Raw genomic sequence first — 56,548 nt, forward strand, 5'->3', positions numbered from 1 at the left:
GCTAAAAGTAGAAAATGGAAGACGTGCACTCTGAATAGTTATTGATATGATCTGGGGAGAAGGGTTAACCCTTCATCACCCTCCCTCACTTAAATATTCTTGTCTAATACACATGACTTTTTTATGACTTAGTTACAAATATGTGTATTTTCAGCAATTTAAAAGTCTAAAAATCATCTGAAGGGTTGTCGGTGGTGGGAGATGCTGAAATGTAATATGCCACAGGTTTCATATTTATTTAGCAAACATCATACATGCAATTCTACCAGTCACTGAAAATAACAGCTCTTTCAGAGAACTCTTTTTTCATCTTCATTTAAAATATAACTGGTGTAATGTAATTTTAAAGTGCTGCAATATTACCACTGCAGTGACACCTGAACACTCAACACATAGACTGCAGGACTATCGACAGAGAGAGAGAGAGCACTTTCAACTGAAAATACTTACGTCAATGCATTAACACAGCCTACACAGCCCTCAAAAAGCAAGCGGCAGCAACTGACATAAAATCAAAATCTGCATCACAAACAAGATCCTACACTTGAGTTTAAATAAACTTGACTTTAACAATAGTCAGCTTTAGACAACATAATTATCAACCCGCTCTAGAGAGATGACAGCCCACAAAGCTTTAACCACTTTGAGGAGGCAGCAACTCTTTATTGCAGTGGAAGACAAAGCAAAAGTCAACTGAACAAAAAAATGGGGGTATTCTCCTTCTCTACTTTGTATGTTTCCAGATAAATAGAAACATCTCTTGCAAGAGCCGGCAATCATTATATAAACCATATAAAAACGGTACATAGAATTTATATAGAACTGAAGGTGTTAATAACTTGTAAACACTGTCGTGCATATTAATTATCTCAATTATCTGACAGGAAATATGGTCATTGATCCTGGATCATTCTACAGGATGATTATGTACCATTTAAGAAAAAAAAAGCTAACTAAGGTGTCACAACAGTGCACTGTTGTGGGCTGATGTTACAGGCAAACACAGTGGAATTATTCTTGTGTATGCTCTGCCTGGTAGTTCTGTAGCACAAAGCCAATCCTAATTCCTCTTGAAAAAGGAGTCCAGGGTTTTGTTGGTGGCCTGCGATTTGAGTCTCTTGGGCGTAGGGGCTGGCATGTTCTTGGACTTGCTTTTCCCTCTCGAGGGGGTGGTATTGGTAGCAGCAGGTTGCAACATCGAGGTCAGAACTGGATAACTGAGTAACGGAGATGAAGAGTTTTCAGAACTGAGATTTTCATGAGCCTTGCTCTTCAAGAAAGAGGAAATACCCGATTTACTTTTGGAAGATAAAGGTGGCACGGTGGCGGCAGCAGGAAGCCTTGGTGCCGACATGGACAGCGATGATCCCGACACTTCACACCTTTCCTTCTTCCAGATGCTCTCTGAAAAAATGACTATAGCACCAGCAGGCTTCTTGACTGAACCCGTTTTCTTAGGGCTGGGGCTCGAGACAGACAGGCTGGGGTGAAGGTTTCTGTGTAGATGTGACATCACTGCTTAAAAAACTTGCAACCCCAGTAACGGATGATTAGGTGGGCTCTAAAAACTTGCTGGCAGACAGGTGAAGCAGTGTGAGTGCCAGGGACCTGACACTAAAAAAGAACATAACTGATGAATACACTGTACAAGACTTAGACAGTTAAATAGATTCAAGTTGACAATTTAATTGCTTTACCACTGAAGAGTCATATTCTGCTCCATAACGAAGCATGGTAAAATATACAGACACATTTGATAAACCTACGAATACTGAATAATACAATTTGGAAAGCAATAATTCAGTATTAAAAAAAAGAAAGATAAAAAAGAAAATCATCAAATCCTGACAGTGGTACTTAATAATGTTTAATTCTTCCCTAAATAATGCACCAAAGAGCTTCCCATTTCATTAAGAAAAAACAAAAACAGTAACATGTCTTCTAAATGATGACACTGGTGAGGAAGTAATCAGAATATAAAACCTGCTAATTATTTGTGCTCAAATACAAAGCTCTGTTATGCCTGCAGCCTGTACGCAGTCCTGCCTCCAACAAAATGGCACACATCTTCAAGCCAGAATCCAAAGAGGTTTACTTTCTTTAAAAATATATAGCAGCAATTCTTTCAAAGCCCTACCATGCCAACTAGTGGTTCCCTGCTGTGTTGAGGCTTTTGATCAGGGCCAGCCACGTGATCTTCTGCGCCTCGTAGCGTGACAGCACACAGCACCAGGAGAAGCTGCTGGCCCTGCGGTCCCCCTCCACCCGCACCCCACAGTCAGCTGCTTCAACCTGGCTTGTGATTCTGGAGAAGAGAAAGAGAACCTCTGTGTGAGAAACAAAATCCTGGGTTGGGATCAGAGCTCTGCCACATCCGTCGAGCCACCTGCAAAACCAGGCTCCCTTCATGAAGATGAAATCCTAAATACATTGAAAAATGTTAACTGTATTGGTCCAGAGATGAGAAAGAATAATCAATGCTGAAGCTGACACCTTTTATTAGACCAACATAACAGTCTAATAAAAGGCATCAACATTGGTTCTGCTAAACAATTTCCTATTGTTCTATGATGTTCTATGATGAACTGAAAAGAAAACATTTACACTATATATATATCTATATGGTGTGTGTATATATATATATATATATATTGTAACAAGGCAGGGAGGGGGGGTTAATATCCTCCCTGCCAGAAATGTGTATTTGTTTGTTTATTTATTTATTTATTTTATTATTGTTTAATTATTATTTATTGTTACATTATCACCTGCACCTGGCTACCATTGTAAATTATAGTCAGGTGCAGGGTATTTATAGAGAGCAAGCAGTCTGCTCGAGGCTGCTGCTGTGTGAAGGAGCCTGATTGAAGGTGTGCTCAATCGTAACAAAAAGGAAGGTAACTGTGTGTCCCTTTTTGTGTTACTTGTGAAAAACTGTGTGTTTTTGTTTATTTTAACAGGTAAACAGCTTAGCTGTCCTGTTTTGTAGTCAGAGTGTTTAGTCAGCGCTGCAGTTTTGTTTTCGTTTTTGTTTATTTTGTTTATTAAAAATAGCATGTCAGTACTTGAAAATTCAAGTTCTGTGCCTGGGTCTCTCATTAAAGGGGAAAAAGAACCACGGAGAGTAAACCTGGTTTACTATACATATATATTTATATATATATATAATATACACACACACACAGTCGCATACAAAAGCATTTGGGCAGTTAAAAAAAAGAGAAAGATATAAATTAAAGTAGAGATTCAGCTTTATAATAAAATAACACATTCTTAGATAACATGTATAACATGAAAAATAACATGCAAAAACTAATTCCATACTTTGACAAAAGGATTTGGGCACCCTTACATTAGTATTTTGTGCCCACCCTTTTGCTTGAATTGACAATATAACTGGCAGAAGGCACAGGTGTTGTTGTCCATCAAATCAACAGTACGAAGGTCACTCTTGAAATCAGGACTTAAAGGATGTGTTGCAGTAAGAATACCTCTGTTAAGAAAGGGGGACAAGACTAAAAGCTAACATATGCACAAGAACACAGAAATTGGACTATGGAACAATGGTCAAAGGTGCTTTGGACTGTTGATGGATGGACAATGACACCTGTGCCTTCTGCCAGTCCTTTTGTCAATTCAATGCTTGTCTTCTTTCTATTCCTTAAGGATGTTATCTTCAAGTATTGCTCATCCTTGTTAGACAGCTTTTTGTATCTTCTAGTCCTGGGTTTGTCAATTACAGATGATGTTTCTCTGTACTTGTTGATTATGTAGGTAGGGAGGGAGGCCGGACAGAGCCTGCTCCTTCTCCACTCTTGCCCCTCAATGGTGGAATGACCTACCCAAGGATATCAGGACTGCTCAGTCCCTGACCACCTTCTGGCACCTCCTCAAGACAGATCTGTTCAGACAGAATCTGTAAACCTCACCACTCTCGACTATACTAGACTATATGGCATCCAATTGTACCAGTACTTGCATCAGCTTGTACTTCCACTGAACTGCTCCATACCTTGCAGAATTCTGCTACTGCTCTTAATTGTAACTATTTCCTGTATCTTGTACTTGATTTTACTCTTATAGATATCCGTATTCATGTTTTTTGTAATTGCTCTTATTTTAAATAATTCTTATAAATTGATCGTACTTACTACGTGCTCTTAATGGACTTCACTCATGTAAACAAATATTTTTACTCTAAGTTTGACTGCGGTTAGTCGAACTTGCTCTTAATTGTAATTGATCTTATTTTCTACTGATTTTACTGTACTTTAGAACTGTGCTTGTTATATTCTGTAATGTGGTATTTTGTAATGTGATATTCTATAATGTGATGTTCTGTAATGTGATATTCTGTAATGTGATACTTTGTAGTGTGATATTTTGTAACAACTGTAAGTCACCCCGGATAAGGGAGTCTGCAAAGAAATAAATAAATAAATAAATAAATAAATAATACTAGGTTCCACTGTAAGAATGTGGAGTATTATTAGAAGCATGCTCCTATGTTACTTATGTACAGTAACAAGGAGTTTCAAACATGCCATATCACTTATTACAGTAGTGCTATACTAGGCTATCCTTCATGCTACTGTACATACAGTAGCATTGCACATTGCAGCACTATAGGTAACCAATATACACAATATCCTAGCTGCATATGTCCACTGTGTTGCTTCAGCTCAACTTTCTTGAACTAGCAGTATTCTGATATTAGTTATCTATAATACTGTATAGGCTATCCTATACAGTATTATAAGCTGATTATATATATATATATATATATATATATATATATATATATATAATCTCAGTCTGGGGATGAAAGACCGAGGTCCAAATGGTCTTAATCCCCAAAAGTTTTACATGTTCCGCAGACTAGCCGGGACATAAAATTGGTGCCTTGGTCGGTCAGTATTTCCTTGGGGATTCCCACCCGGGAGAAAACCTTCACAAGCTCATTGGCAACAGTCTTAGCAGACGCAGATCGGAGGGGAATGGCCTCTGGATAACGCGTAGCATAATCCAAAATGACCAATAGGTGTGTGTATCCTGCCGAACTCCTTTCTAGCAATCCCACTATATCCATTCCAATACGCTCCACTAGGGGCAATGGCACCAGTGGAGCTCGCAGGACGGCTCTAGGGCTAGCTTTCTGACACTCCCCACAGCGTTCGCAAAAACGCCTGACGTCACCATCCAGCCCCAGCCAATAGAACCGTGTCACGAGCCTCGCTTTGGTCTTGTCCCTTCCCAAATGACCAGATGGGAACAGCGTGAGCAAGCTGCAACAAATCCTCCTTATAGGGCTGAGGAATGAGCAACTGATGACACACTTCCCCCATCTGGGGTAATTTTTAAACACGATACAAAAGATCTCAATTAATTTCAAAGTGAGGGTACGTGGCGGCGCGTCTGGGCTCGACCACCCGACCATTAACCACCGCTGCTTGGTCAAAGAGCCTGCCCAGCGCGTCATCACGCCCTTGCTCGAGTCGGAAGTCATGGGAACAAGCTAAAAAATCAGCTCCCATGGCTTCCAGCTCGGGATCAGGTCGGTCCTGAGCGGAGGCAGCCGAACCAGACCCCTGCGCTGGCTCCGCGGCCTCCCCCCCAGACTCTTCACCAATCGCCCCCATCTGAAACTTCTCAGACTCCCTCCATTGCCAGCCCTCATTCTTAGCGGTCCGGTGTTCCCGTTTAGTTTTGCGGGGTCTAAATCTATGGCAATAACAATCCGGGTCACGAAAGGGGAAGATCTCGCCAATTACTTCCTCTTTCTTAGCCAATAAGGAGGACGGGGTCGTCACAGCAGCTAACAATGCTCAAACCTGATGCCTGATTTTAACCATTTTTATGTAAACATTAAGCTAGCTTTCTAACATTACCAGATCTTTCATCACACAGTTCTACGCCAGATTGTCACAATCAAGAGAGCTGCAAACAACACTTTACAGGCAAGGGTCTTTTATTTTCGAAAAATAATGAACAATCTTTTTTAAAAAAAAAATAAAAAATAGAAGATCCAATAACCACAGTGTCGTGCAAAAAAAAAAAGATTCAGTTTAGAACACTTCTGATTAAAAAAAAAAAAGGAAATACAAAACAAAGGACTTTTAACATGCGCATCAGATTTCAATTTCACATTATGATAATAAATAAAAATAACTATATATAATTTAATTTGTACTTACGGTTGTTCATTTTTGTTAACTAACATTTGGTGTTCAAAGCAAAGCAAACCATTTTATTTAATTTCACAAATCGTGGCTAATTTAATTACCGTTTGACTGACGCAGGACTGCCGGTGTCATGGCAAATTTCGCCCCCCTGCCAAATTTGTCGTCCCCCCCCCCCCCCCTCCCGCCGCCCCGCCCCGCCCCGCCCCGCCCCGCCCCCTCGCCCCCTCGCCCCCTCGAGTCATGTGACATGTCAGCGTTCTGTTGCTATGCGTGTCACTGCTTTTGCTCCACAGATCTTGACACTGACATTTGGAGTTCGTTGGCGCCGTCATACAATTGTAATCAAATCATTTCTCTTTTTACAATACAAATTTGTTATAATGTGTTTATTCCCCTTCAGAAAACTACATTTATCAATCTATCACTTGAGAGCGGTATATCGCTACCTCAGCACAGGTGAGTATCCTGAAAAAGCCACCAAAGAAGAGAAGAGGGGTATCAGAAAGAACGCCAGTACATTTGTTTTGAAAGGTAAAAAAAATAGAGAAATATTGAAAATTAATATTAATACATTATAAGTTATTGAAGCCGTCCTGTATTTTTGAAGATGTACATAGACATTTAAATAAATGATAAACGCGTGTGTGTGTAATATATATATATATATAATATGAAAGAAAAGGTTTAAAAGATTAAAACATCTCTCTATATATAACTAATAGCAGAAATGTGAGTACCAGAAAACAGAATTTGTATTAAAGAAGAATATATAAATATATATAAATTATGTAACTTGAGTCTAAGAAATGACCATTATAAAGGGCAGAGACAGTTTTCCACATGTCAGTATTGTCAGTGGTTCTGATTCTTTTGAATAGGTTTTAGGTCATTCTTTTTAAAAACATTCATTTAAAAACCTCCACTCATTGAAGTATTTACTGTAGTATTATCTTTCCTTTTGTTTTATCTGTCAGGTAAGTACCTGTGTGTCCCTGAGAAGACTGGAGACTGTCTGTGTAGGGTTATGACCGATGAAGAGAAGCCTGCCATTCTCAATGAAGGGGGGGTGGGGGTGGCAGAATTAGGAGTCATTTGTTTTATTGTGTTGGACAGCACACGTGGAGGGGTGATGAGGTGATGGACCACAGCCAGGCTCTGCTACGTAGACAGTACCCACAGGTGGGAGGTTTGTATGCTGTCACCAGCCTGACACAGCTGACTTCCTTCAGCTCATCGGCTCAGGGATTTGTACAGATTCTCAATGTGTCTTGCAATCACTGGGTCACGGTAAGTAACATAGGCTGTGAGGAAGGTACTTTAAATGTGTTTGACTCTTTAGGAATTAATAATAACCATGATTTCCATTCCCAGGTCATATCAATGCTGCAATACAGTGGAAAGACAGTTTGGATCGGGTGGCCACATGTACAGCAGCAGCAGGGATGTAGTGACTGTGGACTGTTTACCATCGCAAACAGCCTCACACTCTGCATGGGTGAAGATCCAGGTAAGTTATGTTATGATCAAAAGCAAATGCGTGATCATCTTTTTTCTTGTTTTGTAGATGGATCTCTTCCTCCTTTCCCGAGCTGTGAGAGAACCCCCCTCCCAGAGGTACATTTCTGTGATGTGGAGACCATACAGGATTGCACTGGAGCTGATGGTGGAATGCGGGAGCTGTGGTGAATGGTTCCATGGCCAGTGTGAAGATCTACAGCCAGATGACCTCATAAGTATGGAGGAGTGTATGTGCTCCATTTGCAGAGTTACACACATGGGTAAGTATGGTAAGTAAAGGCGTAACAGGTTTATTTTGTTTTTTACTGTATATGTTTTTTCGTACATATTATACTAACACTCCAATGTGGTAATGCCTGTCAAGCAACATTACCATAATTTACAGCTATTTACATGTGTATTGTTAATAAGACTCATTGTCTTCAGTGTTTATTTTTCATGAGCGCACAAACTACTTATTTTGAAGAATTTATTTTTTTCAGCAGACCCTGATTCTGTATTGATACCTTTTTATTTGGAGAAATATTGCAGATGCTTTTGCACTTTCATTTTTAACTGGTATGGTAGTCTTAGTTTCTGAGCTACTGAATTACTGCCTGACTTGAGTATTTCCAGGGCAGAGATATCAAAAGTAAACTGGATGTCAGTTCTAACACCCACCTTGCTTAATGTAGTTATATTGAACCAGCTGGGGAGAGGCTGATTCACTGTATTGAAGTGAAATTGTGCCAAATAAGGTGGGTGTAACATAGATGTAATTCTGAAGTAATAAACAACTTCACATTTTACGTGTACATGTTTCAGACATTAATGCTTCAATTTCAAATTCGATTTCCAATCCTATTTACTGATATTAGACAATGACATACTATAAAAGTTAAGAGTATGAAATGTCCATATGATTTAGTGATAACATGTTTCTATAAATTGGTGATGTCATTTTTAGACAGGCAGCCTCTTTAAAGTCCTTCTTTTTTGTGGGTTATGTGAGAAGGCATTTTAAAGTTCTGTTAAACCTGCTACTAACACCCTACTCAATAGGTCAGGACCCTGACATGGTGAGGGGGCTTTTTACCAAAGCTGACCTGCAGTATAGTGTTTTTTTTTTTTCACTAATGCTTACACATTAAGTCCTGGATAGCACGTTACAATGGAAAATATGCAATCTGATCATGTACTTGTTTTATTGTGAAGAATACAGAAAATAAAGTTTGCTACATTTTTCAACAGGTGCCTTTTTTGTGAATGTCTTTCTGGTTTGGACAACTACACCTGATACACAACTCACTAAAATGATTGAGTGCAGATTTCTGCTCGCCCTGCAGTGCTCTGTTAAGGGTTCATCAGCACTAAGACTGGACAACTCGGATCTACATTGACTTCTACTCTAGCATTTACACAAATCTGACTTCCTGTATGCTTCATTAGTTAAGAGCCTGAATTATACACACTAAAGTCAGGGACAATATGTAGTGGTTAACAATCATATTGCTTCTAGTTCCAAATTTGTACTTTTGAGTGTTTGAAGTTATGGAAGAAACCTTAAGAAATCTTATTTGATAGCATATGATATAATTTGGCTTCATACATATTTAACAAATGCATATACAGTATTACCGATAACAAAGGAACAACAACCAATCTGCAGACCTGCTTTGAGAAATGACAGGCTCCATTCCTGGATGATGCCAATGATTTGACAAACACTGTAGGAAGTGGCAACACATACAATGAGGGTGTATTACTTCATTTTTTAATGACAAGTTATATGGTTAAACTAAGAGAAATGTGTTTGCAGATTTAGTGCAAGACCATGCATGAATAATGCTAAAGATTAAATCTTGACCTGTTCATTCCTTTAATTTTTGACATTCCCTAAATATTTCTCACAATATACACTGAAGCTACTGTATAACCTATATTAATCATACTGCCTTATTGGTGTAAATAACAATATTTGTTGATCACAGACTTACTGGCACATTTTCAATTAAAGTCTGTGTAAGTTAAGGTTAGTCTTAATTGAGCTAGTCACTATTAACACTATTCATCAATTAGAAACCACTACTTATCAATTTAGCAATATTATAAATAATAAAAAAAAAAAAAAACATTAGCTGTAAAACACACACAGAAACTGAAGCAAAGTAGTTTGTGCACTCAGCACAGCATGGTCAAAACAAAGGAGTTGGATCCAGATGTGAGAAAAGCACTTGTTACAGTAACTACTACAGCAGAAGGGGAATCGATAAAGAGCGTTGTGGGGAAAAAATCGTAATACAAAAATCCACAATAATCAGGAAGTATTTGAAGACTAATTCAACTGAAAGGATGGAAAGAAATGGACGTCCCAGGAAAAGTACGACTATAGCATAAATAATTGTTTGAGCTCCTCGCAAAAATACACCATTAACAGCCAAGGATTTAAAGAAACATCTGGTATAGCAGTGTATGAAATAACTATACAAAGTCATCTAAACACAAAAGGCTTATACGCGACCTTAATGGTAACCACATTTCACAACAATTAAAAAAAAAAAAAAAAAAAAAAGCGTCTTGAATGATCTTTAGTTAAGGGTGTCAATAATTTTGTTTGCAACTGTATGTGTAATCATGACAACTCCCTCATTGTGATAAGTATAGCAAGACTATAAACATCAACATGACTACCCACAAATGTGCAGAAATTATTACCAGACTATACTTCTAACTTATTGTTTGTTATAAACATTTTTTTTTATTTGAAAAGTTACCATTGTAATATAACGTTTGCGTTACAGTTGTGATCATTTAAGCTGTTCAACATTATTATTATTATTATTATTATTATTATTATTTATTTATTAGTATATATATATATATATATATATATATATATATATATATATATATATATATATGTGTGTGTGTGTGTGAAATTAAACAATATTGAATGTATTTTATATTTACTGTAAAAGCTCTTATGTAATCACGTGAAGAGCAATCAAATAAAATACAACTATTTATGATACAAACATTGTTAAATATTAAAAATAAATATAATAATACGAATAAATGTAAAAAAAAAAACCACGCAAACGTAATTTTCAGTAAGTAAAACAAGAGCAATCAAATAAAATACAACCATTTATGATACAAAAAAACATTGATACAAAAAAATAAATATAATACGAATAAATGCCAATAAAAAAGCAAACGTAACTTTCAGTAAGTAAAATGCCAATGTTTTACCCTATCCTCTCCGCATCACGAAACCTAATCGTCACGTGACTCGTGCGCTAATATGTCACATGACTCAGGGGGGTACAAATTTGGCAGGGGGGCGAAATTTGCCATGACACCCCCAGCCACTCGTTTTTATGGTATCACACTGCACTGACATTTGCTAGTCTATCAGGCTTTGTTGAGCTGACAGACGTGCTGTAGCCTAAACAAATAATCAGAATGAAAACAGATAGGTAACCGAACTCAGGAATTAAAACAGTTTTGCCGTTTCTCTCTCAGCAGCGTCCAGAACTGTTTTCATTCTGATTTATTTCTTTAGTTATTCAATTAATAATAGGTTGTACATTTACCACTCCATCTCCAAGACCTGGATGGACTTGGTTACTGTCCCTTGATGAAGCTGGCTGCACAATCCATAAAAAATGATAAACTTATTAGTAGGCTGGCCACTGGAGAGGTCAGCTGGCAGTAAGATATGTCGAGAGGCGAGTGCATTCTACGTAAATACATAGGCTATTCATTACATAGGCTAGTAGATGTCCTCTACCCCATCTATGTGTGTAGTAGCTAGGCTACATAGCATATACAGTAATCATAGCCTACATGTTACAATTATCTATGTGTGGGGTTGAGCGAGTGCAGCTTGCTTATGTATTCTCATTGAGAAAAGAAAAATCAGCGCCGCCCGTACCACGTCTGCCCCGCGTCCTGTGTGAACACACAGATAGACTATAACGGGAAGCGAAAAATATAACAATATTGCAATTTCTTTATTTCTTACACGTTTCAGTGTGAACGATCCTAACGCAGTGGCTAAGCAACTGCCTGGCAGAAATCTGGGGGGGGGGGGGCACGTGACCAGGCATGCCCCCCCACGCTTCGCCACTGCTCCCGGCTTCAACCATCCCCGGGCGTAATCCTGCAAGTGGTGTGCGATGGCCCTGGGGTGTTCCTCCACAGAGAAGCTCTCCTCCCTGAATTTGCGGCGGTAGCCCTCCGGAGTCGCACCCACGCAGTTGAGGATGGCAGCTTTCAGCGTGGGGTACTCCATCCTTGCCACCAGATCCAGGGTTCTTGCTGCCACCTGCGCCTCCTCCGTAAAGCTGGGGCAGGAGGTAGCTAGCCCAATGCTCTCGGGCCCATCCGGCAGAAATCGCCATGGCCTCGAACACCTCCAGGTATACGTCCGGCCGATCCTCTGCCGTCATTTTTGTTGGCCGCTGTAGCATTGGGTCGGGCGCAGCAGCTCTTACACTCCCCTGCCCTATCTCAGTCAGGGTTTGGTGCAGGAGGTCCATCATTGCGGCGAATTGCTGCGGGTCCATTCTGCCTCCCTCGGCTATTGTACTGCTCTGGTTGGGCAGTGCCAGTGAATCCCACATGTAACACCACGTGTGGAAGGGTGGTGGGCAATTCACTGACACACATGGGAGACAGAAGTTTTATTTGGAAACACCGCACTGGTGCCCAGTTTTATTATTTTGGCTATTTTGTCTTTTAGCCCGCAGAGGGTGCTGTTGTCCATGGCCTGGGTACCGACAACTGTACACAGGACCACAGGAATACCAATACTGGTAAACAGTAGACACACTCGCACACTCACAGGTGCTCAAAATAATAATGAAAACAAAAGGCGAAATGAAAAGGGAAAATAAAACACAATAATAAAACTACAAAATAAAGGTTCTGTTTATGCAGTGCCCCCACTGCTGCTAAGCCGGTCAGTACAGGCCTCCGACCTACGCTCAGCTATTTCTATACACTGGGGTGGCCAGAGTTCCCCGTATAACTACACAGGTCCCCTCGGGTACGGAAATATTTATTTTACTTTGTAAATTATTTTAAGACAGGCTGTCTCCCTCAGCCGGGCTTGCCTGGTCCTTGTTTTACACTGGCGTCTTCTGCCAGCGTCATTGTATATTTCCGAACACGGCCCCCCGAATGCACAACCAAGCGCAGTTCTTATAAGGCCGAACAATCTCCCAAGGCCCACCTCTCAGCCACTCAGAGAGGGAAAGCCAATACACCCTCTTCCCCACCTCTCCGTGTCATCGCCATGACTGACAGGCAGATCCTACGAGACTGCTGCCCTCTTCCAAAAGTACCACGCTTATGCCAGATAGTCAATCCAGCTCTTCCCTGTTACAATTACATAAAGCAGCAAGGCATATTTGGAAGTAGAATTTGAATGTGCACTGGTCTTAACTGCAACACACAATTATCAGCTTATTACAAATGGATGTTACTTTAAGGAGAAAATACATTTCTTCAGTGTATTTTTGTTAATGTCTCTGTATAAACTTAAAGATTAATAAATAAATCTCAATTACCATCTTTAAAATGTGACTATGTATGGGGGAGAGAGACCTTTACATGCAATTGGAAAAGAGTTCCAGTATCTATAAAGCTCTGCTAAAATAAATAAATTACAGTAGCACACTCATTTTATTTTATTGTGAATCCTTAAACTCTACAAGTGATCTTATAATTACTATACAAAAAAAGCACCAAAAAAAATAAAATATACATTTGTGGAAACATTGTTTGATATTTAAGGTCTACACTGCTCCAAAGAATTAATGATATTCATGGATGTGCATATTAAACAACACAAATCCACAAATGTAATTTTAATCTAATGTCTAGAGGGGATTAGTAACTTAATATACACATTTATGGATATACTTTAATAGCTTGGAGCAGCAAATAAACCTATAGTGCAGTGAAACTTTATCGAAGTAATATAAACTTTGCTACAATAATCAATAGAATGTATTGCTTGATAAAAGAATGGATACGGTACGACTTATGGGCGTAAGGTTTTCACTGAAGAGGACCAATAGCTTTTATTTAAAGGCAAAATCTGACACCCATTGCGAGATCTCCAATATGTGCCAGCTGCAGTTAAATATATTGTCCTGCACTTGGAGGTGGTATCAGTAAAGAGGTACAGAGCTAATGTTTCAGGGGCTGGTAGGCTGATGTGTCAGTTTTTTTCTTAAATGCTGTCAGCAGGAGGATTTTCATAAATGCAGTCAATGCAGTGTTTATTTCCAAAGATACACAATGTTTAAGTTGATCAATTTTAGCTGTTTTCCCACATTTACTACTGACTCTGCACATGCTCAGTAAGTTTTAGTGTCTGCAGGGATAGCAAGAAGAATTCCACAGCAGTATGAGCCTTTCTAGATTTCACTGGTCAAAGATTTTTCACAAGGCCCACCCACGATATTTGTGTCTACTGCTCACCTATTTAAGCTCAACCGAGACAAATTATCTCCATAAAACCAGGAGTGTATCCATCCATGTAGAGCACTATTAAAAGGTAATAGAGAACTGTTGATCTTACAGTATCGTTTGGCTCATGAAGATATGTATACCTTTTATGTTAGTTGTATTGCTAGATACAGTAACAGCAGTTTCATTAAACAGAGTGAACTTTTATTTGGCCTATGACTCCAATATTCTCATATTGTACACAAGAGCCATTTTTTGGAAAAGACTTCACCTTCATATTACAGGTAAAAATATATGAACACTTTTAGTTCGAAGCATATACCATACATTCTGACTGTTGTTAAACCACTGTTATCAACAATTTAAATCATAATTTTATCCAAAAAAAAAGTACAAGTGCTTTTTTTTTCACTTGTGAATGTCTATTAATAAAATACAACATGAAGCCATTAGTAAACTGAAGCCCTATCAACCATGCTTTTATTGAGTAAAAAATAAAACTTCTGTATTTTACTCCTATAAAAAAACAAATACTAGAGATAGTATCAATACACCTTTCTTACAGACCAAATGACTTTGACCAGCCAAGCATTGCATTGAAGACATTAATCAGGTCCACAAACAGCCCTGCTGTTCATGTCTGGCCTTCAAATCACAATACCACCATATAAAGCAAGCCTGGTACAATATGTTATATATTATATATATATATATATATATATATATATATATATATATATATATATATATATATATATATATATTTATTTATTACTAACACTTTCTACACAAAAGCAATATCTTAAAGTTCTATATTACTCTCAATGCTGCAGCAAACAGTTCGAATATACATAACTGGTGACATGAGAGGTGTGGTGCTGCCATTTTTCAATAAAAAGCCACCCGTCTGAATTTGGTCTTTTGTTTAAATCCCTTTTTTTTTTTTTTACCTCACACCACAGCAGCAACAGTATCAGTCTGTGGAACAGACCTTCACATTACAAAAAAGCAAAAGCATTGTTCCTTCATTTAGTGTTTTCTTCATACGAGCGGCTTTCTTCATTCTAAAAGACTTGGACGATATATAGTTATTTTATTTTTTAATTTCAGCTGCCGTGTCACAGGCAGATTAAAAGGGTTTGAGGGTTTACTCCAGAACCTTTATGCTAGGCTCCTTTGTCTTGGTTTGATTCTTGGATACAACTAAGGAGAAAAATAAAAGAAATATACATTAGTAAACTACACAAGAAAATAATACAATTACAATAGAAACAGAATTCTGCAAATAAAAGGCATTCCGTTAAGGTTATTGGATTAAAACCTTAATTGGCAATAGAGATACTTTACCCCAACCCCCGATCTGTAGAAATCTATTTAACTGAACACACTGGCATTTAAATTGTGAGGAAGTCTTTCCTTCAGATATACATATTTCTATTTAAAATTCCCAGTTCCTTGAAACAGCATCATTGCTTCTAAAAGCTATTTCACAGTGCTCATAATGCTATTGAAAAGCCTCCATCTGCTCCATCCAGAGGCCATGAAGTTAAAGTGCAGTTCAGTTAAACTGCTCAGTAGGCTCACTCACCCCTAGCAGGTTGCGGGGGACGTATCCCTCTTGGTCTCCGAGCCGCACCCACCACCACTCGACCTCATCCTCATCCTCGCGCCGCACAGTCGTCATGCAGTCCCCCTCTCTGAACACGAGCTCGTCATCGTTGTCAGCCTCGTAGTTCCACAGCCCGTACACCACCCCTCTGTTCATGATGCCCATCTTCTCCTGGACACCTACCCAGCAACCACAACACAGGTACTTAAAACAAGAATACTGTGCAACATCTCATTCACTGGACCTCTACTTTTAAATATATTCCTATTCGTTTAGTACATTTAAAAAAAAAAACAACATGAAGAATGAATAGAAGGTGTTTGCAAGACTGGGTTCAGATATTTCTCAGGGTTTGGGGATTGGTTAGATTTAGGCATACTGTGGCTGTGGTAAATTCAGGGTACATTGTTTCTAAATGTTTCCTCAATATGTGTGCACAGGTCAGTCTTAGTATATCCTTGGACCATCCTTAATTCATTAATTACAGTCAATTGTCAACAGATGTCATTGCTACAAATGAATCTGTTCCCCATAGAAACAGGGCTAATATCTCTTTGTTCTGAGCTGAAAGCAAATTCCAGGAAAAACTCTATGCGGAGGTTTTTTAGTCAATGTTGCTACATGCAGAAAACCCAGTACCTACCATAGAGGAACTGCGAGCACTGGGTGTACCCTTCCTCCATCTCCTCACACTTATCAGCAGCTGTCTGCATGTCGCTGTACGTCATTGCAAACACAGCTGCCCCAGACTCCACGAGAAACTTGCAGACCTGGACGTTATTGCAAGAGGCAGCACAGTGTAAGGGGGTCCTGCAGAGTTGAGAAAAAAAATATTTTAAATGTAACAGTCAGCAGCCAGACAGACAAAAATCAAGTGGAAGATACAGGGATATTATCCTAGATATTTTTCTATTAGGTACCCCTATCTATATTTCAAATTGTCTAAAGAGCAAGAAATGTATAAATAATAAAGCAAAGATTTTACAAAATGCAATGCCTGCGTTCTATAAAAGACCCACTGTAGCCATTCTGTACAGTAGGTCAGTCTATGACACTATTATTTTGTCACACTGATGAACACTTTCAGTTACTCCCAAGGGGTCCCTTTGGCCCTACTTCCCCAGATGTTCACAAATTTTGAGACTGCATGTATTTTGATTACAGGCAGCTCTTTTTTGTGACATGCATCAATAGTATCCTGAACTAGTGAGTGAGGATTTGTTAATTTACAACAGCACAGACCAGGACTGCCGAAAGCATTGAAAACAGCTAGGAATCTAAGGGAGATGCCATTGAAATTTAACTCACCAACCATCGCTGTCGGCAGCGTTAACGTTCACCCCGAACTGGACAAGGAACTTGACGATTTCGGTGTGGCCCGCACACACTGCATTGTGAAGAGCTGTGATGCCTTCGTCATTTGGCTGGCTTGGGTCATCCACCTGAGGAAACAATGGTCAAAGTGACAGCTATTAGTGTTTGTGTCTCTATGCATACATGAGGTCACATTCTGGCCTCTGAAAAGATGTTGGTATCAGCCCCTATTCGGGGATTAAAGATACAGAGTTAAAAACAGAGTTTGAAAATTGCCTAATGCACCAATTAAACTTTTCAGGATTTACTGAAACAAAACTGTTTAAAACATTATTTCTAAAATGAACTTAGTTAGCCATGTTTTAGTTAAGAAGGTGAATCGGTTACCTCATATATTATTCTCTGCACCAGGTCAAATTCTCCCTCCAGAGAAGAGTCGAGCAGAAGAGCGAGTGGGTTGAATTTTACACGCATCCCGTGGTCTATCCTCTCTGAGCCTGTCTTCCTCAGGTTTGTCCTCTTACCCTAAATAGAAGCAAATCAGAGTTAGAGAGAGGAGAAACAGAAAATGATAAAACACAAACACATCAGTCCTAGAATGAAGTTACCGGCACAACAGATTTGAGAATTTGCATTGTTACAGTACATGTAGTTGGGATTAAACAAAAACTGCAACCATGATAACACAGCAACTTTCAAGGGTCTAACCACAGACTAGATGAACTGATTAAAGCACAGAATCACTTTTAAATCACTATAAACTGTGGACTTTGATCATTACTCAAACTAATTAATCTTCAAGTTCAAAAAGACTAATCATTCGTAATAATAAAGTAAACTGATTTTGTTTAGTTCTTTCATCATGTAACAATAATTTAATCAAATTAACCTCAGGACAGCTATAACAAATGTTACAATTCTACACTAGTAGTGTTTCAGAAAAATCTTGTTCAAAGAAACAGGTCAACTTCAACACACACACACACACACACACACACACACACACACACACACACACACATATAATTTTTTTTTTAAATAAATGTTTATTAAAATCAACAAATAACCAAAGAGTGACCCATTTAACAAGGCTACTTCAAAGAAAAGGAAAGCCACTGAAATAGCTGGATGTTCAAATTGCTGCCAACGTACCGGTGGAAGCGAGACCTGGCCTGTGATCTCAGGGGGGCGCATGCTGAAGGTGTCCTCTCCGAGGTTCTCCTGCTCCCCTGTGGTAGGGTAGGGAGGAGGAGGGTACGATGGGTACTCCTCCACCACCAGAGGCAGCGGGTCACTGGGGTCATGCTCTTCCTCTGGAGGGCTCAAGGATTCCTGCAGTCCTTCAAGGATGGGCGCAGGGTGGGAGGGTGGAGGGGGCACAAACTGATCCTGCTGTTCTATTATCATGTCATCTTCTGATGTGACATTTGCAGGCAATGTTTCCGCTTCAGGGCCCTCTCTGTCCTTCATGCTAGCTGCTGCTTCTTCGTGTGGCCCATTTTCCTCCTCTGCTGCTGGATTCGGCTGATAGAAAGGGGTAGAACCTGTTGTCCCCATGGCTGGCAAGGTAGCCTTCTGGTACAGCAGCTTTTGGATGTTAGGGCCGTTGGGGCCCTCGGGCTCTGTGATGGAGCTGCGCTTTTTCAGGGGCCGAGGCGCATTGTACAGCTTCTTTCTGAGAGCATCCAGTTCCATTTCGCTTTGGTGCCGGTACGGGTTAGAAATGAAGGGAAGCAGCTTGGTGGGGCTCAAGGGCCGAGGGATTCGCTCTGTTTCCTGAGGCTCAGACCCAGAGCTGATCACTCCCTGCTCTGGTTCAGAATCAGACCGGTCCAGGTGGGCGTTTTCAGAGAGTTGCTGGGAGTTGCTGGTTCCTGCGATTACAGGTTTACCATATACTATATAAATAAATTAAAAGACAAAAAACAAATTAGCTAAATAAATTACTAAAATAACCTCTTTCTAAAACACAGAATTTAATAATTTAGACAAACAACCAGTTGGTTAAATTTGACAATTCTACACATTCTAACATATGACCTAAGACGAGACAAATTTCATTTTAAATGAAGCAAAGCATTCTTCTTGTTTTGCCTCTATTTCTACCGCAAGGTCAGCATGCATTCAAGTACACACGCTCACCGCTAGTGAAGGGTGTCCCTCGCGTCTGTGTACGGGTCAGTGCGCTTTGCACTGCTTGCTGGAAGTTTTTGCCCGGGGTCTGTTGCTTTGTGTACATGGAATAAATAGAGCTGGCTGCCACGGTCTGTGGTTTGTGAAAGGACTGGGATGGTGCCTCCTTAGCTGGTGGCTGTGGGGTGAAGGGGTGCACAGTAGCAGCTGGGGGGGTCTCCTGTTTGGAAGGCAGTGGGAGGGTGTGGCTTTGACCGGTGGCTGGCAGGGGGTCGGGTACAGAGATTCTTTGCTGGATCTGCTGAGAGGAATGCTGTGCCAAGGGCTGCGACTGCTGGTTTACCGGCTTGGTTTTGCCAGGAAAAGTCCCTGTAACCAAAACAGGCTTCTGTGAACCCTCCAGTCTATTGTCAGCAGTTAGAGGCTGGCTTGACGGATTGATGAAAGACAGGTTGATTTTATTGGGCTTGCTGGGGACAGGGGGTGGGATTTTCACTGGATTCCTGGGAGCATTCTGGGAGAGCATATAAAAAAAAAAAAAGTTAATATAAAATGTACATTATCTACAGGTGTCTAGCATTTCCTAGATTAACCAAAGTAATATTTCCCCAAATTAGCCAAAAGGCAAGCACATTTTTTTTCTTCTTGTAAAGTGTATTCTTCTTGAATTGGATCTTTTTTTATTCCCACTCAACAGTGAGCTCACAGGTCAGCAGGCTACACCAAGATCCAGCTGTTTTACAAACAATCACCACCACCTCATCCATGAGGATGATCTGCCATTATGTTTCCAATGTTGTATTGTGCTCTCTGGTATTGTGTACCTGTGCATCACGCAGCAGATCCTCGCTGCTCTGGTTTTTCCGGAGACCACCTGTGGACGTTATGCCAGTGGACGGATCTGTGGATTCATACATGGAGAAAGGACGCACCTTCTTGTCTTTTTCTCTCAACATTATGTCCATGTCACCTGTTAAAGGAAGACAGGCCTTTATCAGACATGACCAATAAAATAACTTGACCAAAACTTTCACACAGGGAATGTGTAAAAAAACGACAAATAAAAACTCCACAGGTCCAAGATCAGCATCTTGAAAGGAAATCACTCAGCACCAAGTACAAGTGCTTTCACTAGGGGACCTGTTAAACACATTAATGGGATACACACATCACAGTAGAGATCATTAGTGGGTGTCATTAATATTCCAATTTGTAGTTGTGTGTACCATATCGAGAAGTGCCCTTACCCTGTTCTGCAGTGCTGTAGGTGCCTGTCCTAGGCAGAGTGGCGGCCGAGCCATGGTTCGCAGAGGGGTCTACATTACTCCAGTCAGTGCTGCCCTGAGGTGGCCTGGGAGCCTGGATTCCTGAACCTATTAAAACAAAATTTAAACATTAGCACCACAAAATATGTTTCAACTTTTTCATTTAGCATTCTCCTATTGGTAACTGCTCCCCTATTTACAGTTACATCATTTACAGCTTTAACAGCCAAGAGCCTTCAAAATCCAAGCTTGTAGTCCGAGATCAAAGGGGTTGGCATGAAGTTTATCAAGCTTTTCTTTATAAGGGTAAGTGTTGATGTAAATACAAATCACTTCAACTGTAATACCTTTACAATAAACAAATAAAACCAAGTGAATTGAATTAATTAATTCAATTCCAGTTTTTTTTTTAGGTGCAATGTCTGAGCCAATCGGACAGAAATATCTCAATATGTACCTTGTCTCTTAGCCTGTAGTTCTTTTAGTGGCTTTAGTAAGAACAGCTCTTCTATAAATGCACACAGTAAAATCAAACAAAGACATTTTTAATAATCTAAAAACTTAAAACATAATAAAACAAATACCACACACTCACATACAATTAAACCGTCATTATTAAAAGAAACTGCTTTCCTAAGTTCCAAACTAACAGGGTGTCAAATAAGTTAGCAGTAAGGACATATAAACACGGCTGTTTTTGGATTGTTTTGTTTATCTTTTCAATGAATTTCAGAATGCGGTGAAGAAAACTTCCACCCACAAAGCATACTTGCAAAACCTGGGACATTTAATATCATACAGTAAGGAGATTTTAAAAATGATCTATTTCTTAAGAACAAACATTACTATTTTGGTTATTAATGCAATATATATCTGAGAACTGGGTCAGGCATTTATCAATTATCAGAAAGATAGAAGCTAGAATGAACCTGGTCAGATGTATTCAACCAAGCAGCAACCTCTGTTAGAAAGTTAGTTTCAAGGACGAGAATGTAAGCCAGGAGGAAAGTAATCATGCAACACAGCACAGCACTGCACTGCACCACTACAAGAGATCCTGCTCACTGGAAAGCAGGGGCTGCCTGCTGCACTACCTTCTGAACTCAGAGTCATGTCCAAGCTGGATTCTGCCCAGGGCCTTGACAGTGCCCGGGCAAGCTTTTTACCTGCTTATAGAAAATAAAAAGGCTACTGTAACACATTCTAGGCTGCTAATGGACAGCAAATTCTGATCCTGCCAAGTATTTACTTATTTTTTATATATATAAAAGAGCAAGGATTAGCTGTAGCATTTCTTGAGTTTTACCTAAAGATCATTGCTTATGGGCACAGAATGTAACGTTTTTGTAAATTTGATTTCAATAGAAGCTTTAAAAAAAATAGTACCTCCAGCAGTTTTCACAGCTCTTCCCATTGGAAGCGTCTGTGTTTTCAGGGGACTGTCTTGCACAGGCAGAGTGGACGTGCCATCAGGGTAGGCTGGCTTGACCAGGAGCTCACGTCTGGAGGGGCCGCACAGCACAGTGGAGGACTGGATGTACGGACCGACCGCGGCCACCCTGCTTTGGGATGAACCTGTCTGCTGAGATGCAGTGCTGTCAGGTGTAATCTAAAAACAGACAAAAAAAGTTAGATTTCATTAGTTAGATTAATAAGAATGTCTGTTATTCACTTGATATTAAAAGCAGCCATTTTCTACACATCAAGAAGGACCATGCAAGGTGGCTTAAAGAGGATTGAAAGAACACTATTTCAGAACGGATGTATTTTATTTTAGTTAAAACTGGGTAGGATGTGCAAAAATTGGGATTTAACCTTTGATTTAAAAAGAGCAATTTCAATATTTGGCCACATTGTGGTGATGTGTTTGTCAAAAATCCTAGAACTATATTCAAGTTTGTGTAGACCTCAAAACAGTCATTTACTATTCAAATATATGCAGATATTACAGAAATAATAATGATAGAAACTGCTGCAGCACAAACAGAGAACAAAACATTATCAATAACAGGCAGATTGCATTGCAGATCTTTCAGAAGCAAGACTGGTCTATGTTTTTCCAATCAACATCCTATAATATATTTATAGGTCTTTATTTGGGTATGCCAAAAATGCATCTATACTAAATGGGACATGGTTAAGGGAACAGATTTATGTTCTCCTTTGTTAGATAACAAAAAATGCATGTAACCATTAAAATAAATCTATAAAAATGTATAATACACACATTCATACCCTTTGTGGGGATTGTATATTGAAGTACTTCAGACATTAATTTCCATAGAGGAAAAACAATTACCTTCTTTGTAAAATATTGGTTTTGGTTTTCTTTTGTAGAATTCTCTTTACCAGGAAAGACAGTCTTAAGAAAAAAAGGAGACAAAAAAAATGAATCTGACCTTGCATATCAAAACTACAGAACTACAGTTAGTTGCAGTGGGAGGCACCACTAAATTGTCTAAGGAATACAATACAGCATTAAGAAACTGAACTTTGATTTATTTGGGTATGGGTAAACAACTTATCCTGGCAACCCTGGCTGCTTTAGAAAAACCGACCAATCTGGCAGTGCAAGGTGAAATCTGTCGATTCCCTTCTACAGCAGTGATAAATGACCTGCTTCATTAAGATTCTGGTCAGAAGAACATTGAAATTACATAGCTGTAAATAAAACAAATGTGAATTACTTCAGCCAGGAAAAATGCAACACCTTTTATATCACATACCCAAAAACCTTTTCATCTATATGCATTAAAGTCTTTAAAAGAGATGTAGCCTACTCTCTCGTGTCTTGAATACATATTTCAGAACAAGTTTAAGGGCTGCTGTACACCCGGAGCACTGCTTTTCATCACAATGATAATGTGATTCCTGAAACCTAGAATTACTTTTTTGTTCTTCATTTATTATCCCCATTACTTTCAACTCCACAGTTGTGTAATTCCAATACAAAAAAAGTGGCTCTGACCTGGAGCATTTACAATGCATAAAAATGTTGTTCCTATCTCAAGAGATACAGTGAGAAAAGACTTACTAAAATATATATCTATAAAAAAAATGGAGGGGAGTTCTACTGCTTTGTCTGTTGCCGTGTAACAATGTAATGTCATTAAGAATGACTCATAAAAAACACATCAGCATGTTTAGTTACTGTTAAATATACAAACAGTTTATTTCAAAAGGGAGTCTGTTTTGTTGCAGCAGTTTCCAAGAAGAAAACAGTTAAAGTGTTAAAATCGATGTTCAATTTAACCCAACTAGCCCACTACAAACACACACACTACAGATATTCTTTCGCCTTCAGCTAGTACTTTACTCACTGGCACATTCTCCTTATGCTGCAGGGCTGCCTTCTTCTTCCACAGGCGATCTCGCAGCTCGTTCACACGCTTGTCCATCACTACCACCTCCGTGTTGCGCTTGTTCAAACATTCCCTCTGCTGCTGCAGCTTTGCATTCTGTTCCTGGTTCAGTTTGTTCCTTAGCTGGGGGCACAAATTAAAAGTTTCAGTATAAAGTCACTTCATGGCAACACTGAGTCATTTCTGAGTGCAGCGTTTCTCAGTCTTTGGTTAGGGTGCACACCCTGGCATTACAGGCTGGAGACCCACAGTAAGAGAAGTATTATACATTTTTAGGATATGGCTCTTGACTGAATAAGGAAGTAGCTCTGAAAGAGCAAGGTCATTTCATGAGCACACAGTACAGCCCAGTATTGTTTCCAATAAAAAGGCAATGGGAATGCAGTAAACAACTGGGTTTAAAAGAGAACCAGGTTCTAAAATAATTATTTAACACATCCTAATTCATTATGCTTGTAAACTACAGGGTTTAATTAAATTCTTCACACTGCACATTTAGCTTACAATTTAGCACTGCAGCAAATCCCTTTTTGATCAAATGGAAAATGATCCCTGGGTTAATCTTAAAACTGGAATTTGCCAGATTTATAGCGTTATAACACAAACACACACAGCAAGGTTTCCCACCTGCAGTTCCTTGTAAAGTCGGTCAAGCTCAACAACAGCCCCTTGGTTATCATGAAAACTGTCAATCTTGCCATTGTTCAACATCTCCAGCTGCCTATTGAGTTCCTCCACCTTGGACACTGCTACCACCAGCTCCCTCTGCTTCTGCTGGAACAGGCTGTTCATCTGTTCAATCTCCTCCACTGCAGGGAACAATGAGCAGCAGTAGTTATAGGGAGGAGGCCTGGCTATGAAGCAGGCAAAAGGACTGCCAGGACCTTCACTACACAGTACCAACCATGTCTAATCAAAGTTTCACAGGACTATCTTAAGTTTAGGTCAAATGAGAACCTGGTGGGGAAAAAGTGCCAAGTTTTACAACAAGGGCCTAAAAGCGGCATAACCCATGTCAGGGGAAATAGGACTGCAGCAGATGACCAAAAAAATAAAACACATCTGTCATTTTGTTGAGACTTCTTCCAGCTCTGACTGTTTGGTCCCTCCTCTATATTTTTGGTTTTGGCCAGGAATCTTTGTGTATAGAAATAAAACACAAGTTAACACATCTGTTGTTAATATCTCTGAAAAGTGATTTTCTAGGAATGCCAGGTGAGGGCGACAAAATGCAGAATTGAGAATCCTCTTGGCTCCTTATGCCTCTTTTCCACTGTACAACTGAGCCGCGCTGGGGCCGTACCGAGCCCTCACGGTGTGGTTAAGAAGAGCCTGGGTTGTGTTTCCACTGCAGAGCCGAGCCATGCTACTGACATCACACACAATGAAAGACAGTTGTTATTAATTAACAGTTTGTCAAAAGATGCATGTTCAAAAATGAATAGACCAACAGTACAGCTGTACCTTGTATCGCTATATTTTGTAAATATATTTAGGAATGTCTTTATAACCCACAGAATTTACTGATTACATCGACTTACTATAGTTCAGTTAATTCTGTTGAAGGGGGAAAAAGGTGGTTTTAAAATTTTCCAAAGATATCCCATTTAAGGATAGTAGTTGTTTTTTCTAGTTTTTTTTTTGCTTAAAAAAAGAAGCTGCGCGAGCGTGTGTTAATGTTGGTGTATAGATTGGTACACGGGATATAAACGGGTCTGTGTTTCACGTGTGTTTAAAGTGTATAATTATATTTAGGCACGAGGATGGCACATCACTTCACGTGCAGATAAAATATGTATAGTGTGTGGCACGGGGTTGCACAGAATTAATTCACGTGCTGGGATTCAAGTGAATAATTAATTAGTAATTGAATCCCAGCACAATAGTATATATAGACGCACATTTCATTCAGTCGGGGTTGGGTGTTCAGAAGAGGAGAACGGGTGAGAGAGAGAGAGAGGAGTAAGTAAAAGCAAAGTAAAAACGTGCAAGATAAGTGTTTGTTCTCACCGTGTTTGTTTGTCTGTCCGTGCACCGTTTGTTTAGTGTCAGTCGTTTTGTCTGTCTGTTTATTTTGGCGTCAAGTGCCGTGTCCTGTTTTGTGCTGTTTTCAAACCTTTTATTTGTTAATAAACGCTGAGTGCAGCCATTGCACTCAGCTCATCATCACAACCATGGTCTGTGTTTGAATTCCTTTCTGGTCTGACGCAACCCACTCTGGCCGTCTTTGTGACACGTGGTGTCATCGTGGGATAGCCGCGCCTCCAAGCGTCAGACCAGGAGGGGTTTTGTTTAAAAAAAATTATATATATATATATATATATATATATATATATATATATATATATATATATATATATATATATATATATATATATATATATATATATATATAATGGCAGAAGACGCCACAAAATGGCGGGACTGGTTCCTGGAGAATGCTGGGCTGGAGGCCCAGTCTCTGCCCATAGTCGTCCACGCCCTGTGGATGATGGACAGTGAGAGATGGGAGGCCTATCAGCAGGAACACACCCCAAACACCTTGGAGGAAGGTGTGGAGTTTCTCCTCAGCTACCTGGAGGCAACGATAAACGGAACAGCAGCCCAGGTAGCAGGACCACCAGCAGAGGAGTACCTGCTGTCCCCATCTCCACCAGCAGAGGGTGAATGCCTGCAGGTTTTGCCTCCACAGCCCAAGCGGGAGGCAGAGACAGATAAAGAGGTGAAGGACAGGGAGGAGGAGTGCCGCCTAAGGGCCAGGCATCCACGGCGATGTAACAAGCCATCGCCGGGGTGCCTCCTCTGCGACCAGGATCACCTGTTCGCCCACTGTCCCTTCCGCAGTTATGGGGAGGAGCCCGAGCGTCCTACGCCTGAGCGGGAGGAGCCCGAGCGTCCTACGCCTGAGCGGGAGGAGCCCGAGCGTCCTACGCCTGAGCGGGAGGAGCCCGAGCGTCCTACGCCTGAGCGGGAGGAGCCCGAGCGTCCTACGCCTGAGCGGGAGGAGCCCGAGCGTCCTACGCCTGAGCGGGAGGAGCCCGAGCGTCCTACGCCTGAGCGGGAGGAGCCCGAACGTCCACAGCCCAAGAGGGGGGAGTCGGTGCGTCCACAGCCCAAAAGGGAGGAGTCGGTGCGTCCACAGCCCAAAAGGGAGGAGTCGGTGCGTCCACAGCCCAAAAGGGAGGAGTCGGCGCGTCCACAGCCCAAAAGGGAGGAGTCTGCGCGTCCACAGCCCAAAAGGGAGGAGTCGGCGCGTCCACAGCCCAAAAGGGAGGAGTCGGCGCGTCCACAGCCCAAAAGGGAGGAGTCGGTGCGTCCACAGCCCAAAGGGAGGCAAGTCGGGGCTTCCACAGCTCTGGGACCCAAGCCACCAGCAGAGGGAAAATGCCTGCTGGTTCAGCCCCAAGAGCCGGAAGGGGAGGAGTTACAGGCCCAACCCCCTTAAAAATTTTTGGGGGGAGAGGGGCAGGAGGCTGGTGTCCCCCAGCAGCCTCTATTCATGCTGCTGAAGGCAGCACGGCGCGCACCAGCCCAGCCGCCACAGCGGAGGGAGCCAGCGTCGCCAGGAGCAGAGGAGCTGCCTCTGCCTCCGCCACCTCCACCGGCAGGAACAGAGCAGCAGGAGCTGCCTCCGCCACCTCCACCGCTTCCTCCACTAGGAGCAGAGGAGCAGGAGCTGCCTCTGCCTCCACCACCACCAGGAGCAGAGGAGCTGGAGCTGCCTCTGCTGCCCGTACCTCCACAGAAAGGGGAGCTGCCGGCCACGAAGAAGGGGGACGAGGTCTGGAGACCACTTTCCCCAGCAGCAGTTTCGCTGCAGGAGTTCTTGTGGCCGGAGCCCCACAGGAGGGAGCTGCCGGCTACGAAGAAGGGGGAGGTCGGGGGACCACCTGCCCCCGCAGCTTTTTCGCTGCAGGACGGGACCAGCATGCTGTCAGCCGTGCCACTACCGGCAGGGGAGCTGACAGCATTTCCAGCCATGGGCCCACTGAAGCCTCCCTTCCCAGCCCGAGACTTTGGCCTGGACTGCTGGGTATTTAAGGGGGGGAGGTGGCCGTTGAGGCCATGTGTGCTTTGCACAGGGGGGGGTATATGTGGCAAAGTGCCTGCCCCTGTGTGCATTTGTGTGTTATGTGTTGTATGTTGCGTGTGTTAATGTTGGTGTATAGATTGGTACACGGGATATAAACGGGTCTGTGTTTCACGTGTGTTTAAAGTGTATAATTATATTTAGGCACGAGGATGGCACATCACTTCACGTGCAGATAAAATATGTATAATGTGTGGCACGGGGTTGCACAGAATTAATTCACGTGCTGGGATTCAAGTGAATAATTAATTAGTAATTGAATCCCAGCACAATAGTATATATAGACGCACATTTCATTCAGTCGGGGTTGGGTGTTCAGAAGAGGAGAACGGGTGAGAGAGAGAGAGGAGTAAGTAAAAGCAAAGTAAAAACGTGCAAGATAAGTGTTTGTTCTCACCGTGTTTGTTTGTCTGTCCGTGCACCGTTTGTTTAGTGTCAGTCGTTTTGTCTGTCTGTTTATTTTGGCGTCAAGTGCCGTGTCCTGTTTTGTGCTGTTTTCAAACCTTTTATTTGTTAATAAACGCTGAGTGCAGCCATTGCACTCAGCTCATCATCACAACCACTGTCTGTGTTTGAATTCCTTTCTGGTCTGACGCAACCCACTCTGGCCGTCTTTGTGACAGTGGTACAGCTGGATTTAGCTGTACGTATGGTACAGCTGTAACTAGCTGTATGTGTGGTACAGCTGGATTTAGCTGTACGTATGGTACAGCTGTAACTAGTTGTATGTGTGGTACAGCTGGATTTAGTTGTACGTATAGTACATCTGTAACTAGCTGTGTGTGGTACAGCTGGATTTAGTTGTACGTATGGTACAGCTGTAACTAGCAGTATGTGTGGTACAGCTGGATTTAGTTGTACGTATGGTACAGCTGTAACTAGCGGTATGTGTGGTACAGCTGGATTTAGTTGTACGTATGGTACAGCTGTAACTAGCTGTATGTGTGGTACAGCTGGATTTAGCTGTACGTATGGTACAGCTGTAATTTGTTTTACTATACTATACTATAGTAAGTTTAGAATTGTTTGATTTTCTGCATTTCTTTTATCCTTTATATTAACATAAAGAAGGTCAAGGTAGAATTTTGTATTTTTGAGTGTGTGAGTTATGTGTCATACCCGCGGTTTATGTCCATTTCTTTCAAATAGTCAGAAATTCATGCATAAACTTTCTCATTTGACACATGACTCCAGATCTTCCTGAACACTTCTATCTGGCCACAGAGAAACAAAAGCCTGCACTTCTCGGTGTACCTCAGCGTCCTAAGCGTACTTTTCTCGCATCACACTCGCTGCCCGCCATGTTTGTTGTTTTTCTTTGTGTGTACTGACTAATACAACGTAATGATGAAAATCCTTAACCCAGCCCCTGGCTTGGCTCGGCTCACAGCCGGATTCAGATGTCTTGTGAGGCCGGAGTTGCACAGTTTGGTACCCGTACTGTACCGAGCCCTCACAGGTCACATAGGTTATGAAGCTTCAACAGGACTAAACTTCACATAGACTGTGGGTATGTGTTCAACTTTTATTTTTATGTCTTCTCTGGAGCCTTTCAGGTACTGTAGAGCAGCAAATAGCAGTCAACTATTTTAATTAAATACCTTTTGGTATTGTACAAAAAAAAAAAGTTGACCTTTTGTTTTGAACAATTTAGTAATTTGCATCACAAATTCAAACAGTCATTTTAATATTTTCCCTAAAGATCTCCATTGACATTTCCCCAGATTTAAATACCACCAATTTTCCCCAATTCATTATAAGGAGTTACATATTTAACACAACTCTTTATCGTTTATTAAAATGTTTTTAAGGCAGTGGCTTCTAAACTTCTGACATAAACCTACAAAAATATGCTATTTAATTCAATCAATTTTGTAATTTTATTATTATTTTTTTAACAATTTGATTAAATTAAGATGTTGTTGCATCAGATGTATTATTCCATCTGCTTGAATATTTCCTAGCTGGTTTTTCAGCCCAAATGGATCATCCTGTTTCACGACAAGGATTGAGATAATCAGGGTTAGGACATACCATTCTAAACTCTCAATGTGTTGCTGTATAGAATGTGGCTCACCAAGTTTGCCATTGCTGAGACGCTTCTGCTCCACATGCCCCTTTAGCACTCGTACTTTCTTGAGCTTGGCTTCCTGGTTCTCTGCAATTTCCCGCAGTCTCTGGAGCTTGTCCTGCTCGGATGCCTGCTGCTGCTGCCTCTGATCATGCATCTTGAGGTAGCGCAGCCGCTGCTCCTGTAGGAGGCGACAGAGACACACAGCAGAGTTTACACTTTAAGGATCGGGATCATGTTAACACCTCTTACGCCCTCTAGTCCCGCGGGCGGAACACGGAACTGCACGTAAATATTATATTTCATAACTCATTTTTAATATTATTACAAAAGCAAGAGAGACAAAAAGCTGACTCGATATCAAAATCGTTGTTTTCCTACCGTCAAACAGCGAAGGAATTTTTCGAATCTGTCATTTCACCGCTGAGATATCCCATTCACAATGTGTCTAGTACCCCCATGCATTCAAAACAAAAGCAATCCACTAGCTTGCATTTTGCTGCTCTGGTCTTACAACCTTGATGACGGTAAAGTCTCCCTGATCACGTTGTAGGGGAGGTCACAAGCTTTCCATTCATACCTTTACTTTGTTTGTAGCCCAATCCATCACAGAGTAATCGATGTGCAAACAAACACGCCCACCTCTTGAATGAGATAAGGGAAAAATCCTTTCAAAGGCAACTGCATGTGGCAATGGATAGCATGTGAGGTGCCAGAAGATAACATCCCTTTTAGAACTTAGTGTATCAATTGACATAAAGATTTACACAATGTTTATTTTTGGAGAGGTTTGGGGACCCTTGGACTTAGCTTTGTAAAAACTCCTGTAGAATTTGATCCCTTTGTTCAAACAGTTCCAAATTTTTACCCAGTATATTAGACATGTTGGTGAAGCACTGGTAAAAAATTGTTTTTTTATCTATTTTTTCTGGATATCTCCTTCCAGTGTGGTACTGAGTAAGACTTTTATCACACCTGAGGTTTTAGTCTTGATGCCCAAAGGGTTACCTTGAATTCAAGCCCTGAACCATGCCTGTGCTGTCTATATGTTGGAAGATATTGTGATTTATTTAAGGGCACAGCCCCCCAGGCGGAAATTGTCTGTGAGGGGCTGGGGTTTTGACAGGTTAACATGATCATACTGAAATGGGCTTCTAGGACCGCGATCGTGTAAACACGATAAAAAAAAAGCACTTGGTTTTGATGACTTACAGGGCCACCGTACTTTGCAGCACAGACTTGAAACACATATCTGACATTCACCGAGAGGGGCATTTAGTCTCTATAGGGCGGAGACAGTTTACAGCAGCCCGACAGACAAAAGCAGAAACAAAAATCACAGGAACTTGTTTAGAGCAAATTTAAAAAAAAAAAAAAAAAAAGGGGGGGGGGGGGGGAACACTGTAAATCTGATGTATTTGACTTATTATATTAGAACATTTATTATGTCTCATGTATTTTAATATATATGTTTTTACAACATTTATAAATATCAAGAAGCGAGTGGATATAAGAATATACTATTTCATGAACTAAATGTATCAGGTACATTTTTTCTTATTACTTATAATAATGGAATGAATAACTTATTTTATTCATAAAATATTTATTTTGAGAAAAAAAAAAAACATTGTACTGTGCTGTCCATTACTGCTTATAAAAGACACTGAGAATAAAACGTGTATTATGCCATTGCATCAGTATGGTGAAACAATGTCTTGAAATTTGCCCAAACATAAATATTCTTCAACAAAACTTTCAGGAAGTATTGTAAGGTCCCTCAGGTCATAGAATAATGCTTTTTTATACATGTATCTCTAAGCAGAACACAAAAAACTACTTTAATATATGATATCTATCTATCTATCTATCTATGAAAAGCAAAAAAAAGTTTGTATGGTTTCTGAAGTATGTTATAGCGTTCCCCAGAGTGTTCTGAAAAAAGGACACCATTTTCAAGATGCTACTGTAAAAAAACAGATTTTTTGTGAATTTTTATAGGGAGAGAGTCAACTGCAGCCAAAAAATGCCTGGTCCTGGGGGCTATTCCCACAGAAAAATGCTTGGTCCTAAAAGGGTTAAAAGCTATTCCACTCCAGTTTTTAAATAATTAGAACTATGTAATTAAAGGACATGGATGGAGGTCCAGGTCATTTCATTATTATACTGTAACTGTACTTGCAAACAGCTTTTATTTCTCATAATTTCTTACCGTTGTCGTAGACTAGTCAAATAATTAACAGGTCTACATTGTATTTAAAACAAACATGTGGACCCTTGGATAAGAGGGACGTTATGGTTCACTTGTTTTACATGCAAAGTGGGATTTTGCATGCAAAACAAGTGGAGAAGATAGTTATCATAATATATTAACAAAATGTCTTATAATGTTGAATAGGGAACCTTTTGAAGTTCATATTCTTATGAATGTTGTTATAATAGATAGCTAATTTCCTGATAAGGGAATTTACAAGTAAGGATTATTAATATCAGTTTATATTATTTTTTAAACATGTTCACGTTATTGTTAACCAGGGGAATTGTTTGCTGGTGGTACAACATCGCTAGCTAGCAGGTACATACCAAGTGCAAATGAACAAAATGTAGCAGTCATGGCACTCAGTTTCAATAAACAAAGCATTTGGTGCCATACCTTGGATGCTAGTAGCTGCTGCTGAGCATCAATTTGCTGTTGCTGCCTTGTTGCCATCTCCTGCAGTTCAGACAGAGTCATGTCCATCCGGGGAACTCCCACCTGTGAAAAAACAAAGGTACTTAAGGTTGAGTTCTTAAAACTATAGATCTGTCCTGATGCTCAGACCAACAGAAGAGGACAATGAGGGGTCACACGGAGTGTTTGAAGCTACTACACAGGAAGTGAATCTAGTGTGGTGGCAGGATAAGTTGGCACAAAAATGTTAAAGTTCATATGCTGTTAGGATTGTATTAAAAAAAAAAAAAATTCCAAAACAAAAACACTGAAACAGAAAGATGCCTTACACCCAACATGTTCTGCCACACCACTCATTTAATTTAGTTTGGATTGCGTCTTCAAATAACGCAAAGCACCAAAAGGCTCAATCTTGCTCTTAACACATAGGAACTCACCCCGTTTTCCATCCTCCTGTCCACACCATTCTTGGCAGTCTGATCCTGGGGTCTGGTTACACCTATTTAATAAAAGATAATTCCATGTTAAACAATTGTATTTTTGTTAAAGGAATTCAATTATCAAGGAAATGCAACAACTGAGTAAATGAAACAGGAGTTGCAAAAACAGGATCTGAAAAACAACAATGCTCAGTGAGCTCAAGCAGCAAATGAGATGCGTTTACTTCCCTCCCAGCCAAAACTGGATTTCCCAGGGTAGTAACCCATTAACACCTGCAGAATCAATATCCTGATTTTTGCTGTTGAGCAGTATAAAGAAACACAAATTTATAGGACTGCTTCATTGCCTCACAACTGTACTAAAAAGTGTGTTTGAAATAACGAATCTAGGATAAAAAAAAAACAGAAAGGTTTAGCAAATACACCCAATTAGTTATGAACAAAGTTTAAAAAAAAAAAAAAAAAAAAAAAAAAAAAGAGTTGGCCCATGATGTTAATTTCATAACTATCGTACATGTGAGAGATTAGGAACAGAAAAAGTTTAAGTAAAGAAATCCAAGGCATCATTATGTAAGGTATCTCATCCTAAAGTTCATCCTAAATCTACAGGCACTTCTTTTGTATGCCAAATTCTTGTAGTTATGAAATGATGGGGCAAATTCTTGATCAGCTAGATCAGCAACCAGCCATCTATAAGTGAACATGAGAAAGGCTTGTTAAATCACAGGATTGAATATCTGAATCCTAAATAGAGGAGAAGCCAACAGAGGAGGCTAACATTTTACACAAAACTCGTTCACGCCATACTTGATAGGAATGAATAAAGTCACCACTGACTGCCCCCTTAAACAGAGGAAACTAAAAAAATACAGCCCACCGAGTGTCTCACAAACAGATGGAAATCTATTAGCCTTTGATGCAGAAATTTGAAATATAATGTGGTACAAAAACTGAACTTATACATTACCCCAACGTAGTAGTATATTGTAACATGATTCCTTCTATTTGTCTGGAAGCCATTATATGAGGGTGTGTATGGTATTGATAATTAAGAAAGGGCTACAGTCATACTTTCATCTCACAACTGTAACAGGACAACTTCATATGGGAATGAACTTGTCTGAAGACATGAAGGATGTTAAGGATCAATAAAGCATGTGGTACAAGTGGTACATATTTCCAACGTTGCCAAGGAAAACACTTGCTTATCACTCTGTGTCTCATCTTTCCGTTTATGACATCAATAACTGAGCATGAGTCAATTTTGATCTTGCAATGCGAGTCACAGTAACCTGTAATAGGCAAAACATTCTCACATCTCTTATGGAACAGACAAACTACAATATTAATAAAACAGTTATCTGTGAACTATATTTTAACCCCTTTCTCCAGAACCTTGGTCTCTCTCAATATAGGCTACATTTGGTAACAAACTAAGACTGTCCCTGTATCACACACTATCTGCTCACACTTAGCCAGGTCTGCAGGCACTTTGAACTTCTCTGAATGAAAAGTAAAAGTAAAATACAATTACATAAATAATGCACATGTGTTAATACCAGGGTATTATATGACTTGTCCCTCCAGGACAGGTTTGATCATTTGTGCTGGTTTTCAGAATCTTATACACTGGCACGTCTGACCCATGAGGGCTCGGTACGGTACGGGTATGGGTGGTTCTCCACTGGCTATTTGTCGAGCCGAGCCAAATCGTGAAACTCCGGCCTCACAAGACATCTGAATCCGGCTGTGAGCCGAGCTGAGCTAGGGGCGGGGTTAAGGATTTTCGTCATTACGTGGCATCAATCAGTACGCTCCAAAAAGACAAACAACATGGTGGGCAGAGAGTGTGAGGAGAGAAAAAGTACAGCCTTGGGATGCTGAGGAAGTGCAGGCTCTAGTTTCTCTGTGGACAGATAATAGTGTTCAGGAAGATCTGGAGTCATGCGTCAGAAATGAGAACGTTTATGCTTTAATTTTTTTTTTTTAAATTTAGTCGTTGCCAATTATTTTGTATTATTTTCTCCCAATTTGGAATGGCCAATTATTTTTAGGCTCAGCTCAACGCTACCACCCCTGCGCTGGCTCGAGAGGGCGAAGACGAACACACGCTGTCCTCCGAAAAGTGTGCCGTCAGCCGACCGCTTTTTTTTCACACTGCGGACTCACCATACAGCCACCCAAGAGCTACACTGTCAGAGGATAACACAGCTCTCGAGCACCTTGCAGGCATGTCCGCAGGCGCCCGGCCAGACTACAGGGGTCGCTGGTCCGTGGTAAGCCGAGGACACCCTGGCCGACCTAAACCCTCCAAACACCAGGCGATGCTTGGCCAATTGTGCGCCGCCCACTGGGAGCTCCCGTCCACGGTCGGCTGTGGAATACTGCACCACTCGAGAGCCAATATGCCTGAATTTCAGACGATTTTAAGCAAATGGACATAAACCGTGGGTATGGTACACTTAACTCGCACACTCAATTTCTCATCTTTGACCTTTATTATATAATATAATGAAAAACAAATCTAAAATAAAACAATTCTAAACTTTTACAAAAATATAGTAAAACAGAATACAGCTGTACCATACATACAACTATGGCTCTTGCTTTTTTAAGCACCCAAACAAAAAACAACTATCCTTCAAAACAGGATATCTTTGGCAAATCATATTTTTATAACCTTCTTTTTTCCCCCTTCAACATGACTAACTGAACTTTATTAAGACGATATAAATCAGTAAAATGTGTGATTATAAAGAAATTCCTAAATATTTAGCTGTACCGTTGGTCTATTAATTTTTGAACACCATTTGTTTGCGCATCTTTTGACAAACAGTTACTTAATAACAATATTTAATAACAACTGTCTTTCATTGAGTGTGATGTCAGTAGCATGGCTCGGCTCTGCAGTGGAAAAACAACCCAGGCTCTTCTTAACCACACCGTGAGGGCTCGGTACGGCCCCGGTGTTGCTCGGTTGTACAGTGGAAAAAATGCAGGACTCTTGCCTGCAATTAGTAAATAATGGACATGAGCCTAGTCAGTAACATCAGCATGGATGACATGCAGTAGAACAGCAGATACCACAATGACAAGGATCATTCCAGCTGAAATTAAGGATTGTATTCACTTCAGACGGGTGAAATTCAGGTGAAGCGCATACAGCTCTAAAACCACAGCTGGGAACCAAGGATGATACTCAGCTTGGACAGGAGTGAATGGGTGTACAATGTTTATTGCAAAGGAAAAGACAGCATTGCTGTGTGTGTGTGTCTGTGCAATCCGAGATAAGACACATTTAAAGCTGTCTCCACTGACAACATTTTTTTACACTCATCAACTTGCATCTAAATTAAAAAGGTTTGTTGACTTTCCAAATAGATCTGCTAAATAGCACTGTGACTCAGGACGCTGCAATGTAGTAACTGATTAAACCATTGACAGGATGAATGATGAGCTACTTTGATAGCTGCTGGAGTACCTGACTTTTATTGGTGCAAGAATAAAATAAAAAAGTTCCTGTTTCACAAAAAAAGGGTGAATGTCAATAAATTTCAACCAACACCACCAGGATGGAAGTAAGATTCCTATTGCACAGCAGTTTCGTTGATTCCAGGCTTTGATACGAGCTTGATAAGCCCCAGTGTATATGTAAAAAGCTCAGGTTTGTCCTATTAAAACACATAGTAAAACCTGGAATGGATCAAACAGCTATGTAATGGGGTCTTTATTTCCGTCCCTGCACCTGTACTGAAAATACAACAAGCTTTTGTGCAACAGCCAACTACTGTAAATACTAAAAAATGTGTAATCTGAAAAGAGAAAATAAAAGAAGAAAGAAATTTGTGCTAAACAAACATTGCAGGTCACACAATACCAGCTTTGTTAAAGACAAGGAGTGAGATGCAGGCCATGTACTGTATAAAGCAAATGTAGGACTCATGGTTTTAATATTGCATCTGTATCACAAAATAAGTACTTTCTCTACCAATGTTTAATTAGATAATCTGGAGCGAAGTGGATAATTTGATTTTCCCTCCTATGGGATAGAATGACCCTTACCTGATTCTCTGCTGGGTAGCCGGTCATGCCGAAGGAAAAATCTCACTTCAGTTCTCTTGTGCCCCCAGTGCTGCAGGACGTCAAGCATTCGCTCATCATCTGCTATTGCTCGCTCTGCAGAGATGGAAAAACAATAACTAGAAGTTGCAAGCAAGGAGTTATTATGAAATTTAAGCATTTTGATTGGTTGCCATCCACTCGGTTGTAGAAACTACTCTGAAGTTTCAAGAGTTTTTGTTCAATGGTGTTCATTTTATGCGCAATATATGCAACTAGGAATGCTGAAATTGGATTGGCCCACTGTTACTATAGCAACTACATTTGGGTAAAATAAAGCCATACTTGGATCATGTATGCCAAATTTTGCTTTTTGATTGTTACCTGAACCCCGCCACATTTCTGCCAGCTGGCATTCGGTTTCTCCGGGTTCTTTGCATAGCTCCACCACATCACGGCAGGTGGTCTCCGGAGTAATGGGCACCTCTGTAAAATGCTGATCATTGTTACTGAGGTACACAGTCAGAAACATCTGCAAAACAGAGAGGAATGCAATCATTAATGTTAATAGAAAGCTTTTTATACAGAATACATCCCATAATGGATCTCCAATCTGTCCTTGCGGTCTCTCACCTTATAGGGGATGGGATGGACACTCAGGTTATTTTAATACTCTCTGGGTATAATCTTTAAGTGCATCAAACTGCACTGCAAGATCACAGTCCACAATATGATTTCTCTGGAGTTGGATACCAGCTGGGGCAGGTTTGGCTCCAATGTAGACTGGCAGTGCAATCCACACATTATAAATGAGATCCTTCACATATAAATCAAGTGATCAGTCAGCAGCCTCAGTCAAAACCAACTTCTGGCTGCTGATAAATCGCCTTCGAGTAATTCTACCTTTTTACATTTCTAGTTAATTGCCCTTTCCGTTATTCTTTTTTCTCTACTGGCCTGTGCCGCTATCTGAGACTGCACATTTAATTACTTTTCTTTTCAACATGGTTATTTAGGGAGCCTTTCAATACAGAAATTTAACTCCAGGCCCTTACAAAATAAAGAAACCACCCAGACTAGAATTTGGTTTTTTTTCTTTAACATTTTAGGAATAACCGATTTACCATACATCATTTGTAATTAAAATACATTCAAATGTTTTCTGAACATATTGGTACTTTAATATATATTAGCCTGTTACACAATATATAACATTTTAGTTTCAACACTGCTCTGAAAATATACTGTATATATAGTTTAGCACATGCAATTCTTCCAAATAGGTTTTGAATTCATGCTGCTTTGAACATCAACCAGATTCTGTCTGTGGGGCTTGTTTAAAGCCACTACGGAGTACAGATAAGCGAGGCTGACTGCCATTGCTAGTCATCTCCCATGGCAACCCTAACCCCGATGTGCCGATACTTTCTGCCTGAGAAAACCTACTTGGTTGATCTTACAACGGTTGACTAGCATCTAATCAACTCTTAATGAGATCTACTGCATACTAAAGCCTTATGTAGAATGTATAGCTGCAACTGTATTTGCAAGAGAAATAATGGGGGCTGTGTAGTCCAGTGGTTAAGGAAAAGGGCTTGTAACCAAGAGGTCCCCAGTTCAAATCCCACCTCAGCCACTGACTCATTGTCAGGACCAGCTTTGTGACCATGTCTAGTCCCCTTCCATTTGTTGACTTGCTTTTATTGTATTTTATTGTTTTTTATTGTTATTTCTAATTGTATTTTTATTGTAGTATTTTTAATTGATTTTTATTGTTGTTTTATTGTTATTATCACTGTATTTGTGGTTGTTTGTTTGTGGGTGCGATGCATCACGTTTTAATCATGAATGTTTTTATTGCACATGGTCCTCAAAAAAAAAAAAAAAATGCGTAAAACAAAGATGGGGGGGGGGGGGAGAGACACCACACACAACAGTTTACCAAGTCAGTATACAAAACTGCAGAATACAGTACTTGATAAGGCCCTAATGGCACAGTTCACTTACAAATGAAAATGCACAAAAGCAACAAAAGACCAGATTAAAAAAATATATATACATCACAGTATCCAATACTGTTTAATGATTAACTGTTATATTACCCTAGCTTGCCTCCTTCACTTTGTTTTGGCTGCATTGTCATCTCGTCAAACTGGAGGAAGTGCAGTGTAAATGCACAAAGTAAGACTGATGGATTTGGCATTAGAGAGAATTAAAAAAAAAAAAAAAAAAAGTGGGCTGTGACAGTATTCAGATAAATTGTAACATTGAAGATTAGCTTTGTATCAGAAAACTGGGAGGGAGTCAGGTAAGTGCATTAATTTGTTATACACATTATATATATATATATATTATATATTATATGTATATATATATATATATATATATATATATATATATATATATATATATATATATATATATATATAATGTGGATTGATTTTATTCTTAATACAAGGGCAGTAAAACACGACTCACGTGTATCTGGGTAACGGATATCTGAGTGCTGACTATATATAATCTCTTGAATGTTTTGTTTTTTATTTTTTGTTTAGTTCGGTGGGTGGGGGGTTCGGTTATTAAAACTAAACACCACTGAAGCACATACATTTTCAGTTTTTGTAATAAACTGCATGTACATTTCACAAATACATGTACAAAGGTTATATAACTCTGTTGAACTGAGGATCCACACTTGGGATTTAGACAATGTAGAACTCGGGACGCATTTTTAATCCGAGAATTGTGAGAAGTAACACAGATTTCGTTTTATGCCCCATTACCTGTCTATCACACTGTAATCTGGGGGCCTGGATGTGGTGAAGAAATAATATCAATAATTCAGATTCCAATGTTACAGTTGTATTACTGCAGCTGACACGTTTCCAACCTCTCAACTCACTTTCTGGTTTGTCAATAAAGCTTATTTGAATACAAGTCTCTTCAATAACTCTTTACAAACAATGCCTAATGCTAACAGGAGAGGTTAACCAACTGACTTTGAGTTTAACCAGTCTGGAAGTGGTGAGCAAGGCAACCAATAGGTCACAAACTAAAATCCTAAATGTGCCCAGTAACATCAGACATGACCCAGAAATGTGTGAATGGGAATTTTGTAGCACTATTTTTGCAGTAGACAGTGCACATTCATCATTGGAAAAACAAAAACATTTTGGTTTACATTTTGCAAAGAGGGGTTTCCATAATACTAAAAATACAAAGCCAGCATCTCAAACATAAGCAGTTCAAAAAGGAGCAGTTCCAGGTAAACTGAGTAGCAAATATAGGCTTCCTTCACAGGGATGCTTAATTACTGTAGATTGAAGACAGACAGGCTTGACCACTGTTCTGTCAGGCTTCAGGATTCTATAGTCTGGAAGAAAATGTCAACCACCATGCTAATGTGTTGTTTGGCCTGCTCATTGACTTGCTGGAACCAGATTTTATACAATTTCATGACCAATCCTTTACGGTCCAGCTGTTTCCATCTCCCAACCCCTACTCCCAAAGAAATCCTCCCAGCTCTTTGAAAGAGGGGGGTTATATGAGCATGCAGTGGTCCTCCATGGCTCTCTGCCTTGCTTTTTGGTTAATTTCTTTACTACTCTGCAAATCTAAAATCGCCACATTTGACTAAAACATTTCCTTCCACTCAGTAACCACTGTCACCAACATTCATTAGAAGTCAAGGTCACACATAAAAAGGGCTTAATCCCATTCGTCATAAAAAAAAGAAATTAATTCTGGACAAATTTGTACTGTAGTCACATGCCTTAGGTAATCATATTGGCCTATACATTTTACCAAGGGAGCGACTGCGACTCAATGAGTTTTCACAGGGAGAAATCAGACAACACTCCTCCCGATACAGATGTAAAATACTGCAAACATGCTGAAGGTCATTAGCTTCAGGCTTGCGTAATACAAGTCATGCTCGAGCCATATGTCCCGTCTGTAATTAAGGATTCCAGCACAATACTTGGTTTGATTTGTCCTTAGATACCCAGGGTTGCTGGCGTGCCTCACTGAATGGATTGCGTGTTTCTCTTTCTCTGCCTCTCTCTACCCTTCACAGTCAGGCACCATGATTACATTTCTCAAAAGCTTAAGAGAAAATGTCAAATATTTGTTCTACTTAAATTTTTTCTGTTCACTCATGGAAAAAATATGGCTGTTACAGTACTATGGTAAAAGGGGATTCCAAAAACTATAAACCATAATTTGCCATACAACTGTACTGTAAGTTTCAACTGTCAGAAGAAAGCTATTTTCTTTTCTGTCTGACAATCAATCTTCAGCATCAAGTCAATATATTCTCCAAAACCTTTTTTTTTATCGTTCTCTCTCACCCACTCACAGACACACTTTTTTATTGAAGGTTTTGAGAGTTAGTAGATAAGAGTATTCAGCATTTTCCGTTTGTTTAGAAAATGAAAAACCCTACTGAGGTTTGAAAGACATAAACACACAATAGCTGAACCTAAACACAGGAAGGCCTCTGTTTCTACTCAACTTTGACCACTGCAGATAAAAAAAGAAACAAAAGCAAAACAAATAAACACACAGATAGTTGCTAGGAATTCCTTTAATGTTTCCGTAAGGTTGCCAAGGCAGTAATTTCCCAACCTAAAATGCCAAAACAGCCTCACAGCTATAAAAAACTCGGGATGGGCACCTTTGAGACTCCAGCACAGATGAATTAAGGGTGTCTAACTAAGAGAGGGAAAAGGCTGGAAAGCTAATGCTTCACAGAGGTTGACTTATCATGCTACGACTGTTGTCCCATTCATATTATAGTTTCAAATCATTTTCAACATACTGCAGACTGAGCAAGGCAACCAAATTAAAAATAAAAAAAATAATAATAATAATAAAAAAAAAGACTCAGAAACCAGGTGCTGCTGATACTGCCCACTGAGAAAAAGATAAACCAGTGCTGTCCAAAAACTAGGCTACATATTAAGGACTATTACAATAAACGCAACTGGCCCATAAAGCTAAGTCATTTAATAGTTAGTATTTGTATAATATAACTGTTTAATTTAGTTTAACTTTAATTTAGTCAGTGTTTACAAATGATTGCTATAATGAAAACAAAAATAAATCATGGAAGGTAAACATTTTTCAGACAGTGCAAAACAGTTACTCAAAACACATGTATCTTTTATTACCAAGGTAAACTGCAGTAAAAGGCAGAATGCTAGAATCTATAACATACCTTCTTTCATTCATGCAATTGTCTAAATTATAGCACCACCTTTTAACTCAATTACAGTAATCAAAAACAAAAAAATACAGCAACAAGAGGTCCATGTTGGAGTAGACTTTACTACTGTATTCATAAACACACCCTCTCAAAACATGCAATTTCTTTCACAGGTCTAAAAATACACATGCATTTGTCAAATATAATAAAATAAGTACTTGTAACAGTGCATCTTTTCAGCGTTGAGAATTAGCATTTTTTATAACAGATGTCATGTGTAGGATACAACAGCTCTGTGGTTTAAAACAAGCAGCAGCATCAAAATCAATGTAAAGCACACTTACCCCAACAGAAGTCAGTTCAAATTCCTTTTGCAAATTGTTCAGTACCAGTATGTTACAACCACTCTATTCCCCAGACAAAAAGTTAAGACAAGCTAAGAATTTGTATTAGGAAGCTGTCACTCAAACTGACATCTGCTTGAGAGATGGACAGCACAAGGCAAAACCGGCTGTGAAAACACTAGAGTACTGTAACCTCAAAGGTCATCGGAAGGGTTTTTGCAGCCAACTATTGTATGTCCTTCACAAGCTAAACATACAGGGCTGCAGTAGAAATATGTGCTGGCTAGTCTATCCATTATAGATATTGCTCAGGTAAGCAAGGCATGCTGTTCAATCAGCCAACTCAAAATCAAATTATTACTGAAAAACATTAGCAAGGGACACAAGGGACTGCACCAGCAACTCTAATCTTTTCATAGCAATACCAAGCAAAATACCTAGAACACAGCTGTGGGGGGGTATGAAAGTTTCATATTGCAGACTGGAAAACTGATGCAAAGCAACCTGCATCAAGAATAGTTCAACTGAGTTAGTCATGTTCAGTCTTGGTGTGAACACTTATGCACAATGCACAAACAGTATGGTACTGCTGTATAAACAACACTCTCCACACAGTATCAAAAGAAAGAGCACAATAAAGTTCTTTAATTAGGAGTTAAACCTATGCAATACCTACACAGATGTAATTTCTGTTCAGTAACAGATGTCCTGCTCTACCAAGTCTACACTGCACTCCAACACACTTCCAGCAAACTGCAGGAAAACCTGAGAGTAGAGTGGAGGTACTGTACAGGAAGCAGCAGTGATGGAAATAATTCCTGGATCTAACAGGCAACAAGGTTTATTTTTCCATGCTTTCACACACACACACATATACATATTATATATATATATATAATATATATATATATATGTATGTGTGTAATATATATATATATATATATATATATATATATATATATATATATACACACACATACACACATATATATATATATACATATATATATTTATATATTACACACACACACACATACAGTGCAGTGAAAAAGTATTTCCCCCTGTCTGATTTTCTGCATTTTTGCATATTTGACACTGAATGTTATCAGATCTTCAACCAAAACCTAATATTAGATAAAAGGGACCCTGAGTGAACAAATATCACAATAATTGATACATATTTCATTTATTTATTAAAGAAAGTTATGCAACACCCATTGCCCCTGTGTGAAAAAGTAAATCGCTCCCTTAGACTCAATAACTGGTTACGCCACCTTTAGCAGCAATAACTGCAACCAAACGCTTCCTGTAGTTATTGATTAGTCTCTCACAGCGCCGTGGAGGAATTTTGGCCCACTCCTCCATGCAGAACTGCTTCAATTCGGTGGGTTTTCGAGCATGAACTGCTCATTTCAGGTCCTGTCACAACATCTCAATGGGGTTTAGGTTTGGACTTTGACTAGGCAATTCCAATACTTTAAATTTCTTGTTCTTCAACCATTCTGATGTAGACTTGAGGTATGAGGTTCTTACTGTGGAATGCAGTGTTTGGTTTTCGACAGACATAACGGGGCCCATGTCGGCCAAAAAGTTCCACTTTTGACTCATCTGTCCATAGAACATTGTTCCAGAACTCTTGAAGATCATCCAGGTGCTTTTAGGCAAACTTGAGACGAGCATTCATGTTCTTCTTAGTGAGCAATGGTTTCCGCCTTGCTGCTCTGCCATGAATCCCATTTTTGCCCAGTGACTTTCTGATGGTGGAGTCATGAACACTGACCTTAGCTGAGGCGAGAGAGGTCTAGGTAGAGTTCTAGGGTTCTTTGTGACTTCCTGGATGACTTTACGCCTTGCTCTTGGAGAGATTTTGGCAGGACGGCCACTCCTGGGAAGATTCACTACTGTCCCAAACTTTCTCCATTTGGACAATATGGCTCTGACTGTGGTTCGGTGGAGCCCCAGAGCTTTGTAACCCTTTCCAGACTGATAGGCATCAACAAGTTTTTTTTCCAGAGGTCTTCAGGAATTTCATTTGTTCGTGGCATGATGTGCCTCTACAACCTGTGTGCTGACAACTTCACTCTGATGGTAAGGGCCAAAGTTATTCAGATTTATATTGGGCAGGGCTGGCCCAAATCAGGCCTGGTTGTTAACCAAAGTACTCAAACAGCTGACCCTAATTATCCCTTTAATTGGGTTGAGTTAACTGGGGGGGGGGGGGGGGGCAATAACTTTTTCACACCTGAATATTGCATGTTTGATTACTTTGCACACCAAACAAATGAAAGAAGCACCAAACTTTGGTGTCATTTTTCCTCTCAAGGACTCTCTCTAAATACTACTACAACCAACAAAAGAATCTGACCAAATACAATGTGAAAAATGTGCAAAAATGCAGAAAATCAGAGGGGGCAAATACTTTTTCACGGCACTGTATATACACACACACACACACACACATTTTTACTTTATATTAGGTCAACAGCTCACATCTTCAATAGGTACAAAACCATTGCTAAATAAAGTTGCACTGTACAGAAACTGTATACACATAAGACACGAGAAGGGCCTGTCCAGTTAGAGATCAGCTGCTTGAAGTTTCATTATTTACAGAATCAGTTAACAATTGATGGTAACCATAGCTGCAACAGGAAGCTGTAAATATATACAATCATTGAAATACACCTACTCTCAGAGGAAAACCCAGCCATTCACATCGCTGTATAATACAATAGCTCCATATGGAACGACCAAAACCTGACTATCCTGACATGACCTGTCTCATGTGACTTACTGAAACCAGAAAGAGTTTGCTGATTTTGGGAAGGCCACTGTTTGTTGTGGCCCTCTTTTCAAAAAACGTTAACTGTGGTTAGTTTAATAGTTCACACACCCTAGTCTCTGTAAGTCGCCTTGGATAAAGGCGACTGCTAAATAAACAAATAACAATAATAAACAAATAATGTAAAATACAAAAAAGAAATGTGAGCTGTTTTCTGTTCAGACAGAGGAACAAATGCATCGCAGAACAGGTTACCAACTTACAAAGGCTTTCTTTACAACATGCTGTTTATTTCACAATTGAGGAAAACTCTATTAAAGCCTGGTTCATACTTCTGTTGCAGATGCACGGGATGCATCGTGTGTTGCAGCCCTTTTGACTGCGCAAAGCGGTCGCAGCTGCTGTTCATACTTAGAATACACATTCGCAAAATTGGATACATTTACATTAAAGCAGATGTGCTGAGTTTGTACCTCTATACAAGAGGATTAAAAAAAAATCAAAATCGATGCCATTGGTACATCCATTCTCTCAACCATCACAGAACCCGACATGGAGAATTTCAGACATTATTTAGAGAGATGCGGGTATGAGAGATATTTTAGAATGACGATTTGCTGAGGCTGTATCACGTAATTCTGACGGAAATTATGACGGAGTCTGAAGTATGTGCTGTAAGTTTTGTACTCTAAAGTAACATTTAAACTTGTCAGTAGTCAAAAGCAATAGTCTTTATATTATTGGTTTTGGTGTACTATTTAAAAGCTCTTGTGTATGTTGATGTTGCATAAAACAACCTTATTTGGTGAACTTTCCGTGAATTCTTGGATTTTTGCTGCACCTCATCCATGAAACGTACAAAAAATTACTGTGCCAAAATCATAGCCTTACTCATTTATCTACATAGGAGCAGATACAGTACCATCTACAAGTGTGCTTTTTCTGGGGCAGGCACCTCATGGCTCTGAAGATCAGACACATTTATAACTGAGTGTGACAGCTTATGAAAAATTGATGGAAAACAAGACCAAATGGAGTCCCACATGCAGCCAACCCTAATGTGTTGTTCACATTGACCAAAAAAAAAAAAAAAAAAAGAGAATTCCAAGAAAATTCTGTATTTAATTCATAGCACAGCCTCCAAAAAACTTAAAAACAATACCACCACACAGCTCACTTAGAAGAATTTAACAAAAATGCATTATTCATAACATTTGTCAACTCTAGCTTCTTAACTTTCACCCCATATATAATTCACATGAATTGCAGAAAAACTGGGGTCATCCCTGTACATAAAATAGGTGTTGTTCCAACAGCATTGCTCAGAAAGCAGCTTACTTAAATTCCACAATAAACTAGAACTACACCCTTGCTAGTACTTAAAAAGGGACTCAGGCTGTCGACCCTACATGGGACACAACCCAAATTACAAAAGTAAAAGAGGGTTTGAGCTGTTTGAGTTCTTTATTTGCCAGTTGGGGAAAAAGGGAACTTGTATTGCCTTAAAAGGATTAGTGAATGTGATCCAAAGAAAAAAATAAATAAATACATAACTTCCCTTGTTGTATTATGCAATTATTGTACCAGGGAGGGGAAAAAGCCAGGTTACATAATAGATGTCCGTGCGTTGTCAAATCTGTCAAGGAAAGTAATTGTAATAAGAGACAGAACCTAATGATGATACCTATGACAGTACTTGTAGATAAGAAATCTAAGAAAGCTTCTCATATCACAGTATGACCTTTTAATAGACCCTGTGGAGTTTGTTACAATGACCTTATAAATATCCCAATTATTACTGGCCAAATAAAACTACATCAGTCTAATAATCTTCATTTGGCATTATTTAATCTTAGATCACTGTCCAATAAAGCACCTTTAATTCATGATTTTATTGTAGAGCAAAAGCTTAATATGTTGGCTCTCACCGCAAACCTAGCTTGGGGTAGATGATAATGTCTCATTGATTGAGGCTTCCTCTCCAGACTACTCCTTCATCCAGAAGGCTCGTACCAGTGAGAGAGGAGGTGGACTTGCTACAGTTTATAACTCTGATCTTCAAGGAACTATGGATGATTATTCGTTGTTTAATTATTAATTTTACATAATGAAGTATCTGTGTACATTGGTATTGTATATCGTGCACCAAAGCTGCATGCTTCATTTTTATCTGAATTTGGTGATTTTCTATCTATCCTATGAAAGAATTCTTCTGTTGGGTGATTTTAACACTCATGTAGATATCGAATCAGACAAGTACTCAACACATTTTTTTTTTAATTTACTTGACTCTTTAGACTATGTCCAGCGTATTACAGGTCCTACTCATAACCATGGACACAAGTTACTAGTAATTCCTCACGGCCTAAACGCTATGGACTTTAAAATTACAGATCTGACCATTTCAGATCATTTTGCTGTTATTTTTTAGGTTAATGTGCCAGTACTTATAAATAAAGTGATACACACTTTTACAACTCGGGAACTTAACCCTTCAACTACTTTAAAGTTTTCAGAGGCACTTGGCTCTATTACCTTTGCACTCTGAAACTATGGATGAGCTTGTTGATAATTATAATATCTTTCTATCTAGTACCCTTGATGCTATTGCTCCAGCTAAGGTTTGAAATGTTTCTCTAAAGAAATACTCACCATGGTTTAATGACGCCACTCGAAAACTTAAACGGCATGGTCGAAAATTAGAACGTAAATGGAGAGGTACTAAACTACATGTGCATTATCTTATATGGAAGGACCATCAAGTAAAGAGAGGCTTTGGTAGTAGCCAGATCAATATCCTACTCTAACTTAATTGAAACTAACAAAGATAATCCTAGATATTTTTTTTCTATTTTGAATAAACTTGTTAATCCTCTGTGTAATCCTCCTTCTGCTGCCACAGTCTCTTGCAATGACTTCATTGACTATTTCCATAGTAAAATTATAAACATCAGATATCAAATTTCACAGATATCTTTGGTGATGAAAGACTTAACCCCAGTAGAACCTACCAGACCTATTCTGGTTACTTTTCATTCCTTCTCTCTGGTGACCTTAAAAGGTTTAAATGATAGTCATGCATATTAAACCTACTACTTGTATTTTTGATCATATTCCAACTAAATTATTGAAAGAAATATTTTGTTCTCAATACCTATACTCTTAATTTTATTAATGGTTCACTTTCTTCTGGGCTAGTTCTACATAATTATAGGCCTATTTCAAACCTTCATTTTCTTGCAAATATATTAGAAAGGGTAGTTGCAAATCAACTGCATACATTTTTTACACAAAACATCTATGAAAAATGTGTCTGGTTTCCGCCATGCACATAGTACTGAGACAGCTCTTGTTAGAGTATTAAATGATCTTAATTGGCACTAAGTGCTCTAAGTGCTGCTTTTGATACCGTGGATCACTCTATCTTAATCAATCACCTGCAAAATTTTGTGGGTGTATCTGGAGTTGTTGTATCGTGGTTAAAGTCTTATCTTTCTGATAGGTCTTATCTTGTTTTAATTAGGAATGAAACATCTGCATTGTCTGAATTAGTCTGTGGTGTTACACAGGGCTCTACTTTAGGTCCTTTATTATTGTCCATATATATGCTTCCTCTGGGTGATATTATAAGCAAACATGGAGTAAATTTCAATTTTTATGCAGATGACACCCAGCTGTATTTGTCTCTAAACCTGGTGATGCCTCTTTTGTGACCAATATAGTATCTTGTCTTACTGACATTAAGGGCTAGATGTCTCAACATTTCTTAATGTTCAATGCAGAAAAAACAGAGGTTTTGTTAGTTAGTTCATCAAACCAGCTAGATAAGCCTGAATCATTTGGCCTGGATTTCAGCAGACTATCTTCTGAACCTGTACTAGAAATGAGAAATTTAGGTGTGATCTCTGACCCTACTCTTATTTGAAAAACATATCAAAAAGACTACAAAATCGTCTTTTTATCATTTGAGAAATATTGCAAAACTCTATAATCTCTACATCTGACGCTGAAAGACTGCTACATGTACCCTCCAGAATTGATTATTGTAATGCGTTATTTTCTGGCATTCCAAAATGTTTATTGTCTTGTTTGCAACTGGTTCAAAATGCTGCTGCTAGAATCTTGACTAAAACCAGAAAAAGGGAACATATCACCCCAGTGTCGGCTTCCTGTAAATTTTAAAGTTGATTTTAAAATACTGTTAAGTATAAGTACTAAATCATTTGGCACCAACCTATTTAGGAGAACTGCTTACCCCATATATCCCCAGTCGTAACCTTAGATACCTGAATATGGGATTGCTGGTAATCCCTAATTAAATGGGGAAGAAGGGCTTTTTGTTAGAGCCCCCAAACTTTGGAATGAGCTACTAGCACATATGAGGGAAGCAAAGACTATCTGTTTTTAAACGAGACTAAAAACATATTTGTTTGAGATGACATATCTATCTATCTATCTATCTATCTATCTATCTATATATATATATATCTGTTTTAGTTTTTATTTTGTAGCTGATTGTATTTTAATCGGCATTATATATATATATATATATATTATTTTTAATTGAGTTACTGGTGTTTACATTTTATAGGTCTTAAACTTTTTTCAGACATGTTTGTTTTGTTTTTATATTTTTGTAAAGTGCTTTGAGATCCACCTGTGCGAAGGGCGCTATATAAATAAACTTTGATTTGAATATCAATAAGTATAAATCAGACTTGAGGGCACTACAAAAATCCATGGTATCTGTAATCGAACTACAATTATCTTCTGTTCTTTAATCAATTATTCAAATGAAATTTCAGGTTTTGGGGCAGCCAATTTATTTATTTGTTTGTTTTTAGTTCAGCACCAATATTTATCCCAGGATTATCACTTTTGGCAAGTAATAGTGTTGTTATTTAAGGGTTTTCCACTGTGTGCAAGGCACAGTACAGTTTGTTCCTTCAATCAACCAGCTGCAATTTTATTTTAACTTTGAAACAATATAATGGACATTTCTGTCTGACTCCTAGACTAGTGGAAATGTGTCCTCATTCCCTGACCATGATCAAATTGTGTACCAATTAGAAATGACAACTCCAATACAGAACAGAAGGCTCTTGTACCGCATACTGTAGTGGCTACCACCAAATGCACCAGATGGCGACTGAGATATAAAACCATTTTCCAAAATATTAAATATGTATCAGAGCTTTTTGATCACAAAGAATGGACAATATACATGTATGTTCCAGACAAGCAGTTAATTTCATATAGACTACAACTTATTGGAGGTTTTTAACAAAACATGACTGGCTAAATAACATCCGGTTAAATAAATAACGACGGTTTGTGAACTTTGTAAAACATGTAAAGAATAAAAAGTACAGCCAATTTTTTTTTTCGTTTGTTAAGGATTTAAATAAGTTTTAGTATTTAAGTTCCTGTTATGTTCTAAAATGTATTCGCGAAAAACATTTTAAAAGATTTAGTAATTAAAAATATCTAGTTGTCTAATGTTTAAATACAGCTGCTCGTGCTGTTTGTTGAGTGACTTGTTCACAGTGTGTGTTCATAAAGTATTCAAAGCCTCCTTCCTGGCTTTGTTAGATAAGAGCGCACCGTGCCTGTATTGTTATTGTGACTGATAAGCTAAAATAAAGTTATTAAAAATAATGCGACTGCATCCAGTTGTTTAATTTCTTCAATCGTCAATCAAGCCGGATACTAGTTGCTATTGTGGCTACTGTACTATTGCCGCCAACTGACTATTCTCGATTTTTATTTATTTATTTATTTATTTTATTTGATATACTAAATTCAAATAGATTTATAGGGCAGCGAGGAAGCAGGATTCGTTTACATTGACAGACAACATTCATAGGGCGTGTACACTACAAGAACTGAGACACTTCTTTCATAAAGCAGAAAAAAATGTAAAATACACGAATGTTGTATTTACCTATTTTCAGGCGGATTGATTTGGAACACCGATTAACATAGTAAGCAATTGAGGTCCTTTACCAGAGATAAAGCCCTATTGACCAATCAGGTTAAAGTAAAAAAAAAGTTAACGTGTCAATTAATTAATTTACTCCTCTAAATATAGCAAATATGTTTAAAATACTGTAATATTGTTTATAAAATTGTGTTAAATTATGTTTCATTTCAGTCAAACAACGTGATTTACGTTATTTGTGTGTCTGTAAAGGTACTGAAGTTTTTATTTTATTATTGATGAGACCGTCAGCCACATATTTATAACAGTTTTTTTGTGCGTTATTTTTTTTTAAACCATGTATAATTTAGATTTTTGTTGAAACAATAAAATAGACATTATACAACATTTAGTACTTCTGTACGGTTCATGTATGGACGTAACCTAGTACTACATGATGTACTTGACACAGTCACTAACTTCGGAACTAAAGATTTTAAAAAACAAAAACACACAGTTAAACATGAAGCTGGATTATAGTCAAATGTACAGTATGCATATATTTTAAATGTTACACAAACACACGTAAATTATAAATCAGTAAATGTAGTTTTACATTTGCCACTAAATAATTAGTGGTAAAGTTATTGTATTTTATTTTGTAATGACATCAGAACTTACCGGCATCATTTTAGCTCCGTACCGCATTTAAACTTTCAGCTGAATAGAATATATATATATACACACGTATATATATTTAAAATTTTAATTACACTCTTGTTTGTATTTGTTCTTATTCCTTATTTTCCTTCTGTACAAAACTTATTTTCTTGTTCTTCGGTAGAAACCTGTTGCAGTGTTAAGGCGAGGCCTGCTCCTTTTCCACCTCTTAGTTTAATTCAAAGAAAGTTCTCCGTCCGTCGTTTTCTTTTTTGAAAAAAAAACTACTGCATGCGACTCGTACCCTCTTTCCGATTGACGGGTTGTACTATATATAATGAATGTCTTCACTGCCCACAACGATGTACGGAAATTAAACGTTTGGGTTGTTTTATTTAAAAACAAAAACAGGTGAATGGTAACCGTGAAAGCTCAATATAAACTGCTTCGGTTCTCATCCTGGTTGTATCAACAACCGCCAACCCAGCCCGTCGTGACGTCATGAAAGGAAACTCATCCCACTGGAATCCACGCTGGCTCCTCCCCGGCCCCAAGACTCTACTTAACCCGACGTCTAGTCTGAGAGAGATACACAAAGAGTCCCGGTGGAACCGGCTGGAGAAAGGAGTTGCATGCTAGGGTCACGCCCTGATTGTGAAAGACCTCGGGGAACACAAGAATCGCCTTTAATTTAAACGTGTTTGTTTTCTTGATATGTTAAGCAACGTATCAACGTAAGGGCAGAAGTGTGGAGTAGTGGTTAGGGCTCTGGACTCTTGACCGGAGGGTCGTGGGTTCAGTCCCCAGGTGGGGGACACTGCTGCTGTACCCTTGAGCAAGGTACTTTACCTAGATTGCTCCAGTAAAAACCCAACTGTATAAATCGATCATTGTATGTACAAATAATGTGATATATGTGTAATATGATATAACAATTGTAAGTCGCCCTGGATAAGGGCGTCTGCTAAGAAATAAATAATAATAATTAGAAAAAATTCAACCCCGTTATGAAATGAGTAAAACACACACAGTCCTACACAACTATTGGTTACTAAAGACTGCGTTTTAGTGATTCTTTGAAAAGACTGCGTTTTAGTGATTCTTTGATCAAAGAATCACTAAAACGCAGTCTTTAGTTACCAATAGTAGTGTAGGACTGTTGGGCTTGGCTCATATTTACACGCTACGATTTTGTCACATAGGTCATATATATATATATATATATATATATATATATATATATATATATATATATATATATATATATATATATATATATATTCATTCAACCCATACATGTTTCACACGTAGGCCTGTTACTTCACGATGTGGTTAAAACAAATCAAAAGAATAGGTATCTATGAAATAGCCCTTGCATGATTTTCCGTATATACAGTGGAATATTATTATTATTATTATTATTATTATTATTATTATTATTATTATTATTATTTATTTCTTAGCAGACGCCCTTATCCAGGGCGACTTACAATCGCAAGCAAATACAAATACATTCAAGTGTTACAATACAAGTCATACAATAAGAGCAAGAAATACAATAAAAAAAATTTTTTCCCCACTGCGGAGCAAGGGTGGAGAAGGAGCGGGCTCTGGAGGCAGGGGAGCGTAGCGGAGGTAGAGCTAGTCTTCTAGTGCAGGCGGAGCGGAGAGGTCGAGTGGGGGTGTAGGGAGAGATGAGGGTCTGGAGGTAGCTGGGTGCAGTCTGGTCAAGGCATCTGTAGGCTAGTACAAGAGTCTTGAACTGGATGCGAGCGGTGATCGTGAGCCAGTGGAGCGAGCGGAGTAGTGAAGTAGAGTGGGCGAAGCGAGGCAGAGAGAACACCAGGCGGGCAGGAGAGTTCTGGATGAGCTGGAGCGGACGGGTGGCGGACGCAGGGAGGCCAGCCAGGAGGGAGTTGCAGTAGTCTAATATTGTTTTGGATGTTAGACTGCAGGTCGGCGCCACCTTGTGGCTCATTGTTATACCACACTGTTACTTCCTGTACCTTTGACCCTGGTTGTGTATTATGTGTTCAACATGTCTTTGATTGAAACAGCTTGTAGTTGTCGTTGTCGTTATTTCTACATCAAAAACAAGTATTTAAGTCTTTTTGCTTCATGATTTGACGATTTGGCATCAGCGGTTAATGACATTAAGAATTTTGTTACACACACACAAAGGTAATTTCAAATTCGTTTACTGCAGTAGTTCACATGCAACAACCCTATCCCCTGCTAATTACATCAAAAAACAGATTGTCAATCAGGACATGAAAAAGACATGAGTGACCCACATGCTGATCCACAGCATATATAGAACACCATATAAATGTTTTATGAGAAAAGTGTACTGTATGATTATGTAAAGTTTAATCAAATCCAGGAAATGGGTATTCAATATATTGCCTTGATGTGCTTGCTTAGCCATGCAGAGGTCGTGCACAAGTAGGACTCAGAGACCTAGATTCCAATATTACCAAGACCATATTGGTATAGTAGTTTAAATGTGTGACATACGTTGACAGATATATAATGTCACACAGATACATACAAAACACAGTGGAAATGAGGTTGCAAATTAACTAGTGCTGTACTACTATACACTTTCCATATTCAACATCTGTACAAATCATTACTCATTTAAACTCAGGAATGTGGAAATGTTTAAATAAAAATCTACTGTATTCTGTATGCTAAGTGTGGGATGAGATCATATCATTGGCTAGAATTCAACTCTTGACTCCCCTTGACATAATACCAAACATACAAGACATACCATTCATAAAAAAAAAACAGGCTCTTCAGCTGATGCTCCTTATAGAATTGATTCAAATGTGAGTATCAGTGATATGTAGTATGGCAACATACTTCTGATTCTAATACAGAATTAAGTATTGGTCCAGCATTTGCTGGTTAGCAGTTGTTTGTAAACTGACACTAAACAGTGGTGCTTTTTTGTTATTGATTGAGCACCATTGGGAAATTCATAGTGAAGCAATGTTGTTAATTTAATCGACGACCAGTCCCAATAAGTAAATATAGACAGGGTGGAAAGACCAAGCAGCAAGTAAAAAGGAAATAACCTTTGGCAAAAGCAGGCACTTATTGCAAGCCAAATCATCATTTATAGATATTTCAAATTAATTTTTTTAAGATATCTCTAAATCATTTCCAGATATCTCTAAATCATTTTAAGATATCTCAAAATAAGTTGCTGTTCATTTAGAGATATCTCTAAATAACAGTTTGATGTACCATGCCAGCGAAACATTATTTAAAGATATCTGTAAATCAATTTGAGATATCAATCTCTATTTCATTTTTAGATATCTAAAAATGGTTTAATGCAGATATCTCAAATTAATTTAAAGATATCTGCAAATGACTGACAGATATCTCAAAATATTTCAAGATATCTTAAAATGCAATTAGATATCTCTAGATGTTAACTTGGCTTGCCATAGGCACTCAGTCTTCCATTGGTAGTATACAGCAAATTAATGTGAAGCGCTTTAAAAGGACATTGGTTACAAGGAGGACGACGACTACAGATTGTGAAACCGAAAAAGTGTCAATCAGCACTTACAGTATACCGAAGACTGAATGATGACATAGTTAAGGTCAATGTAACACTACAGTGTGATTATAGGATGTGATATAACTTCATTACACTTTCAGCTTTCAGCATTCATTAAAGGTAGCTTCAGCTGCAAGCACACAAGCTTTCTCCCTGCCGGAATCATTCTTGCCACCCTGTGAACTAAACAAACACATACCTGATGCAACCTCCTGCTGCAGCATGTGATCACCGTAGGTTCCCCTGTAGCTCAAGGAAGCGTTTTTGTTATACTGAAAACATTGTACTGGAAGAGCAGCTGATGTTGTCAACATGCAACAGTAAAAAACAGTAACAACATGGACAAGTTTCACAAAGCGGTTCTAGGTAGCTAAATCCAATTCACTTCCATAACAGCATTTAAAAAATAGAAAAAGAAAAGAAAACATTTATCCTTTAATCATATGCTGTAGACTTCTACTAAACTTTATCGTTCTAGCTTATAATATATATTTTTTTAAAACAGGTAAAAAATAAGATAGCTTGCTAGCTAGCAGCCTGTGAAGTGCTAGCGGTGCTTCGTGAAACTGGGCTTCAGAATAGAAACTGCTCATTTTGTCAAATGGTGATACTCATATCATCATACCTCTGTTGTGTCCAAACTAAGTTATTATCTGATATTATTTTACTTGAAATGTATTTGAAGCCAGGGACCCAGCTGGGATAAGGCTGGTGTATGAACCTACCAAATGGTCATGTATATTCTCTCAATCTCTTTTCTGTGGACTTATAAGATGACTCCCTGGGTACTGCCTGAGTTGATGAATTGCTATTGCGAAATATCCTAAAGAAAAAAGGTTGTTGTAAAGTAAAATAATAATGCTGAAAGAAGAAAACAGTTTTG

General features: G+C 39.0%; 1 protein-coding gene and 1 long non-coding RNA gene across 3 annotated transcripts; one reads left to right on the forward strand and one right to left on the reverse strand.

The window, feature by feature from the left end:
* Positions 1 to 6,495: 6,495 nt before the first annotated feature.
* Positions 6,496 to 9,504, forward strand: LOC131737102 (uncharacterized). The gene is made up of 3 exons (XR_009328675.1): positions 6,496 to 6,713; positions 7,296 to 7,960; positions 8,931 to 9,504. It is a non-coding gene; the product is annotated as an uncharacterized LOC131737102 (long non-coding RNA).
* Positions 9,505 to 14,611: 5,107 nt separating this feature from the next.
* On the reverse strand, positions 14,612 to 52,742 carry LOC117403279 (apoptosis-stimulating of p53 protein 2-like). Of its 2 annotated transcripts, XM_034005311.3 has the most exons (19): positions 52,110 to 52,742; positions 37,561 to 37,708; positions 37,180 to 37,293; positions 33,115 to 33,176; positions 32,660 to 32,761; positions 30,013 to 30,187; positions 24,473 to 24,654; positions 23,804 to 23,968; positions 22,783 to 22,845; positions 21,870 to 22,092; positions 20,466 to 20,591; positions 20,043 to 20,188; positions 19,228 to 19,732; positions 18,238 to 18,983; positions 17,473 to 17,610; positions 17,080 to 17,213; positions 16,415 to 16,581; positions 15,751 to 15,950; positions 14,612 to 15,365 (listed from the first exon to the last, which is right to left on the reverse strand). In XM_034005311.3, exons 1-19 carry the CDS (start codon positions 52,134 to 52,136, stop codon positions 15,324 to 15,326), a joined length of 3,465 nt encoding a protein of 1,154 aa, XP_033861202.3. In that variant the 5' UTR covers positions 52,137 to 52,742; the 3' UTR covers positions 14,612 to 15,323. The 2 variants fall into 2 exon arrangements, with proteins under 2 accessions (XP_033861202.3, XP_033861203.3); XM_034005312.3 differs by lacking the exon at positions 22,783 to 22,845.
* Positions 52,743 to 56,548: the final 3,806 nt, after the last annotated feature.

Source organism: Acipenser ruthenus, chromosome 5, assembly GCF_902713425.1.
Source record: "Acipenser ruthenus chromosome 5, fAciRut3.2 maternal haplotype, whole genome shotgun sequence".
Lineage (NCBI taxonomy): Eukaryota > Metazoa > Chordata > Actinopteri > Acipenseriformes > Acipenseridae > Acipenser > Acipenser ruthenus.

Excerpts from the sequence above, each read along its gene's own strand:
- LOC117403279 (XM_034005311.3), bottom strand. The coding sequence starts at position 52,136 with ATGCGGTACGGAGCTAAAATGATGCCG. Across the intron at positions 20,189-20,465 it reads CTACAGCACTGCAGAACAGG|GTGACATGGACATAATGTTG; the intron begins GTAAGGGCACTT and ends TTCCTTTAACAG. Across the intron at positions 19,733-20,042 it reads ATCTGCTGCGTGATGCACAG|AATGCTCCCAGGAATCCAGT; the intron begins GTACACAATACC and ends ATGCTCTCCCAG.